The following is a 72,089-nucleotide window of genomic DNA, read 5'->3' as shown; positions in this document are numbered from 1 at the left end:
GCTGCCCATCGCCAGTATGTCAGTTGCTAGTGCCCACCAATGAAATGAGCACACTAATGCCAGCTCAAAACATTTCCCTGGCATGCCATTTCTTCAGGGAATGTGCTTTTGACAAGCAACGGGCGGTTTACACGCTGTGTCATCAGAGCGTAAATCTTCTGAATCTAAGCACCACCTGCATGATGAGGCATCTGAATTTTAAGCATAAGGTGCAGTGGAGTACACACCTTAAAAAGCGTTAATCACTATTGTGGAACCCGTTATCAAAAACACAGAAAATCATGGAATGGCATATGATATAAAAATGTACTTTTATTAACAATATTTAAAAAACAACAAATCACAAGAAAAGGTACTGGAAAAATTAATGAAGGACTGAACAGCCATAGGAAACCACTAAAAAACAAATACCGACCAAATGTATATATTTATTATCATATGTCCTACTAAATCTAGCACTGTATGACAAAAAAAGGCAATATGATTTAAGTAGACAAAAGACATTCAAGATAGTGAAAAAAAGCTTTAAAAAACATACCAAAGGTCAGGTAAGTGGCCTCCTGAAGAAGCAGTGTGAAACATGCGTCGGGGCAGGGGAACGTCTGGGGAATTCCACTTACCTGTCCTTTGGTATGTTTTTCAAGGCCTTTTTTCACTATCTTGAATGTCTTTTGTCTACGTAAATCATATTGTCACTTGGTTCAGCATTGGCATGGTAGCAATATATCCTGAACATTGTTATGCACTTTGGCAGTAATTTATTAATATTTAGGATATTATGCATGCCTTTTTTTTGTCATACAGTGCTAGATTTAGTAGGACATATGATAATAAATATATGCATTTGGTCGGTATTTGTTTTTTAGTGGTTTCCTATGGCTGTTCAGTCCATCATTAATTTTTCCAGTACCTTTTCTTGTGATTTGTTGTTTTTTAAATATTGTTAATAAAAGTACATTTTTATATCATATGCCATTCCGTGGTTTTCTGTGTTTTTGATAACGGGTTCGACAATAGTGATTAGTTCATATTTATGGCATATTAATTATTGTTATATATGAAGGGTGCTTCTCATTGTTTGGGGCAATTTTTTGTGATTTACCTTAAAAAGCATGACAAATCTGAGCCTCCTCCTGCCTCCTCTTCACCTGCCTCCCAGCAAATAGATGATGTGACAGCACTAGTGTTGAGCGACTTTTGTTTTTTTAGGGTCGAGTTTCGTTTCATGAAACCCGACTTTTCCAAAAGTTGGGTCGAGCAAAATCGGCCGACTATAGGGAAAAGTCGGGGTCGTCCCGAAACACGAAACCCAATGTAAGTCAATGGAGAATTAAAGTCGGCAGTGAGAGGAGGACAGGAAACACACCAACAGTGCCCAATTGAATGCCAAAAGCATAAATTCTTGTTACTGAAGCTTGTCAACCTTAATTAACTTCATAATACTAGTTACGCACTGAAAAATGGGGGTTATTTGGCTACAGTTGTGGGGGGGGGAGGGCTGGCTCCAGGTTTTCGTGGGCCCAGGGCCAAAGAGCGCCCCTTTAACACATACCACAACTCATGATGCTCCGATACGGCAGAGAAATAGCAGTATAGTACAATGAAAAATACTTCACTTCTTACATCTCATGACTGATATCCATTTTAAATTCTCCAATACCTCCAAAAACGGACAGTATATAACTCCATACAGTATTATGGCCAGCGCTTAGTGTGCTATACAGAGTAATGAGGCCCATATATTTCTCCATACGGAATCATTATTTCCATATAATGTTTCAAACCGTATATGATGAGCTCCACATAATGCTACAGTATATGTTGGTCCCAATGGATGAAGCTCCACTGTCTTATGGGCCCAAATAATGCTCCATATATAATGGGCCCCATTTCTACTGCTCTAGTGTATAATGGGCCCTGTAAATGCTGCTCCAGTGTCTGATGTCCACCTTTGGAATGCTCCAGTGTATGGTGGGCCCCATATATCATTCACCAGAGTATAGTGCTCCCCAAAAATTGCTGTCCCAACACTGAAAACAATTACATAAGTCTCCTCACTAGGGAATCCCTGCACTACTCTGAACTCCTTGTCGTCCTCATCTTCCAGCTCACTGCACTTTGCTGTTTAGGCCCTCTCACCGGCAGAGACACATTTGCGTACTATGCGGTGCCCTGTGCCAGTGCCATCGCCCATGAGTATGCCCCCCACCTGCTCAAGGAACCTGCACTTTCATCTGCACCTTCCTCTTTGTCACCGTGTAAGGTGGTATAGTATGCGGGAAGGGGAACCTGAGTTTCCTCTGGGTCAGATTCTGGCTGTGTAGAGTGCGAGGGGAATGTAGTGGTCTGGGTCAATGTACCAGCAGCATCATCCAGCAGTGGCTGGGCCTCAGTGCACTTGTGGCGTCCCCAAGAGTACGGTCGCCACTGTGGCATTGCCTTCCTCCTAGGGAGTGTGTTGTCAAGCTTGGGAGCAACGAAGGATCTCTCTAGCAGTGAAACCAACACACAACACATTTCCCACTCCAGGCCAGCAGGGAGACCTCTGAACCTGACTGCTGAGGAGCTGCTCTCTGTGGTCAGGAGGAGGTAAGTTAGGGCACTCTGTGCAGGGAAGGGGAAGTGTGTGGACGTGAGAAGGGGAGCTGGAGGATGAGCAGAGTTAAGGCTCACTCCTAGCTGGAGCGCATGGTCCGGATTCCGGTCTCCGAGTTTGTAGGGACACTGACGTTCCTGCAGCAGAAACCGGGGGAAGTAGCAGCTATAAATGCTCTGTACCCAACTAAGGCTCGGAGGCCCCAGCTTCGACGTGTGCGAGGCAGAAGGAAAAGGTTACAGCTGTCTGCCAAACAAGTAAAGTCTGAGGAACATCTGTTAGACAGGAGGCGTTTCATTGAACCACGGTCCTGTGAGTGCTTCCCCCACAAGCACTAGAAAGGAGACGTTCAGGAAGGTACATGTTGGCGGAGTGTTGGAAGGGAGCTTTCCATTCTGGTCCCGGAGATTGGCAGAGGTCCTGACCCGGAGGACACAGCATGGAGGCAGGCATCTGTGTAACCTGCAGACTGTGAGTAAAGCTTTGGAACTGCATGCTCTGGTGTCCTACAGTTATTCCAGCACCGCTACATCTGGGTACCAGCACCTACACCGCCTGTGCCTTTCCCCCATCACTACATCTACACTTCCCTGGGACTCCAGCTCCACCTCTGGGGAGCTTCACCATCTTTGCTGCACAACACCATCAGTCCCAGAGGATCTGCATGCAGCGTTGGCCTAACATCTATGTTGCCGAACACCACAAACACCACAGATGGTGTCAAACTATCTATATAAACTCTTTACCATTATACCACGCCATTTACATGGGCGCCCAGGGCCACCGTCCGGTTCACCGCTGCTGTGACACATCCCACTGACACCGGCCCGGTACCGAGTACCCCACAGCCCTGGGAGGGCGACCCATATGCTGACTGCTGATCGGGCGGCGTTATTCCCACGAACCTCCAAACAGCGTCCCTGAAGGCAAAGTTTTTGGTTTCCGGGGGCAGTATGATTGCAAAGCTGAACCTTAAAGGAATGTCCAAAAGGGCACCACCAGGAGTGGAGCCTGTGGCTTAATTGGACTGCACCCGGGAAACCACTACCATACAAGCTACAGAAAAGATGGACAGATTGCAAGCTTTGTCGATTCTGTGTGTGGTGTGGTATGTCCGTTTGTAGTTGTGCTAGCGATTTCTCAGCTTTATTCCGTTAACGACCGAGACTCCGGCATGGCCCTGCGGTACGCGTCAAGCTTACTAGAGGGATACGCGAGGCTGTGGCACGTGAGATCGAGCAATAACAGGTCTAGCATTCCAGTACATGTCCGGGGCTGCATGCACGCTACACTGATAGGACCAGCTTTTGTCACTTACAGGTGCAGATAACCTGCTGAACTCCGTTAGTGATGGGGATCTGGGATTCAGATTATTCCCCGCGAACGATGATTTCCCAGTAAGTTCAGGTCAACCGCATTTCCGGAGTTAGGCCTAACCGTCATTCCTGAAAAAATTACGTGTCAAAACCACAGGTTGTCAGAGACACCGCACTGAACTTGCTCACTGAGCCAGTGCGCGTGTCCTGAGTAAAGCGAACAGTGCTCAAAGCTACCTGTGGAGCGGGCAGCAACCGAGTAGATGTGTACTTCACACCCGCAGGACCTGAAGCACGTGACTGCTAGAGGCGTGGCCTAAACTCCACAGAGCTAGGAGCTGCAAGACAATTCCTAGCAGAGTAACTGCGAGACAAAGTTACCAAGGGGCATAGACAGTGAGAATAGTCAGGACGTAGCCAATGAGTCACACACAGAGATAGCTGCAAGGTACCAGAGGGGCGAGCAGAGAGTAGTCAGGTCACAGGCAATGAGTCATACACAGATAGTTGCAAGGTACAAGAGGGGCGAGCAGAGAGTAGTCAAGTCACAGGCAATGAGTCATACACAGATAATAACGCAGTACAAAATCAACAGGCAAACTCACAATGGGAAACAGAATCGGGTCAGAACCATATAAACAAGCTATAGCAACAAACAGGCACACGGGGGTCAGTACACTCAGCCAAAGGCAAAAGTATAACTGGCAGGGATTGAAGCTACCCAGGGGTTTATGAAGCTCTCCCAGAACCAGAAAGAGGCCACAATCATTAACCCCAAGTGTGCAGGTCAAAACCGGCACAGAGCTCCAGACATTAACCCCCGGTGTGCAGCTCAAAAACCTGCACTGGGATCATGACACAGGTGCTGTAGCTTGCTTAACAGCTCGGCAGCCGTTCTCAGGCCCAGTATGGATTCAACAACATTGTAGAAAGTTGATAAAGGGTACAGTTTCACTGGATAACACGTATATATGAAGCCTAGTTTACACATTAAAAATATATGTCTATAGATCAGGAGGCAGACTTAGATGTTCTCAGGCCCAGTATGGATTTGACCAGATTGTACAAAGTTGAGAAAGGATACTTTATCACTGGATAGCAGGTATATATAGCATAGTTTAAACATGTAAAATCTCCGTGTTCTCAGTATGGATTACACAGCAATCTAAAAAGTGGAAAAAAGGAAATGCATTTGAGGCGTACACAACTATATACTTTTGGTGTTATTTTTAAATCTTCATATATATTTCTGTCTCAGTAATACAGTCCAGCCTCTCTGCAATAGGAAATGAGATGCATACAATTAGTGACATAAAGGCTATTGATTGCAGAAATCTAGGAATTATTATTCACGGGAAAAACTTCCGTCACAATTTTCATAGGCGATGCTGACCCTCAATTAATTTGTGTTGAGACAGTGAAAACATTTTTTTGTGAATAAAGTTGCTGTATCGCACTTCCGTTGATTCCATCACTGTTACTCATCTAAATCTAATTTTTATCACAGGGAGCGATGTAAACATGGTGCTCACTGGCTATCATGATCTGTCACGTAACTTTGGAGTGCAAAAGACAGAAGCCACAGGCCGTAGGCGATTCTATTTGATTGGCATGAGAGGGCACATTTTGAAATGTGCGCCGGAATGTCACACATTTGTGAGTAGGAAAACTGTGAAAGCTGATGATAAACCACCACTGCATGTAATTGTGAGTCGACGTCCATAAGAAATGGAAGCCACTGATCATCTGGAGCTAGAGCCCGGCCAGCAGGACAGGGCATAGCTACATCTTAACCATCATCTTTCAGTTCAATCAATTTGTAGTGGCAGTCCCAGTGAAGGATTTGACAGCCCAGACTACACAGCGGAGGAGCAGGGAGAGGTAAACATTGCAAATGGTGGGGCCCTGCCCAAGCAAGGGAGACAGACTCGTGGGCGTCGGTACTGGCACTGGGCCCCTCATAGTACGGCGATGTGTCTGATGGCGGGTGTGCACCACCACTGTCAGAGACACTTGATTGCACTATGAGGGACCCTATGCCAGTGCCCACGCCCAAGAGTCGGCCTACCCACCTGTCCAGGGCAGCGGCACTTGCACGGTTTTGTGCGCTAAATGGTGACCCCGGCCACTTAGGGAGGTTTACAAAGTGGCATATGTAGATGTGGGACATTCAGCTGCTGCAAAAGGCGAAATAGGTCAAGTTCGCGGAATAGGAGGAGGACCAAAGCAAGCCATTTTTCTGGCAACCTATGTGTCATCAAGGGAAGGTGGGACAAAATCCTTGGAAACCCATGCATGGTTCATTTTAATGAAGGTTAGATCAACCACACTTTGGGTTGACAGACGGGTCCATTTTTCTGTCAGGATTGATCCAGCTGCACTGAAGACTCTTTCCGATAGCACACTTGCAGCTGAGCAAGCGAGCTCCTGTAAGGCATATTGTGCCAATTCAGGCCAGGTGTCCAGTTTAGTGGCCCAATAGTCAAAGGGGAATGACCTGTGCGGGAGAACATCGATATGGGAGGAAAAGTAGTTGTTAACCATAGTTGACAACTGCTGTCTCCTGTCACTTTCCATCGATGCAGTATTACCAGTTGTGTGAGCGGTCCGTGAAAAATCAGTCCACAACATTGTCATGAAACCCCTGTCTCCAACTCCACTTCTGCTGTGTGCACCACGAACACCTCTGCCAAGCTGAGCCCGGCCCGTACGGCTCGTGTGAGAACCATCACCGCTGCTGTGTGCTGGGAATGCCTCAACCAACCGGTTAACCAGAGTTGCTTGTTTAGTAGCCAATATTAGGTCAAGGTTTTCAATTGCCCCACGAGATGCATCCTCCTCCCATAAGTAATTATCCCCATCATCATCCTCCTCCTCCTCTTCTTCCTCCACCTTGTCCAGGAGAGGTCAATGAGCAGACAATGGCTGAATGTCATCAAGGATTCCCTCCATCTCTTCCTCCTCGTCAACATTGGCTGCAGACGCCTGCTCCTTAAGGTGCATCAAAGTTTGCATGAGCAGATGCATAAGTGGGATGCTCATGCTTAGGATGGCGTCGTCTGCGCTTACCAGCCGTGTGCATTCCTCAAAACACTGAAGGACATTACAGAGGTCTTTCAGCTTCGACCACTGCACACCTGTCAACTCCATGTCTGCTCTCAAAGTGCCTGGCCGTGTATCCTCCCACGAATGCATTATGGCCTGCCTCTGCTCGCACAGCCGCTCAACCATGAGCAGGGTGGAGTTCCACCTTGTTGCAATGTCGATAATGAGGCGGTGGTTGGGAAGGTGGAGCAATCGCTGCAGCTTCTGCATACGAATGGAGTGTACAGGCGACCAGCGGATGTGCGCGCACAGTCTTCGCACCTTCTGGAGCAGGGCTGTTAACTCCGGATATTTATTGAGGAAGCACTGTACCACCAGGTTCAAGGTGTGAGCCAAGCAAGGTATGTGGCTGAGTATTGAAAGGGCTATGGCTGCCACAAAATTACGGCCGTTATCACTAACTACCTTGCCTGCCTCAAGATGTACACTGCCCAGCCATGACTCAGTTTGTCGCTGAAAGTACTCGGCCAGCACCTCGGCGGTGTGTCTGTCGCCCAAACACATCATCTGCAACACAGCCTGCTGATGCTTTCCACTAGCTGCTCGATAGGGGGACACCTCGTGTGCAACAGTGGCAGCTGCAGATGGAGTGCTCGTACGACTGCGCTCTGTGGACGAGCTTTCGCTTCTGGAGGAGGAGGAGGGTCGAATGCCTACAGCCAACTGTTTCCTATACCATGGGCTAGGCAGCACTGTCCCACCACCGCTGTCCCCTGTGGAACCTGCATCCACCACATTAACCCAGTGCGCAGTGATGGACACGTAATGGCCCTGGCCATGCCGACTGGACCATGCATCAGTTGTGAGGTGCACCTTTCCACTCACTGACTGCCTGAGTGCATGGACAATGTGGTCTTTCACATGATGGTGGAGGGCTGGGATGGCTTTGCGAGAGAAGAAGTGGCGACTGGGTAGGTCATAGCGTGGTACTGCATAGGCCATGAGTTCGCGGAAAGCTGCGCTTTCCACCAACCGATAGGGCATCATCTCTAACGAGATTAGTTTGGCAATGTGGACGTTCAAACCCAGTGTACGCGGATGAGAGACTGAGTACTTTCTTGACCTACTCATAGTGTCTGGGAGGGTAAGCTGGACTTGAGAGCTGCATATGGTGGAGGTAGCGGTGGACAGGGCAGACTGAGAGAGGGTTGATGATGGTGATGGAGTTGGTGTTCTTTCTGATGGCCTAGATTCAGTCTTTCGTTGATATAACAGTGGGATTCCCTGACTGCTGTGGCCTTGCAACGACACCTCAACATTTGCTGCTGTGCTAACCGGTGGGCTTACAGTGGGGGAAACAATGTAGCGTTGCTGACTACCTTCTTTGTGATCAGTTGCACATGTGGTACTTGAGGTTTGGTGTTGTGTCCACGCTTGCAAGTGCATGCTGGTTAAATGTCTAAGCATGCAACTGGTATTCAAATTTTTCAGATTTATCCCTCGGCTAAAGGTCTTTGCGCACTTCTTACAGATAACCTTGGCCTGATCATGAGGATTTTGTTCAAAAAAGTGCCACACTGCACTCTTCCTACTTTGGCAGACATTTTGCGGCCTAGCACGCTGTGATATTTTGACCCTCTGGACAAGCTGTCCAGCAACTCTTTTGATTTTTGGAACCTGTCTTTGGAGTGCTCCGGGCCTGCCAGAAAACAGCTGTTGCGATGTCGATGTCAGCTGTGGATGCTCCTCCTCCTCATCTGAGCTATTGGAAGCAGCACCCTCTTCACCCAATGGGGATTTTGAATTTCTGCACACACTTGTGGACACTGGACACTTTTGGATTGTATGAGGCCCACTGAATATCACAGCGCTATGTCACAGGCTCGATGTCGCAGGTGTGAAAAATGTCACTAGAGGATAACGGAGATTTTGAATTTCTGCACACACTTGTGGACACTGGACATTTTTGGATTGTGTGAGGCCCACTGAATATCACAGCGCTATGTCACAGGCTCGATGTCGCAGGTGTGAAAAATGTCACTAGAGGATAACGGAGATTTTGAATTTCTGCACACACTTGTGGACACTGGACACTTTTGGATTGTGTGAGGCCCACTGAATATCACAGCGCTATGTCACAGGCTCGATGTCGCAGGTGTGAAAACTGTCACTAGAGGATAACGGAGATTTTGAATTTCTGCACACACTTGTGGACACTGGACACTTTTGGATTGTGTGAGGCCCACTGAATATCACATCGCTATGTCATAGGCTCGATGTCGCAGGTGTGAAAAATGTCACTAGAGGATAACGGAGATTTTGAATTTCTGCACACACTTGTGGACACTGGACACTTTTGGATTGTGTGAGGCCCACTGAATATCACAGTGCTATGTCACAGGCAGAAATTGGCTAGTGTATGACAAACTACAAGGTGTATATAGAATTGGGCAGAATAGGAATCTCCCTAGAGTGTAGATCTGTAAGAACGGAACAAGTCCTCGACTTATCCTTACAGAGCGACACACAGATAGCTTCACTGTGGCCGTGATAACAGCCGTTACACGGTACTGAGAGAGGAGCGTGCACATACACGGCTGTCCGGTGTACGTAAAATTGTCAAGCTCCGTGTTTTTTAAGTATACGGACTGACACACGCTGTCTCTCTATAGTTTTGAATGTGATCAAACAGCAAATATATTTAACTGTTTGAAAACTAGACAAAACTAGAAGGTGCAGGTCTGTAAGAACGGAACATGTCCTCGACTTATCCTTACAGAGCGACACACAGATAGCTTCACTGTGGCCGTGATAACAGCCGTTACACGGTACTGAGAGAGAAGCGTGCACGTACACGGCTGTCCGGTGTACGTAAAATTGTCAAGCTCCGTGTTTTTTAAGTATACGGACTGACACACGCTGTCTCTCTATAGTTTTGAATGTGATCAAACAGCAAATATATTTAACTGTTTGAAAGCTAGACAAAACTAGAAGGTGCAGGTCTGTAAGAACAGAACATGTCCTCGACTTATTCTTACAGAGTGACACAGATAGCTTCACTGTGGCTGTGATAACAGCCGTTACACGGTACTGTGTGAGGAGTGTGCACCGCTGTATGGTGTGAAAAAATGCACGCTTAGTACCTCACCAGGACAAAAGAAAAAAAATTGGGATTGCTTTTAAAAAAGCAGTTCACAGATCAGTGGGTAAACAGCAATGCAGCCGTCAGGAAGCCTTAGAAGGCAGCCTAACAACCAACACCGCTGATCCAGCAAAATATAGCTTCCACTTGCACTACACACACAGTAACTGGTGTGTTGTACAGGCAAAATCGCTAGCAGCAGAAGCAGTTTTTGGTGTCTTCTTCCCTGCCTAACGCTCTCCCTACAAAATCATCATCATCAGCAGCAGCTCTCCCTATTCTGAGATCAGCATGAGTAACATGGCGGTCGGCGTGCACGCCCTTTTATACCCCCTGTGACGCCCACCAAAGCAAGCCAATCACTTGCATGCCCTTCTGAAAGATGGTGGTGACCCCTGCCTATGTCATCACTTTGCCTACAGTGTCCGTGGATCCTGATTGGCTGAAAAAGAGCGCAAAACAAACTTTTGAAACGCGACTTTGGCGCTTAAGTCGCCGACCTCGTGGCCGACCTCATCCTAGGGTCGGGTTTCGTTTCATGAAACCCGACTTTGCCAAAAGTCAGCGACTTTTGAAATTTTTCGACCCGTTTCGCTCAACTCTAGACAGCACCACCACCATCAGTGTCACTGAGCATCACCACACAATCCCATGTAAGTGTCCACAAATTGAGAAAATACATATCCGGCACTGTTGTGTGGAAAAATACCCTGGATGTCTGCACATATATTTTTCACATAAATAAAAAAACACCTTAATCCCACTTGGAACGGGTGCTCAATCCCATGTTGAAAAAACAGAACATTTCATTGTGAAGAGAAAGAAAAAATAGGATGGCACTCACCGTTCATGTGAATCAAATCACTTTATTTCACATACACAAGGCATCGGCATAGGCACGGGAGCAATGTGCTGGAAGACGTCTTCCAACACATTGCTCCCGTGCCTATGCCGATGCCTTGTGTATGTGAAATAAAGTGATTTGATTCACATGAACGGTGAGTGCCATCCTATTTTTTCATTCTCTTCACAATCCCATGTAAGTGTTCAGCATTCCATCCTCCAAACATTTAAGAGAAAGAAGAGTTACTCCCCTAGCCACCCATGAGCCATGGTCCTGAATGACAGCAGTCCCTGTGCGCCGGTACTGTTCATCGCAGAGAGCAGTGAATATTCATTGCTCTTCAGTAGAGCGCACAGTCTCAGCCAGAGCCTTCCTGCTGCAGCCGGCAGTCACGTGTGCCGATACTTAAGAGAAGTGAATATTCTGAATATTTATTTCTCTTAAGTATCGGCACACATGACCGCCGGCCGCAGCAGGAAGGCTTCAGCTGACACTGCGCGCTATTGAAGAGCAATGAATACTCAACTGTTCTCCACTAGTGTTCAGCGTTACCTTTCGATATCGGGAGATATCGGATCGGATTGGATCGGACCGATACCCAAAAAGTATCGGATATCACCGATTCCGATACCGGAAACCAATGCAAGTCAATGGGACAGAAATATCGAAATTAAAATAAACACTTTCTTTCCTTGTAAGTTAATTCTACATGAAGGAAAACAACTAAGAATAATGTAGAATTTATTGGGGGAGGTAGAGGAGAAATTAAAGGCATAGAGGTTTACCCAATCAAATGGAATAGCAGAAATAAAAATTTTTTTAAGACGTTCAGAGTTACAAAGATATTGACTATGTTAACCTTTTTTTATATTTTGGCAGATATGTATGTTTCACTACTTCCATGCTCTTCACCTTCTTTTTTACTTCTCCCACACTTTCTCCTTCATGATCCTCAGCAGCAGCATCTTTTTCATCAACTTCTTCTTCACCTTATTCATCTTCTTCTTCATCTTCTTCCTATTATTCTTTTTTTTTACATTCTTCATATTCTTCTTATTCAACTATTATTCTTCTTCATATTCTACTTCTTAATCTTCTTCCTATTCTTCTTCTTCATCATATTCTTATTTGTGACAGGCATTCCTGTAGTTGTTATCTATAAAAGTTTGAAGATTACACCTTCCGTTCTGCCTGTCACAAAAGATTTACAACAGGATTTGTCCGCATTCAGTTTGGCCTGCAGCAGCAGCAGCAGGCATTTTCCAGGGGCACCACGAGGGGGAACGGACTCACCCCCTTACACTGCTTAGTCTTCTTCTGCTTATAATTTAGATAATATCTTTTGCTCTGATTTTTAGTCTTATGCTTAATGTTCTTCTGCTTTTTGTTCTTCTGCTTTTGTTCTGCTTCTTGGTCTTCTGTCTCTTGTTGTTCTGTATCTTGGTGGTTGTCTTCATGTTCTTTGTCCTCTTGGTCATCTTCTTCAGGGTCATCTTTTTGGTCTTCTTTGGGGTGGTCTTCAGGGTCGTCTTCAGGGTCATCGTCTTCTGGGTCGTCGTCTTCTTCAGGGAGGTCTTCAGGGTCATCATCTTCAGGGTCGTCGTCAGGGAGATCCAGAGTGATTACCAAAAACCATTTCAAAAAGCTTGAACTTGGAAATGTAGCAGAATGTACATAAAAGGCTGAGGAACTGCCGAGAACCAGCTGACGGTACTGGAACCCGGATGGGTAGCAGAAGGAACAAGAGCGAATGGCACAACCGAGGACCAGCTGATGGTACTGGAACCCGGTTACTAAGCAGGAGATACCTGTGCTAGAAAGCACTACCAAGGACCAGCAGACGTTGCTGGAACTCGGATACCGAAAAGGAGGCACCTAAGCAAATGGCACTGCCGAGAACCCACTGACGGTACTGGAACCCGGATGGGTAGCAGAAGGAACAAGAGCCAATGGAACTACCGAGGACCAGCTGACGGTGCTGGAACCCGGAGGGGCAGCAGAAGGAACAAGAACCAATGGCACTACCGAGGAGCAGCTGATGGTACTGGAACCCGGTTACTAAACAGGAGGTACCTGTGCTATAAAGCACTACCAAAGACCAGCAGACGTTGCTGGAACTAGGATACCGAGAAGGAGGCACCTAAGTCAAAGGCACTGCCGAGAGCCAGCTGACAGTACTTGAACCCGGATGGGTAGCAGAAGGTACCCATGAAAAACAAAGTTGCAAGGCTGCTGGAACCAGGCTTGGCAGGAGGGAGTACCCGTGCCAAAGACACTGCCGAGAACCAGCTGACGGTGCTGGAACCCAGATGGGTAGCAGAACCTACAAGAGCCAATGGAACTACCGAGGACCAGCTGACAGTGCTGGAAACCGGAGGGGCAGCAGAAGGAACAAGAGCCAATGACACTACCGAGGACCAGTTGATGGTACTGGAACCCAGTTACTAAGCAGGAGGTACCTGAGCTAGAAAGCACTACCAAGGACCAGCAGACGTTGCTGGAACTCGGATACCGAAAAGTAGGCACCTAAGCCAAAGGCACTGCCGAGAGCCAGCTGACGGTACTGGAACCCAGATGGGTAGCAGAAGGAAAAAGAGCCAATGGAACTACCGAGGACCAGCTGACGGTGCTGGAACCCGGAGGGGTAGCAGAAGGAACAAGAGCCAATGGCACTACTGAGGAACAGCTGATGGTACTGGAACCCGGTTACTAAGCAGGAGGTACCTGTGCCAGAAAGCACTACCATGGACCAGCAGATGTTGCTGGATCTCGGACACTGAGAAGGAGGCACCTAAGCCAAAGGCACTGCCGAGAACCAGCTGACGGTGCTGGAACCCGGATGGGGAGCAGAAGCTACAAAAGCCAATGGAACTACCGAGGACCAGCTGACGGTGCTGGAACCTGGAGGGGCAGCAGAAGGAACAAGAGCCAATGGCACTACTGAGGAGCAGCTGATGGTACTGGAACCCGGTTACTAAGCAGGAGGTACCTGTGCTATAAAGCACTACCAAGGACCAGCAGACGTTGCTGGAACTCGGATACCGAGAAGGAGGCACCTAAGCCAAAGGCACTGCCGAGAACCAGCTGACGGTACTGGTGGGTAGCAGAAGGTACCCATGAAAAACAAAGTTGCAAGGCCGCGAGCCGGCCGCAGTTACCGAAACCCACAGTCCTACAGGGGGTACTTGTCCTAATGGCACTACGGAACCAGCCTTTATTGCCAGATCCCGCAGCCCACATAGGAAGCACCTAAACTGCAGGCACCTTATAGTCGGCTAAGCCGACCGCAACATGACAGGACAATGTATTGGCGGCAAAGTAACGTTGACACTACCCGGAAACAGCTGTCGTGCTGGAACCAGGCTGGGCAGGAGGGAGTACCCATGCCAAAGACGCTTCTGAGCAGTAACTGGCGGTGTTGGAGCCAAGGGTAAATAATAGAAACAGAGTGGAGGCAGAGGCCTAATTGGAGCAAGTTTAATATCTGTAGTAGTGTGAATGTGGACAGAGCAGGAGAAATTGCCGGACACACAGCAGGGGATCAGCTGACGTTACTGAACCCCAATAACACTGGAGCATGTGTTGACTGTGCAGACGGCACTTATGAGCAGCAACTGGCGGTGTTGGAACCCGGAAAAAGCTGGCATGCTGGAACCAGGCTGGGCAGGAGGGAGTACCCGTGCCAATGACACTGCCGGGAACCAACTGGCGGTGCTGGAACCCAGGGTAAATACTACAGAGCAGGAGAAGTTGCCGGACACACAGCTGGGGATCAGCTGACATTACTGAACCCCAATAACACTGGAGCATATGTTGACTGTGCAGACGGCACTTCTGAGCAGCAACTGGCAGTGTTGGAGCCCAGGGTCAGTCAGGGTGTAGGCTGAGGCCTAATTGGAGCAAGTTTAATATCTGATGTAATGTGAATGTGGAGGGAGCAGGATACATTGCCGGACACACAGCAGGGGAGCAGCTGGCATTACTGAACCCCACTAACATAGGAGCTAGTGTTTTTCTCTGTGCAGACGGCACTTCTGAGCCGCAACTGGCGGTGTTGGAGCCCAGGGTCAATCAGGGTGTAGGCTGAGGCCTAATTGGAGCAAGTTTAATATCTGATGTAGTGTGAATGTGGAGGGAGCAGGAGACATTGCCGGACACACAGCAGGGGAGCAGCTGACGTTACTGAACCCCAATAACACAGGAGCTAGTGTTTTTCTGTGCCGACGGCACTTCTGAGCAGCAACTGGTGGTGTTAGAGCCCAGGGATTACAGTTCAGGTGGTAGAAACATGAACACAACAGGAGACCTGGATACTGTTGTCAACCAATTATTTAATCTGGAACAGGACTGGCAAATACCGGCGAGATCCAGGCCTTGTTCATTTTCAGAAAAGTAAGCCGGACAACGTTATCGGAGGATAGTCGCATGCGACGGTCTGTTAGTACACCACCTGCGGCACTAAAGACACGTTCCGATAATACACTAGCAGCAGGGCAAGCCAGCACCTCCAATGCATACTGGCTAAGCTCTGGCCATGTATCCAGCTTAGAGACCCAAAACTTGAAGGGCGAAGAGCTGTGTGGGAGAACACTGAGAGGGGAAGACATGTAGTCTGTCACCATCTGACGGAAACGTTGCCTCCTGCTGACTGGAGCCATCTGAGATGGTGTAGACATTTGTGGCGGGGACACAAAACTTTACCACATTTGGGCCATACTGGTCTTGCCTTGTGCTGAGGCACTGCTTCTGCTCCCTCTTTGTGCAGAGCTTCCTCCACTGCCTCGACGCACAGAGCTGCTTTGTAAAGCACTAGCAGCACTGCTCTCTGGTGGAATGGAGAACATGATGGAATGCATTAGTGTGTCTTGGTGCTCCCGCATTTTACGCTCCCGGTTCAACGGTGCTATGAGGCTTTGTAAGTTGTCCCAGTAGCGAGGATCTAGGAGGGTGTAGACCCAATAATCAACCGTGTTGAGAATGTGGGAGATGCGGCGGTCGTTTCTCAGGCACTGCAGCATGAAATCAACCATGTGCTGCAGACTCCCAACTGGCCAAGAAACGCTGTCCCCTGCTTGAGGCGTCATCTCTGCCTGCTCTGCATCACCCCACCCTCGCTCTACATACTGACTGCTAGAGCATTGTGTACCTCCTTCCTCTGGAGAGATGTCTTCCTCCTCCATTGACTCCTCCTAATAAAGTGTCCCCTGCCTAGGCCTTTGTGAGGAACCACGTTGCGCAGACTGTCCAGAAGCAGATGGCATTTGTGACTCCTCATCCTCCACCTCTTCCAAAACCTCCTCCCTTAGTGCTTGCAGTGTTTTTTGAAGCAGGCAGATAAGGGGGACAGTCATGCTGACTAGTGCATCATCTGCACTCGCTATCTGCGTGGAATCATCGAAGGCACGCAAAACATGGCAGATGTCCTTCATAGAGGCCCACTCAGTGGTGGTGAAGTGTGAACCGCGCGCAGTGCGACTTGTTTGCGCCTTATGCAGCTGGCACTCCATGACTGCTGCCTGCTGCTCACACAACCGCTCCAACATATGTAACGTTGAATTCCACCTGGTGGGTAGGTCACATATGGTGCAATGTTCTGGAAGGCGGAATCGGCGCTGCAGAGCTGCAATGCGCGATCTTGCCATGCTGGAATGCCACAAGTGAGCGCACTCTATGCGGACCTTGTGCAGCAGTGCATCAAGATCGGATAGTCCCTCAAAAAACTCTGCACGACCAAGTTGAGCACATGTCCTGACATGGGATGTGAGTGAGGTTGCCTAGGCCCAGAGCTGCCACCAGATTTCGGCCATTGTCACACACAACCAAGCCTGGCTGGAGATTCGCTGGCACAAACCACACGTCGCTCTCCTGCTTAATGGCATTCCAGAGCTGCTGCAATGTGTGTATTCGATTCCCTAAAGAAATTAATTTCAGTACGGCCTGTTGACGTTTGGCCACGGCTGTGCTCATATCGATCGTAACAGGTAAGCGTTCATGGGTCCATGTGGAGGTAGACCGTGATGGCTCCTGCAGCGCTGATTCAGAGGAACTGGAGTATGAAGAGGAGGCAATGTGTACAGACTGGATTCCTGCAATCCTTGGAGTTGGCAGAACACGTACAGCGCCACTCTCTAGATCTGTACCCGGCTCCACAACATTTACCCAATGGGCAGTGAGGGAAAGGTATCGCCCCTGTCATGGTTACTGGTCCAAGCATCAGTGGTCAGGTGGACCTTGCTACTGACGGCGTTTAGTAGCGCATGTTTAATTTTTCCCTCCACATGCTTTTGCAGGGCAGGGAAGGCTTGCCTGCTGAAATAAAAGCGGCTGGGCACGGTGTATTGTGGGACTGCCAAAGCCATGAAGTTATGGAAGGTGTCAGTCTCCCCCAGCCTGAATGAGAGCATTTCAAGGGCCAGTAGTTTTGCAATGCCAGCATTCAGAGCCTGTGCTCGGGGATGGTTTGCCGAGTATGGCCGCCTTTTTTCCCATGCTTGTGCTAACGATGGCTGTAGAGTGGCCTGGGAGTGTGAGGATGACAGGGAATGTGGTGCTGTGGGTGGAATGTCACTGGGTCTCTGGACAACAGTGCCAGAGGTTCTTCCATGGCGATCCTGTGAGGAAGCCGAAGCAGCTGTGTGTGAGCTGGAGGATGAGGCTACAACACGAGCTGAAGAGGCGGTAGGTGGTGCTGTAGGTTGGCCTATGTCTTCAGTGTGTCTTTGTAACTCCACCAAGTGCTTGGTCCGCACATGTTTCCACATATTTGTGGTATTGAGGTTGCTGACACTTTTCCCTCTTTTGACTTTCTGATTACACAGCTTGCATTTGACAAAGCAAATGTCATCTGCAACTGTGTCAAAGAAGGACCACGCACTGCAAGTCCAGGGAGCGCCCGTTTTGGGTTCTGGAAGAGGAATGCTCCTAATGAGTGCCGAAGTGGAGGCTACAGGCAACCAAGTCTGCCCCCTCCCTCTCCCTCCGGTTTTGGCCGTTCGGGGAATCTCTTCCTCAGAGCTGCTCCCACCACCTTCCTGTTCCTCACGCCATGATGGGTCAAGGACCTCATCATCTACACTACCCTCTTCAAACACCTACTTTTCCTGGGTAGTCTCGCCAGCACAGTACGCACCAGAAAGTGGCACCTGAGTCTCATCATCAGATGCGTACTGAGGTGGGCTGACCATAGGCACTGGCCCACCCACCTCTTCAGATTCAGAGAGACAAAGCAGTTGCGCATCACTGCATACTCCCTCTTCTTCACATTCTAGAATGCTGCTTGGCTGGCCCCCCTCTTTCCAAGCAAAGAGATTCAGAGAACAGAAGTAGAGATGGCTCCTGTCCAGGGCTCTCTGACTGCCTGGGCAATATGGCAGGTGGTGAAGAGACAGATGGTTGCTCTTCAGTGCTCTGGACCTGAGAGGATGTGGAAGTAATTCAAGTCGATGGATTAGCTGCCATCCATCCGACAACGGCTTCAATTTGTTCCTCCCGCAGCAGTTGGGTACAGCGAGCTCCTACAAAGCTGCGCATAAAGGACTGTTCCCTGGTAAAACTGGGGGATGCTGAGTCTCTGGTGCCCGCAGCAGGCACAGAATCCCCACGTCCTCTGCCTGCTGAAACTCCACGCCCACGACCATTTGCCTTACTCCCTGCCTTCTTCATCTTGGTAGACTGATAAAGATAGGCATAAAAGTACTAAGGGCTTAGTGTGCTTATTCCTGAACAGCTGCTAACAGATATAAGAAACACTAATTTTATAAAGTGTGGACTACACTTTAATATGAGCTAATGTGGCCCACACAACTGTGAAGTGGAGTGTTTGGTGAACTTTATTTACGGGGTTTTTTTCACAAAAAAAAAAGAATGTGACCAAAGATGTAAAAGTGATAGTATCATAAACTTTTTGTAGCTATTACAATGCAGGAAGGTAACCTACAATGCAATAGATGAGCCTCCAAAAAATAGGCTAATACTAATCTGGCTGGGGCTGCAGGGCACAAGCCAGCAGAAAGGCTCCTCTATCTACTCCTATATAGTGTTTGCAACCAATCTAGATGGATACGGATGGAAGCACACTAATAGGAGAAATTCAGGAAAAATAAGCAGCACTACAGCAAAAAAGGACAATGTATGAGGCAGTGACGCATGCTGAGCGGACTACAACCAGAGGTGGCTGCAGAACACACTACAGCATGAGCTGCACTCACACACAGAGACCTCACAGACAGCCGTGAACAGTGCAGAGAACTGTGCACTAGCACTGAAAGGCTGCAGAAAGGCTCCGCTATATACTCCTATATAGTGTTTGCAACCAATGTAGATGGATACAGATGGAAGCACACTAATAGGAGAAATCAGGAAAAATGAGCAGCAATAAAACAAAAAAAGGACTATGTATGAGGAAGTGACGCACGCTGTGCAGACTACAACCAGAGGTGGCTGCAGAACACACTACAGCGTGAGCTGCACTCACACACACAGACCTTGCAGACAGCTGTGAACAGCACTGCAAGGCAAAAGAAAGCTTCACACAGCGGATGCTAAAGTAGCCTGGGTAAAGCACAATATAGCAAATCGCTATCTCAAACTGTCCATCAGAGTCAAAACAGCAGCGTCCTGTCACTAACTGAATTCACAGCAGAGTGAACCCAAAATGGCATCGGCGGCGGCTTTTATAGTGCATCATGACATCATTTCAGCCGCCAATCACAGCCATGCCATTAGTTAACATGCCGACATGCCTAACAGGATGTGCCCACACTTCTTAGGATTCCTCATGGGCTGAATCAAATCAAACTGGCTCATAGCATTATGGGAACTTTCGATTCCGGTATTCGACATGCAAAAAGTATCGGAACTCAGTATCGGAATTCCGATACAGCGAATATCGGCCGATACCCGATATTTGTGGTATTGGAATGCACAACACTATTCTCCATGCAAAAAGTCCCTGCATGCAGAGCACTGAGTATTCCAGCAGCTGCCCTTTGGCTTGCAAACAGCACATGCGCTGCTTACAAGCATAAAGCAGCTGCTGGCAACGGAGCAGGACACTGCGAGGGAGAGCTGGGAAGGTAAATGTAATGTTTTTTTGTTTTTTTTAAATCTTCTCTAATGGTGCCCTGCATACCAGAATAAGGAAATGATGGGACCAATCATATCAGGATAAGGATGGGGCTATGCATGACAGGTTGGGGTTGGGGCTAATCATAACAGGTAGATGGAGCCCTGCATACCAGGATATGGATGTGGCCATGCATACCAGGATGGAGGTGGGGGCCAATCATACCAGAATAAGGATGGGACCAATCATACCAGGACCGGGATGGGGGCCAATCATGCCAAGATGATAAAAAGAAATGAATATTCATTGCCATCAACGCCCATGGGGGTGGAATGGAGTGAAAATTCATTTCTCATTAGCAACGGGCACAGGAGTTAGCCGCAGCCGCTTGCTCCTGCCCCTGTGACCCACTGCTTCGCCCATGCTGCTCCCCCACCTCTCCACCACAGCCAGAGCTGGTACATCCAGACTACTAGACGCACCCCCATTTTCCACCACATTTTGGGAGGAAAAAAGTGTGTCTTAAAATCCAAAAAATACACTATTTTTTATTTTCCCATAGTATTACTGAAAATAATAAGCCAATATTACCTCTCCCAAAGACCAATGTTGCCTCTCCAACAGCAGGACAGAAGTGGTACTGTGCAGTGTATATATATATATATATATATATATATATAATATAGAGAGAGAGAGAGAGAGAGAGAGAGATGAGCGACTTTGCCTTTTTAAGGGTCGAGTCGGGTTTCATGAAACCCGACTTTCGCAAAAGTCGGGTCGAACGAAATCGGCAGTCTAAAGGGAAAAGTCGGAGGCCAACTGAAACACGAAACCCAATGCAAGTCAATGGGGAAGCAAGGTCGTCAAGGAGTGGAGGACATTAAACACACATACAGTGCCCATTTCAATGCCAAAAACATAAATTCTTATTACTGAAGCTTGTCAGCCTTAATTTACTTCATAATAATAGTTACGCATTGAAAACTGGGGCTTATTTGGCTAAAGTTGTGTGGGGGGTTGGGCTGGCTCCAGGTTTTCGTGTGCCCTGGGCCAAAGAGTGTCAGTGCAACCCTTTAACACATACCACAACTCATGATGCTCCGATATGGCACAGAAATATAGGTATAGTACAATGACAAATACTTCACTGGTTACATGACATGACTGATCTATTTTAAACTGTACAATAGCTCAAAAAAGGACAGTATATTACTCCATGCAGTATTATGGCCACCACATTATGTGCTATATAGAATAATGAGCCCCATATATTTCTCCATACAGAATAATTGGTCACATATAATGTTCCATACAGTATATGATGAGCTCCACATAATGCTCCAGTATGTCATGGGCCTCATGGATGATGCTTCAGTGTATGATGAGCCCTAATAATGCTCCATATATATTGGGCCCCATTTCTAATGCTCCAGTGTATAATGGGCCCCGTAAATGCTGCTCCAGTGTCTGATGTCCTCCATTTGGAATGCTCCAGTATATGATGGGCCCCATTTTTAATTAACCCAGGCATGGTATGTGAAAAGAGTGAAAAGAGCTCCATGGAGTAATCTGAAGTGTGTGCTGACGCATCCTTCACTTTTGGGGTGGGTGAAGGACACAAGGAAAGGGGTTGCTCCTGACGAGAAGCCTGCACTTACGACTCAGTGCTTGCATTTTTTTAAACTTCAGAAGAGGAGGCGATAGAGCTGGAGGCTGTTTCAGTAATGTAAGCCAAAAACAGTTACGGATGCTTCGGCTTTAAAAGCAGTCTACCTACTCCCAGAAAACGGAGCCTTCCAGGCCTTCCAGAGCTACACCATGACATAGGCTCAACACCTCCTGCCTTAGCTGCTATTGTGTTTTTGGCACTACCAGCAGATGCACCACCACCACCATCAGTACCAGGTGGCCTCCCACGTCCGCATCCTCTTCCACCATACTTCCTCATGTTTTGGAAAATAGACCCAAAATACCAGCAGATATATGGTACTGTATCAGAAGCGTACAGCTCTATACAGTCTAGGGATAACAGTAAATCTCCGTATATATTTCATGAGTCATACACAGACGCTCACAGGCTCAGTGTGGATTACCCAATAAAATAAAAAGTTTAAAAAGGGTACAGTATCACCAGATACAAGGTAAATATAGTATAGTGTAAACATTCTGAATCTCCATATACATTTCAGGAGGCAAACACAAACGCTTTCAGGCCCAGTATGGATTACACAAGAATATGAAAAGCTGTAACTGGGTAATGTAACACAAGTGTACAGCTGTATACAGTGTTGGGGTAATCTTAAAGCTCCTAATATATTGCCGGAGTAACAGAGAGATGTTCACAGGCTCATTATGGATTACACCAGAATCTAAATAGCTAAAAAGGTTACTGTATCAGAAGCATACAGCTGTATACAGTGTTGGCCAAATTTGAAATCTTGGTATATATTTCCAGAGTCACCCTCAGACGCTCACTCAGTGTTATGAATGAGTCACCGAGGAGGAAAAAACAAAAAGCAAGCTAAGCCTAGAAAGCCTAGAGAGGTTGGTAACTAGCGGATCGAAGACCCCTGATCCTATCTACAACAACTAGCAGTAGCCGTGGAGCGTGCCTACGGTGGTCCTAGACGCCTCGTCAAGGCCGGAGAACTAAATAAGCCTAAAGAAAGAAAGGGAAAATCTAAACTGCCCCAAAGCAATAGACAGCCCCCAACATGTATTGTCGGTGAAACAAGATGAAAACACAGACACGGAGAGAAAGATAGGCTGAGCAAACGATGGGGCCTTCACTAACTAGAAAGGACAGGAAACAAAAGCTGCTGTCTGCAATTACGCAAAAAACCCTGCCAAAAAAAATGTCCAACACGTCTGATAGAAAAAGGCCCTGAAGTCGCTAGACTTCAAATCACTATATCAGCACTCAGGTATATTCTGAAGACAGAGCAAAAGAGACCAACTGATCAGAGACAAAATGGGGATTCAGCCCAGTCCCAGCCAGGGCTGGCTGAACAAAAAAACTAAGTAAACCAGACAAAACTCATATGAACAATAGCAGAGAAAACTTAGCTTTAGGAAGGCAGGAACAAACTGGAAACCAGAAGCCACAGTCAGAAAAAATCACCAGCAAGAAACTAGGGAGTTGGCTGCCTTAAATCCAATCAGAAACTCCTGATGTCCAATTGCAGTCCTCTTCCTCAGGTGGTCGGTCTCTCTCTGCCATTTAGATCAGCTTCATTACCTCCCTTCACCAACAGAGGGAGTCCAGATAGAGAACTCACTACTCCTCTGTCAGCACAGCCAACTCCATAACCCTCACCAGAAGCCAGAGGCAAACCCGAAAATGAGCTCACAACAGTACCCCCCCTTGAGGAGGGGTCACCGAACCCTCATCCACGCCACCGGGCCGATTAGGATGGGCCCGATGAAAAGCACGAACCAATCTATCGGCATGAATATCAGAGGCAGAGACCCAAGAATCGTCCTCTTGGCCATAACATTTCCACTTGACCAAATACTGGAGTCTCCGTCTAGCCAGACGAGAATCCAGTATTTTCTCTACCTCATATTCCACATTACCTTCAACCAATACAGGGTCAGGAGGTGCAGCCATAGGAACTACTGGCTCAACATATCTCTTCAACAGCGACTTATGAAACACGTTATGGATCTTAAATGTAACAGGAAGAGCCAATCAAAAAGAAACCGGATTAAGAATCTCCAAAATCTTGTAAGGTCCAATAAATCTTGGCTTGAACTTTGGAGAAGCCACCTTCATAGAGATATTATTTGATGACAACCAAACCATATCACCCACTTTAAACCGGGGACCAATGGTCCTATGCCGGTTAGAAAACCGCTGGGCCTTTTCCTGGGAGAGAGACAACTTATCCACTACTTGGTCCCAAATCTGCTGCATTCTCTCTACCACAGTGTCAACACCTGGGCAGGCTGAAGATTCCACTTGCCCTGAAGAAAATCGAGGATGAAACCCAAAGTTACAGAAAAAGGGCGACATCAAGGTGGCAGAACTAGCTCTATTATTTAAAGCGAATTCGGCCAAGGGCAAAAATGAAACCCAATCATCCTGATCAGCAGATATAAAACATCACAAATAGGACTCCAAAGTCTGGTTTGTTCTCTCCGTCTGCCCATTGGTCTGAGGATGAAACGCAGAGGAGAAGGACAACTGAATTCCCAGCCTGGAGCAAAAGACTTTCCAGAATCTGGAAACAAACTGAACTCCTCTGTCCATTACAATGTTCTCAGGAATCCCATGCAACCGAACCACCTGTTGTAAAAACAAGGGTACCAACTCTGAGGAAGATGGCAACTTTGGGAGTGGTACAAGATGGACCATCTTAGAGAATCTATCACAAATCACCCAGATAACAGTCATTCTCTGAGAGACAGGAAGATCAGAAATAAAATCCATTGAAATATGGGTCCATGGCCTCTTAGGCACCGGCAAGGGCATCAACAACCCACTAGAGCGAGAACAGGGTTTAGACCGGGAGCAAGTCCCACAGGACTGCACAAAATTCCTGACATCACGAGATAAGGCGGGCCACCAAAAAGACAGACTCACCAAATCTCTGGTACCAAAAATACCTGGATGACCATCCAATGCGGAGCAATAAACTTCAGACATCACTCTCTTCCTCCACTGGTCAGGAACATACAATTTTCCCATAGGACAACACTCAGGTTTATCCTCCTGGAATTCTTCCAGAGCACGTCTCAAATCTGGCGAGATGGCAGAAAGAACTACCCCCTCACCTAGGATGGTAGTAGGCTTGGTCACAATAGGAGGATCAGCAAAGAAACTCCTAGGAAGGGCGACTGCCTTAACATTCTTAGTGCCTGGAAGAAAGGAGACCACAAAATCAAAATGCGTAAAAAACAAGGCCCACCTAGCCTGTCTAGCATTCAAGTAACATAGTAACATAGTAACATAGTAACATAGTTATTAAGGTTGAAGGGAGACTTTAAGTCCATCTAGTTCAACCCATATCCTATCCTAACTTGCCCTAACATGTTGATCCAGAGGAAGGCAAAAAAAACCCATGTGGCAACAGTAAGCTTCACATTGGGGAAAAAAATTCCTTCCCGACTCCACATACGGCAATCAGACTAGCTCCCTGGATCAACGCAATATTAAGGAGACTAGTGTATATACCCTGTAATATTATACTTTTCAAGAAAGGCATCCAGTCCCTTCTTAAATTTTAGTAGTGAATCACTCATTACAACATCATATGGCAGAGAGTTCCATAGTCTCACTGCTCTTACAGTAAAGAATCCGCATCTGTGAGTATGCTTAAACCTTCTTTCCTCCAGACGTAGAGGATGCCCCCTTGTCCCCGTCACAGGTCTAAGAGTAAAAAGATCATTAGAAAGGTCTTTGTATTGTCCCCGCATATATTTATACATTGTAATAAGATCACCCCTAAGCCTTCGATTCTCCAAACTAAATAACCCCAAGTGTAATAACCTGTCTTGGTATTGCAGACCCCCTAGTTCCCTAATAACCTTGGTCGCTCTTCTCTGCACCCGCTCCAGTTCAGCTATGTCTTTCTTATACACCGGAGACCAGAACTGTACACAGTATTCTAAGTGTGGTCGCACTAGTGACTTATATAGAGGTAAAATTATGTTCTCCTCATGAGCATCTATGCCTCTTTTAATGCATCCTATTATTTTATTTGCCTTTGCAGCAGCTGCTTGACTCTGGCCACTAAATGTGAGTTTGTCGTCCACCCATACACCCAGGTCTTTTTCAGTGACTGTTTTGCCCAGTGTTTTACAATTAAGCACATAATTATACAACTTGTTCGTTCTACCCAAGTGCATGACCTTACATTTTTCCCAATTAAAGCTCATTTGCCATTTATCAGCCCAAGCTTCTAGTTTACATAAATCCTCCTGTAATATAAAATTGTCCTCCTCTGTATTAATTACCCTGCAGAGTTTAGTGTCATCTGCAAATATTGAAATTCTACTCTCTATGCCCCCTACAAGGTCATTAATAAATATGTTAAAAAGAAGCGGGCCCAAAACTGACCCTTGTGGTACCCCACTGCTAACCGTGACCCAGTCCGAGTGTGCTCCATTAATAACCACCCTTTGTTTCCTATCCCTGAGTCAGCTCTTAACCCACCTACACATATTTTCCCCTATCCCCATTGTTCTCATTTTATGTATCAACCTTTTGTGTGGCACCGTATCAAAAGCTTTTGAAAAGTCCATGTACACCACGTCCACTGCATTCCCTTGGTCCAGTCCGGAACTTACCTCTTCATAAAAGCTTATCAGATTAGTCTGACAGGAACGGTCTCTTGTAAACCCATGTTGATATTGGGTCATAAGGTTATTCTTCTCCAGATACTCCAGTATAGTATCTCTTAGAAAACCCTCCAGGATTTTACCCACAGTTGAGGTTAAACTTACTGGCCTATAATTTCCAAGTTCAGTTTTTGTCCCCTTTTTGAATATTGGCACCACATTTGCTATACGCCAGTCCTGTGGTACAGACCCTGTTATTATGGAATCTTTAAAGATTAAAAATAGTGGTCTATCTATGACTGTGCTTAATTCCTGCAGTACTCGGGGGTGTATCCCATCCGGGCCCGGGGATTTGTCAATTTTAGTGATTTGTAGACGCCGCCATACTTCCTGCTGGGTTAAGCAGGTGACATTTAATGGAGAATTTTTAACCCTGATCATGTTATCCGTCATGGGATTATCTTGTGTAAATACTGTTGAAAAAAAGTCATTTAGCATATTGGCTTTTTCCTCATCCTCATCCACCATTTCATCCAGGCTATTTTTAAGGGGGCCAACACTATCATTTTTTAGCTTCTTACTATTTATGTAGTTAAAGAATATTTTGGGATTATTTTTACTTTCTCTGGCAATGAGTCTCTCTGTCTCAATCTTTGCTGTCTTGATTTGCTTTTTACAGAATTTATTTAATCTTCTGTATTTATTTAATGCCTCATCACTACCTACTTGCTTTAATTCTCTAAATGCTTTATTTTTATCTCTTATTGCGCCCCTTACAGCTCTATTTAGCCATAGTGGTTTCCTCCTATTTCTCGCATGTTTATTCCCATACGGTATATATTGTGCACAGGTCCTATTCAGGATGCTAATAAACGTCTCCCATTTTCTTTGTGTATTTTTATGTCTTTTTTTATGCTTGGCCGACTGAAGGTAAATCAAATTCTTGTGGTCAGTGAAGACCACAACTTGATGTCTAGCTCCCTCCAACCAATGTCTCCACTCCTCAAATGCCCATTTCATGGCTAACAATTCCTGATTCCCCACATCATAGTTGCGTTCAGATGAGGAGAACTTTCGGGAAAAGAAGGCACAGGGATTCATTTTAGACGTCACCGGATCTTTTTGGGACAAAACAGCTCCTGCACCAATCTCTGAAGCGTCTACCTCCACCTGAAAAGGAAGTGAGACATCAGGTTGCCGCAAAACCGGAGCAGAAGTGAACCTCCGCTTCAGCTCCTGAAAGGCCGAAAGAGCCTCTGAAGACCAATTCAGCACATCAGCACCCTTCTTAGTTAAATCAGTCAGTGGTTTAGCAATACCAGAAAAATTAGCTATAAATTTACGATAAAAATTAGCAAAACCCCAAAACTTCTGGAGCGCCTTCAAAGAAGTGGGTTGAACCCAATCATAAATGGCCTGTACCTTGGCCGGGTCCATTTCAATAGTTGACGGAGACAAAATAAATCCCAAAAATGAAATCCTCTGTACACCAAAAAGGCACTGTGATCCCTTAACATACAAGGAATCCTCCCTCAAAATCCGGAACACAGTCCGAACATGTTCCACATGAGAATCCCTATCCCTTGAAAAGATCAAAATATCATCCAGATAGATGATCAAAAACTTATCCACAAATTCCTGGAAAATATCATTCATGAAGGAGTGGAAGACAGAAGGGGCATTAGTGAGCCCAAAAGGCATCACCAGGTACTCAAAATGTCCCTCCGGAGAATTAAACGCCGTCTTCCATTCATCCCCATGCTTGATGCGAATAAGATTATACGCCCCCCTGAGGTCAAGCTTAGTAAACCAGCAAGCACCTTTAACTCTAGAGATTAAATCAGAAATCAGGGGTAACGGATACTGAAATTTAACCGTAATTTTGTTGAGGGAACGATAGTCAGTACAAGGCCTTAATGAACCATCTTTCTTGGCAACGAAAAAAAACCCAGCACCTAAGGGCGAAGAGGATGGTCTAATATGACCCTTCTCCAACGACTCCATAATATAAGATCGCATAGCCTCGTGTTCAGGTACAGAAAAATTGAAAAGTCGACCCTTGGGAAATTTACACCCAGGTCTCAACTCAATTGCACAGTCATAACTCCTATGAGGAGGCAAAGACGCAGACTTGCTCTCACTAAATACATCATAAAAATCAGCCAAATAGTCAGGAACATCATGCGACTGGGGAGAGGTGGAGAAAACAGGAGTGTCGTCAAGAGCACACCGACAACCCCAACTCACCACAGACACAGATTTCCAATCCAAAACCGGATTATGGATTTGCAACCAGGGAAAACCCAGAACAATGGTATCATGTAAATTATGCAACACCAAAAATCTGCAATTTTCTTGGTGGTCTGGGGCGACCCGCATCATCACCTGGGTCCAAAACTGAGGTTTATTCTTCGCCAAAGGAGTAGCATCAATACCCCTCAAAGGAATAAGCGTCCGCAGAGATGTCATAGGAAAACCACAACGTTTAGCAAAATCTAAGTCCATTAGATTCAAGGCCGCTCCTGAATCCACAAAAGCCTTCGCGGAAAATGTGGATAAGGAGCAGATCAGAGTAATTGCCAAAAGAAAGTTAGGTTGTACACCACCCACAGCAAATGTGTGTGCAAAATGTTTCTCTCGTTTAGGGCAGACAGAAATAACATGAGAGGCATCTCCACAGAAAAAAACACAGCTTATTATGCCTTCTAAACTCCTGACGTTGCGCCCTAGACAAAACTCCATCACATTGCATAGGTTCAGACATTTGTTCAAAATGTGGCAGTGCCTCCTGTGTAGTCTTGCGTTCACGTAAATGCCGATCAACTTGAATGGCTAATGACATAGAATCGTCAAGACCAGAGGGAACAGGAAATCCCACCATAGTATCTTTTAAAGTCTCAGACAAACCCTTCCGAAAGAGAGCTGCCAATGCACTATCATTCCATGTAGTAAGGACCGCCCACTTTCAGAATTTCTGACAGTATAACTCTGCAGGATCGTGACCCTGGTTCAATGCCAATAGGGCTCTCTCAGCTTGATCAATAGCATTAGGTTCATCATACAACAACCCCAAGGCTTGAAAAAATGCATCCACATTAGTCAAAATAGGATCTTCAGGTGTCAAAGAAAACGCCCAATCCTGGGGATCACCGTGCAGCAAGGAGATGACAATTTTAACCTGCTGCGCAGAGCTCCCCGATGAGTCAGGCTTCAAGGCAAGAAATGATTTACAATTATTCTTAAAATTCAAAAATTTAGACCGATCCCCAGAAAACATATCAGGAGCAGGGATCCTTGGTTCAACAGCATGTGAGATAGGTGGAAATTCCCCACACTTCAGCAGCGAGCTGCTCCACACAATCAGACAATTGCTGAATCTCCATCAAGGAGAAAAAGAAAAAAAAAAAAAAGAATCCTCCTACGGCCCCAGAAAAAAAAAAGAGGAGAAAATATACATACAAAAAAAAAAAACTGTGACACTTTTTTTTTTTTTTTTTTTTTTTTTTTTACAATTCTATCCTGCTTTTGAGTACCCTAGAATCTGCGGTATGGCTGGTGATTCTGTTATGAATGAGTCACCGAGGAGGAAAAAACAAAAAGCAAGCTAAGCCCAGAAAACCGGAGAGATTGGTAACTAGCGGATCGCAGACCCCTGATCCTATCCACAACGACTAGCAGTAGCCGTGGAGTGTGCCTACGGTGGTCCTAGATGCCTCATCACGGCCGGAGAACTAAATAAGCCTAAAGAAAGAAAGGGTGAATCTAAACTGCCCCAGAGCAGACCCCAAAGCAATAGACTGCCCCGAACATGTATTGTCGGTGAAACAAGATGAAAACACAGACACAGATAGAAAGATAGGCTGAGCAAACGATGGGGCCCTCACTAACTCGAAAGGACAGGAAAGAAAAGCTGCTGTCTGCAATTACGCAAAAAACCCTGCCAAAAAAATGTCCAACACGTCTGATAGAAATCACTATATCAGCACTCAGGTATATTCTGAAGACAGAGCAAAAGCGATCAACTGATCAGAGACAAAATGGGGATTCAGCCCAGTCCCAGCCAGGGCTGGCTGAACACAAAAACTAAGTAAACCAGACAAAACACATATGAACAATAGCAGAGAAAACTTAGCTTTAGGAAGGCAGGAACAAACTGGAAACCAGAAGCCACAGTCAGGAAAAATCACCAGCAAGAAACTAGGGAGTTGGCTGCCTTATATCCAATCAGAAACTCCTGATGTCCAATCGCAGTCCTCTTCCTCAGGTGGCCGGTCTCTGCCATTTAGATCAACTTCATTACCTCCCTTCACCAACAGAGGGAGTCCAGATAGAAAACTCACTACTCCGCTGTCAGCACAGCCAGCTCCATAACCCTCACCAGAAGCCAGAGGCAAACCCGAAAATGAGCTCACGACACTCATTCTGGGTTTGACCATAATAAAAAATGTTGGAAAAAAGGTACTGGATAACAAGATAGCAAGTATATATGTTATAGGGTACAATTGAAATCTTTGTATACATAGTCCCGTAGTCACTCTCAGACGCTTACTCAGTATGGATTTGACCGTAATACTAAATGTTGAACAAAGGTACTGTATAACAAGATACAAGCTGTATCAAGTATAGGGTAAAAATTGGCATCTCCGATTCACAGCATATATAGAAGGCGTAAACCACACATGCTCACTCAGTCTGGATGATACCATAATACAAAATTTTGAACAAAGGTACTCTATCAGCACATACCAGGTGTATGCAGTCTAGGGGTAATTGTAAATTTCCGTCTATACTCAGACACAGACACTCACAGGCTCACTATATATTACACCAGAATTTAAAAAGTAGAAAAAGGGAAAGGTAGTCGAAGCGTACAACAGTATACAGTGTTGTGGTCCTTTTAAATCTTTGTATATATTTCAATCTCAGTAAGCCAGTCCAGACTCTCCGCTACTGGAAACTACATGGATACAAGTACAGACGGAAAGTCAAGTGTTAGCAGAAATTTGGGAATTACTCATCGCAGGAAAACCTCCCGGTAGATGTTGCAGAGGCGATGCAGACCCTCAATTACTGTGTCTGTGGAGACAGCGATAACGGTTCTTTGTGAAGAAAGGATTGCTTTATCACAGTAGCGTGGATCACATCACAATTACTCGTCTTCATCAAATTCTGATCACAGGGAGAGATGTAGACATGGTCCTCGCTGCCTATCATGATGTGTCTGGTAATTTTGGAGTGCAAAAGACAGATGCCATAGGCCGTAGGCAATTCTATGTGATTGGCATGAAAAGAGACATTGAAAAATGGTGGCAGGAATGTGACACGTCTGTGACTATCACAACTGTGAAAGGTGATTATAAAGCACCACTGCATCCGCTTGCAAGTTGACGTCCATTACAAAAGGTAGCCATTGATCATCTGAAGGTAGAGGCCAGCAGGACAGGCCATAGCTACATCTTAACCATCATCGATCAATACACCAAATTTCTAGTGGCATCCCTGTGAAGGATTTAACTGCCCAGACTACACAGCGGTGGAGCAGGGAGAGGTAAGTATTGCAACTTGCAAGTGCTGTGGCCATGACCAAGCAGGGGAGCACACTTTTTGTCGACGATACTGGCACAGGGCCCCTCATAGTACGCTGGTGTGTCTGACGGCAAGTGGGCCCCCCACCGTCAGAGACACTGTATTGTACTATGAGGAGCCCTGTGCCAGTGCCGTCGGCCATCAGTGGGCCCATCCAAATGTTCAGAGCAACGGCACTTACCCGGGTGCGCCAGGTTTTGACCCCAGCGATTGGGGGGTGGCTGGGCAGCCCACTTAGGGAGGTTTAAAAAATGGCATGTTGATGTGTTGGCTGGACATTCAGCTGCTGCAAAGGGTGGAATTGGGCAAGTCGGAGGAAGAGGAGGACCAAAGCGAGGCAGTTTTCTGGCAACCTATGTGTCATCAGGAGAAGGTGGGACAAAATCCTTTGAAACCCATCCATGGTTCATTTTAATGAAGGTTAGATCATCAACATTTTGGGTTGACAGACGGGTCCTTTTTTCTGTCAGGATTGATCCAGCAGCACTGAAGACTCTTTCAGATAACACACTAGCAGCAGAGCAAGCGAGCTCCTGTAAGGCATACTGTGCCAATTCAGGCCATGTGTCCAGTTTAGAGGCCCAATAGTCAAAGGGGAATGACCTGTGAGGGAGAACATCAATATGGGAGGAGAAGTAGTTTGTAACCATAGTTGACAACTGCTGTCTCCTGTCACTTTTAATCGATGCAGTATTAGCAGTCGTGTGAGCGGTACTTGAGAAATCATTCCACAACATGGTCATTAAACCCCTGCCTCCAACGCCACTTCAGCTGTGTGCACCACAAACACCTCTTCCATTGTGCCCACTATGGCTCGTGGGAGAACCAGCACCGCTACTATGTGCTGGGAAAGCCTCAAACAAACGGTTTACCAAAGTTCCTTGTTTGTTAGTCAATATTATCTCTAGGTTCTCCTGTGGCATGATGTTGTGTAATTTGCCTTGGTAGCGTGGATCGAGGATGCTGGCCAGCCAGTAGTCATCATCCCTCATCATTTTGGCAATGCAGGGGTCCCTTTTTAGGATCCACAAGGCATAATCGCACATGTGGGCCAATGTTACAGGTGTCAATGCTGCACTGCCACTGCTGGGTGGAGGAGCACTTTCTGGCAAATGCACATCCCTACAGTCACGCAAAAACACTGTACCTGACCTTGGAATGCCAATATTTTCTCTTGCCCCCTGAGAAGCATCCTCCTGCCCAAAATAATCATCCCCCTCATCCTCCTCCTCCTCCTCTTCCTCCACCTCGTCCAGGACAGTTCCCTGACCAGACAATGGCTGTCATCAAGACGTCCCTCCTGCTCCTCCTCCTCCTCCTCCGCTGCAGACACCTGATCCTTAATGTGCGTCAAACTTTGCATGAGCAGACGCATAAGTGGGATGCTCATGCTTATGATGGTGTCGTCTGCGCTTACCAGCCGTGTGCATTCCTCAAAACACTGAAGGACTTTACAGAGGTCTTTCAGTTTTGACCACTGCACACCCAACAATTCCATGTCTTCCCTCAAACTGCCTGCCCGTGTATCCTCCCACAAATGTATTACAGCCTGCCTCTGTTCGCACAGCCTCTCAACCATGTGCAGGGTGGAGTTCCACCTTGTTGCAACGTTTATGATTAGGCGGTGCTTGGGGAGGTGGAGCAATCACTGCAGCTTCTGCATATGAATGGAGTGGACGTTTGAGCGACGGATGTGAGAGCACAGTCTTCGCAACTTATGTAGCAGGGATGTCAACTCCAGATAATTATTAAGGAAGCACTGCACCACCAGGTTCAAAGTGTTAGCCAGGCAAGGTATGTATATGAGTTTTGCATGGGCTATGGCTGCCACAAAATTACGGCCGTTATCACTGACTACCTTGCATGCCTCAAGATGTAGACTGCCCAGCCATGACTATGTTTGTCACTGCAAATAGTCGTCCAGTACCTCCGTGGTGTGTCTGTTGTCGCCCAAAGACATCATCTTTAACACAGCCTGCTGACGCTTACCACTAGCTGTTCGATAGTGGGACACCTCGTGTGCAACACTGCCAGTTGCGGGTGGAGTGCTCATGCGACTGCGGTCTATAGACGAGCTTTCGCTGATGGAGGAGGAAGGGGAGGGTCAAAAGCATACAGCCAACTGTTTCCTATACCGTGGGCTAGGCAGCACTGTTCCACCGCCGCTGACCCCTGTGGAGCCTGCATCCACCACATTAACCCACGTAACGGCCCTGGCCATGCCTTCTGGTTCATGCATCTGTTGTGATGTGCACCTTTCCACTCACTGACTGTTTTAATGCATGGACAATGCGGTCTTTCACATGCCGGTGTCGACTGGGTAGGTCATAGCGTGGGATAGCATAGGCCATGAGGTTGTGGAAAGCTTCGCTTTCAACCAAACGGTAGGGCATCATCTCTAATGAGATTAGTTTGGCAATGTAGGCATTCAAATACAGTGTACGCGGATGAGAGGATGAGTACTTTCTTGACCTACTCAGAGTGTCTGGTAGGGTGAGCTGGACTGGAGAGCTGCATATGGGGGAAGTAGCGGTGGACGGGGCGGAGTGAGAGGGGGTTGGTGATGGTATTGGTGGTGATGGGCTAGATTCAGTGTTGTGTTGCAAAACTGTTGTGATTCCTTGAGTGCTTTGGCCTTGCGATGACACCTCTACATTTAGTGCTGGTGGTGTGCTTGACGTTGGCTGTGGTCTTACAGTGGGGGAAGCGATGGAGCATTGCTGGCTACCTTCAGTCGGTGCAGGTGCACATGTGCTACCTGAGGTTTTGTAGTCAGTCCACACTTGCAAGTGCATGTTGATTAAATGTCTAAGCATGCAACTGGTATTCAATTTTCGGAGTTGTTTACCTCGGCTAAAGCTCCTTCCGCACTTCTTACAGGTAACCTTTGCCTCATCAGTAGGATTTTAGACAAAGAAGTGCCACACTGCACTCTTCCTATTATGGTACACATTTTCTGGCCTTGCACGCTGTGCTAAGTTGACCATCTGGCCAAGCTGTCCTGCAACTCTTTTAGTTCTGGGTCCACGTTTTTGGACATCTACGGGCCTGCCAGATAACCGCTGCTGCGATGTCAATGCCTGCTGTGGATCCTTCTAATTATCTGAACTATTGCCAGAGCCACCCTGCTCCCCCAAATGGTTGCCAATCCGGGTCAAGAACTGGGTCATCCATCACCTCCTCTTCAAAGTCATCTGCACCTTCCTCTTTACCTTCCTCTGTGTCACCGTGTAAAGTGGTATAGTATGCGGGAAGGGGCACCTGAGTTTCATCAGGGTCAGATTCTGGCTCAATAGACTGCGAGGGCAATGTAGTGCTGTGGGTCAATGTACCAGCAGAATCATCTAGCAGTGGCTGTGCATCAGTGTACTCCATGTCAGATTCATCTTGGACTGGGGAATTCAGGATTTGACTGCATAACCCAGTCATGGTATGTGAAAAGAGCTCCATAGAGTGATCTGAAGTGTGGGCTGCCGCATCCTTAACTTTTGGTGGGGGTGAAGGACACAAGGAAAGGTGTTTTTTCTGACCAGAACCCTGCACTGACGACTCCGTGCTTTCAGGTTTCGCAAGTTCAGAAGAGGAGGCAAAAGAGCTGGTGGCTGTTTCGGCAATGTATGCCAAAACCTGTTCCTGATGCTCCGGCTTTAAAAGCGGTTTTCCTACTCCAAGAAAAGGCAACCTTACAGGCCTTCTTGGGCCAGATGATGACGCAGGCTCAACACCTCCTGCCTTAGCTGCTATTGTGCTTTTGCCAGAACCAGCCGATGCACCACCACCATCAGTACCAGCTGCGCCCCCCTGCCCATGTCCGCGGCCTCTTCCACCATACTTCCTCATGTTTGGGAAAATGTACCAAAAATATCAGCATAGAGATGGTAATGTATGAGGAGCGTCCACCTGTGTAAGGTGTATTAAAAAAATTAAATCTACGTGTATATTTTGTTAGTCGCAGACGCTCTCACAGTATGTATTTGACCGTAATCCAACAAGCAGATATACGGAACTGTATCAGAAGTGTACAGCTGTATACGTTTTCTGTGTAACTAACAATCTCCGTATATGTATTTTCGGAGTGTCACACACACACGCTGACTTTGTATAGATGTGACTGTAATGCGAACGGCAGATAAACAATACTGTTTAAGAATCGGACAGTCTATTTTTATACAGACTGACACATGCTCTCTCTGTCTAGTTTTGACCATAATCAAACAGCAGATATACGAAACTGTTTGAAAAGTGGACAGCTCTATAACGTGTAGGTCTGGAAAAATGGAAAATCTCCTCGGCTTGTTTTTCCAGAGTCACAACCAGATAGCTTCTATTTGTCCTTGATACCAGCCGATACATGGTAGTGTGTGAGGAGCGTACACCACTATATGGTGTGTGTACGGAAAATTGTCAATCTCCGTCTATTTTTATACTGACTGACACACGCTGTCTCTGTCTAGTTTTGACCGTCATCAAACAGCAGATATACAAAACTGTTTGAAAAGCGGACAGCTGTCTAAGGTGTAGGTCTGGAAAAATGGAAAATCTCCTTGGCTTGTTTTTCCAGAGTCACACCCAGATAGCTTCTATTTGTCGATGATACCAGCCGGTACACGGTAGTGTGTGAGGAGCATACACCGCTATACCGTGTGTGTATGGAAAATTGTCAATCTCTGTCTATTTTTAAACGGACTGACACACGCTGTCTCTGTCTAGTTTTGACCGTTATCAAACAGCAGATATACAAAACTGTTTGAAAAGGGGACAGCTCTATAAGGTGTAGGTCTGGAAAAATGGAAAATCTCCTCGGCTTGTTTTTCCAGAGTCACACCCAGATAGCTTCTATTTGTCCGTGATACCAGCCAGTACACGGTAGTGTGTGAGGAGCGTACACCGCTATACGGTGTGTGAAAAAATGAACGCTAAGTAACTCACCAGAACAAAATAATAAAAGTTGGAATGCTTTGAAAAAAGCAGTTTGAACAGTAGTGTGCACACACCAATGCAGCTAACAGGTAGCCTTAAAAGGCAGCCTAATCACCACCAGCGCTGCTGCACACAACAAAAATCCTCCCCTTTCACTGCACACTAACTGTACAGTGAAAAGCGCTATCAGCAGAAGCAATTTTTTTTTTCTTCATTGCTGCCTAACGCTCTCCATATTCAGAATCAGGAGCAGCAACACCTCTCCCTATTCTAAGATTGGAAGAAGTAAGATGGCAGTCAGCGGTCATGGCCTTTTATACCCACTGTGACTCCACACAAAGCCAGCCAATCACTTCAATGCCCTTCTCTAAGATGGTGGTGGCCACTGCGCATGTCATCACGTTGCCCACAGTGAGCGTCCTCCATCATTGGCTGAGAAAAGGCGGCTATTTTTGAATTTGACCGACCTGTTTCGCTCAACTATATATATATATATATATACACAGGACAGGAAAATGGTACTGAGCAGTGTATATACACAGGACAGGAAATGTGGTACTGAGCAATGTATATATACAGGAGGAGTGGTGCTGTGCAGTGTATATATACAGGACAGGAGAAGTGGTACTGAGCAGCATATATATATATACAGGACAGGAGGAATGGTACTGAGCAGTGTATATATACAGGATAGGAGAAGTGGTACTGTGCAGTGTATATATACAGAACAGGAGGAATGGTACTGAGCAGTGTATATATACAGGACAGGAGAAGTGGTTTGGAGCAGTGTACAGTCATGGCCAAAAGTTTTGAGAATGACACAAATATTATATTTTCACGTGATCTGCTGGCCTCTGGTTTTTATGTGTGTTTGTCAGATGTTTTTATCACATACAGAAATATAATTGCAATCATATTATAAGTAGCAAAAGGTTATATTGACAGTTAGAATGAGTTGATGCAGCAAGTCAATATTTGCAGTGTTGACCCTTCTTCTTCAGGACCTCAGCAATTCTCCCTGGCATGCTCTCAATCAACTTCTGGATCAAATCCTGACTGATAGCAGTCCATTCTTGCAAAATCAATGCTTTTATTTTATCTGAATTTGAAGGCTTTTGTTTGTCCACCCGTCTCTTGATGATTGACCACAAGTTCTCAATGGGATTAAGATCTGGGGAGTTTCCAGGCCATGGTCCCAAAATCTCTATGTTTTGTTCCCTGAGCCATTTAGTTATTACCTTTGCTTTATGCCAAGGTGCTCCATCATGTTGAAAAAGGCATTGTTGATCGCCAAACTGCTCTTGGACGGTTGGGAGAAGTTGCTCTTGGAGGACATTCTGGTACCATTCTTTATTCGTGGCTGTGTTTTTAGGCAAGACTGAGAGATAGCTCATTCCCTTGGCTGAGAAGCAACCCCACACATGAATGGTTTCAGGATGCTTGACAGTTGGCATGAGACAAGACTGGTGGTAGCGCTCACCTGGTCTTCTCCGAATAAGCCGTTTTCCAGATGTCCCAAACAATCGAAAAGGGGATTCATCAGAGAAAATGACTTTATCCCAGTCCTCAGCAGTCCACTCCCTGTACCTCTTGCAGAATATCAGTCTGTCCATGATGTTTTTTCTGGAGATAAGTGGCTTCTTTGCTGCCCTCCTTGAGACCAGGCCTTGCTCCAAGAGTCTCCGCCTCACAGTGCGTGCAGATGCACTCACACCTGCCTGCTGCCATTCCTGAGCAAGCTCTGCACTGCTGGTAGCCCGATCCCGCAGCTGAAACACTTTTAAGAAATGGTCCTGGCTCTTGCTGGTCTTTCTTGGGCGCCATGGAGCCTTTTTGGAACAAGGGAACCTCTCTCCTTGAAGTTCTTGATGATGCGATAGATTGTTGACTGAGATGCAATCTTTCTAGCTGCGATACTCTGCCCTGTTAGGCCATTTTTGTGCAGTGCAATGATGACTGCACGTGTTTCTTTAGAGATAACCATTGTTAACAGAAGAGAAACAATGATGCCAAGCACCAGCCTCCTTTTAAAGTGTCCAGTGGTGTCATTCTTACTTAATCATGACAGATTGATCTCCAGCCCTGTCCTCATCAACACCCACACCTGTGTTAATGGAGCAATCACTGAAACGATGTTAGCTGGTCCTTTTAAGGCAGGGCTGCAATGATGTTGAAATGTGTTTTGGGGGATTTAGTTCATTTTCTAGGCAAATATTGACTTTGCAAGTAATTGCTGTTAAGCTGATCACTCTTTATAACATTCTGGAGTATATGCAAATTGCCATTAGAAAAAATGAAGCAGCAGACTTTGTAAAAATTAATATTTGTGTCATTCTCAAAACTTTTGGCCATGACTGTATATATACAGGACAGGAGGAGTGTTACTGTGCATTGCATACAGTATATACAGAACAGGAGGAGTGGTACTGTGTAGTGTATATATACAGATACTTAGATTTACACCATGCAGGCAATATATATATATATATATTAACTTTTATACCTGCACTGAACAAAAAGTGTAAAAAGGAGCGGATTAATATGCAAAACCTTAATAAGGACTCTATATATAAAAATAAATACCTTATTCAGAGAGCAATAAATTATGGGTAGGAGATAAGCACTAACAGCACGGCACAGAGGAGTAATTCCAAATCTTCAAGTGTAAAGTCACATAAAAGAGATAAAAATATATTAAAAATAGAAAAGAAAAAAAAAGAAAAAAAAGGGCAAATGCAATGCAAATTTTTTTTAGGTATCTTGTTGTGAGTAATCTAGCAGAATGATTGCGACCACATTGCTATTTAGTCCACAGTACCTTCAGTCATAATCCAGCAAGGAGATGAGCATTTCCAAAAGCTTGCAGAAGGTAATGCCACTTAGCGTATAGTTGGTGGTCCGTTGTTCTTCAGTTTGGATGGTGGTTCCTTATTCAGATAATGATTTTATAATATATAATGAGTGTCAGGAACACCACACTACACTTGCTCACTGAGCCAGTGCGCATGTCCAGAGTACAGAAACAGTGCTAAAAGATACCTGTGGAGCAGGGCAGCAGAGGTGACAATGCGTGCTTCAAACTATCGGTGTCAGGATCCTGTCAGCGCCGGAAAGTAAAGATGCACAGGACCTGTGGACACAGAAGTTAGCAAGCTGGCACAGGACCTATGGTCATGTGACTGCAAGGGGGAGGGGCTTAGCATCCTGCTTTCAGAGATGGCAGGACCCCATACAAGAACTCAGAGTCAGGCAAAACGGAGGTCAGACACAGTACGGGCAAATGAGGCACAGGAGGGACAAACAGACGGGTGGTCAGACAAAGCCAAAGGTCATACACAAGAGGGCGACGTGGTACCAAGGGGATGAGCAGAGAGAAGTCGGGTCACAGGCAGAGAGTCATACACGAGAGGTAGCGCAGTACAAGAGGGACAGGCAGAACTCGTAACAGGGACAGAACCAGATCAAAACCAAACAAGCAAGCAAGATATCAGGTACAAGGCACACGTACGCACAAGGTCAACTAACTCAGCCGAGGGCAGGAGTATAACTGACACCGGACCTAGGTCCAGTGAGCATTAAATAGCCGCCCTCTGCCAGAGAGAGGCGGAACAATTAACCCCCAGTCTGATCAGTACGGGCCAAAGCGAAACCCCGTCCTGGATCATGACAGTACCTTCCTCTCAATTGGGGGCCACAGGACCCCCAGGTCTCTCAGGGTATTTGGCGTGAAAGGCCCGGACCAACCGATCCGCATGGACCGTAGCCTTTCCAATGTACCAGATATTGAAGAGCACGACGGACCGACCTGGAGTCGACAATTCGTTCCACCTCATACTCCGACTGCCCGTCTACCAAAACCGGTGGTGGGGAAGCTGATGATCCCTCCCCACCGGACCTCACAGGTTTCAAAAGGGCCCTATGGAAAACATTTGGGATCCACAGAGATGGCGGGAGACGCAACCGAAAAGCCACCGGGTTAACTGCTTCGCTAATTTCATAGGGACCTATAAACTTGGGTCCAAGCTTCGCAGAGGGGACCTTGAGCCTTATATTCTTGGTGGACAACCATACCTTATCCCCAATCTGAAACACCAGTCCCGTGGATTATTTTTTGTCCGCAAAAAATTTAAATTTGTCCTGGGCCTTCGTAATGTTACTCTGGACCTCCCGCCATACCTCCCCCAACCGCTGCATCGTATCATCCACCCCAGGACACCCAGAATTCAAACGGGAAAATTCTCCAAAATGAGGATGAAACCCATAATTGCAGAAAAAGGGATATGTACCCGTAGACTGGTTAATGCGGTTGTTAAATGCAAACTCGGCCAACGGTAACACAGAACACTAATCATCCTGTTGGGCTGAGGTCAAGCAATGCAGAATTTGCTCCAGAGACTGATTGGTCCGTTTGGTCTGCCCATTAGTCTCAGGATGATAAGTGGATGAAAAGGACAGACCAATACCCAACCTCTTACAAAAAGCCCTCCAAAATCTGGAAACAAATTGCACTCCTCTATCAGACACCACATTCAAGGGTACCCCCATGCAACCACACCACATGCTCAACGAACAATCTGGACAATGTTTCCGCATTACGTAGAGCTGCCAAAGGTACAAAATGTGCCTGCTTACTAAACCTGTCCACCACAACCCAAACGACGGTATTACCCTTGGAGGGGGGAAGGTTGGTGATGAAATCCATGGACAAATGAGTCCATGGTCTCTCAGGAATTGGCAGTGGTACCAATTCCCCGGCCGGCTGGTTATGGGGGGTTTTTGCACGGGCATAAACATCACAAGCAGACACATATTCCCCAACATCAGAGGCTAAAGCAGACCACCAGAATACTCTAGCAATGGCCTTCCGGGTAGCCGAGATCCCTGGATGTCCACCCAGAACATGGAACTCCCGGAGGACCTTGAGGCGAATCTGAGCTGGCACGAAAAGTTTATCCACCGGCTTAGTCGGAGGTGCAAGAGACTGAGCTTCCTGAATCTCCCGTTCCAGCATATTAGAAATATCTGCCACCACCACCCCAGGCTGAAGAATGGAGGATGGAGGTTCCGGGGGGGACACCGGATCTAGACTGCGTGACAAGGCATCCGCTCTGACATTTTTAGATCCAGGCCAAAAAGTGATCGAGAAGTTGAATCGGGAAAAAAAAAGTGACCATCTAGCCTGTCTGGGAGTCAACCTTTTGGCTGACTCAATGTAAGCTAGGTTTTTGTGGTCCGTAATTACGGTTATAGGATGGACAGCCCCCTACAAAAAATGCCTCCATTCTTCAAAGGCCAACTTTACGGCCAGAAGTTCTCGATTCCCCACATTATAGTTTCTCTCCGCAGGGGAGAACTTCTTTGAGAAAAAGGTGCAAGGTCTCAAATTGGTCAAAGTGGCGGGTCCCTGGGACAATACCGCCCCCACCCCCACCTTTGAGGCGTCTACCTCAACAATAAATGGTTCAGACGGGTCCGGTTGAATAAGAACCGGGGCAGACATGAAACATTTTTTTAAAAACTGAAACGCCGCTACCGCTGCGGTTGACCAATTCTTGATATCGGCCCCCTTTTGAGTCATGTCTGTGAAAGGTTTAACCACCTGTGAGAACCCTCTTATAAATTTACGGTAGTAATTGGCGAATCCTAGGAAACGCTGCAGAGCCTTCAAATCACAAGGTTGAACCCACTCAACAATGGCCTGCACCTTATTAGGATCCATGCGATACCCTTCAGCAGACACAATGAACCCCAGAAAAGACAGTTCTTGGACGAAAAATAAGCATTTTTCTAATTTAGCAAAGAGACAGTTCTCCCGGAGCCTTTGGAGAACTGCCCGAACATTACCAATGTGAGCCTGTTTATCAGGAGAATAGATCAAAATGTCATCCAAATATACCACCATAAAACGTCCAATGAAATCAGAGAACACATGATTAATGAAATTTTGGAAAACCGCTGGAGCATTGGTCAGGCCGAAAGGCATGACCAAATTTTCAAACAACCCTTCAGTAGTGAGAAAAGCGGTTTTCCACTCATCTCCGTCCCGGACTCGGATAGGGTTATACGCTCCCCGCAGATCTAACTTTGAAAACCACTTAGCTCCGGACAACTGGTTGTATAAATCAGGAATAAGTGGAAGGGGATACAGTACGTATTCCTGACAGTTATCTTATTTAACTCACGAAAATCGAGGCATGGGCGTAAACCACTGTCTTTTTTCTTTACAAAAAAGAACCCCGCCTCCACGAGAGAAACAGAAGGACGAATGTGTCCCTTACGGAGACTCTCGGAAATATATTCTTTCATCACAGCCTGTTCTGGACGCGAAAGGTTATACAAGTGGGCTTTGTGCAATTTAGCACCTGGAACCAGGTCAATGGCACAATCAAATGGGCGGTGTGGTGGGAAAACCTCAGCCCCTTTTTCGAAGAAAACGTCCATATAGTCTTTCAGGCACTCCGGAATACCTTCCAGACCCACTGACGACACAGACACCGTAACAAGACATTTTTCAGAACAATAGGGACCCCATTTAACAATGTCCCGAGATTCCCAATTAATCACAGGATTATGCAATTGTAACCAGGGGAACCCTGACACCAGTCCCGCAGGCAGGTTGTCCATCACAAAACATGAAATGTGTTCCTGGTGTAAGGAACTCACTTTAAGGAGAAACTCTTCAGTACGAAACATAACGTTATTCTTAACCAGTGGTGTTTTGTCAATGGCAACAATGTGAATAGGAGTCTCCAACCTAACTGTCCCTAACTTACACCTGGCCACCAAGTCAGAGTCAATAAAGTTCAATGATGATCCGCAATCCATGAAGGCAGAAGTGGATGTAGAGACACTCCCACAACAAAGTTCCACTTGCAACAACATTTTTGAATATGCATAAAAGGGTACCTGAGAGCCTGGGTGACCTCCACGACAATCACCCTGGCTCAGTCGCTTGCTGGTCAGTGGACGGGAGAGGCAATCCTTGTTCCAATGTCCAGCATCGCCACAGTGAAAACAACATTTTCCCACTCGCCGTTGTCTCCTTTCCTTCCCTTTGAGGTCGATGGTTCCCATCTCCATGGTTTCCAATGTAGGACAGGCTCCCCTTCTTTGGGAGAATAACGGTCTCAATTTGCATCACTCCCCTCACCCATAGCCTGCGATCCATTCGGATGGCCTGTGTCATAGCCTCCTCCAAGGAATCAGGCGGAGGGTAGAAAGCCAAGGCATCTTTCAGATGTTCAGACAGGCCTCTACGGAATAAACCCTGGAGGGTGGCATCATTCCAGCAGACCTCAGCAGCCCAGCGCCTGAACTCTGAACAAAACCACTCGGCTGAGTGCTTCCCCTGGCACACACTCATCACCATGTCCTCAGCCATACGCATCTGATCAGGCTCATCATAAATATGCCCCAGGGCCTCAAAAAAATGCATCCACATTCATACGCTCAGGGGCCGTGGTCGAAAGGGAGAAAACCCAAGCTTTTGGAGGGCTCCCCTTAATAGAGACATAATGACCCCCACTCTCTGACCTTCATCCCCAGAAGAGTGTGGTCTCAATGAAAAAAAAAGCTTACAGCCCTCCTTGAAAACTCTGAACTTCTTTTTATCTCCAGAAAAGGTATCCGGTAACTTAACCGGAGACTCAGGGGAAACTAATGTAACATCCCGAGCCCCCGATGAGAATACCCCCTGCACAGTGTCAGCTATCAGCTGCTGAGACTGATCCAGGACTCGTTGTTCTCCAAGGAGTTTCTGAGACATCTGAGTCAGCTGCTTTACCTGCTCAGAAAGAGCGTGCATAGGATCCATCACATACACAGCAAAAGGGGAGCAGAGAAAAAAAAATGGTAATGGTCAGTTATAATGTCAGGAACACCGCACTACACCTTCTCACTGAGCCAGTGCGCGTGTCCAGAGTACAGAAACAGTGCTAAAAGATACCTGTGGAGCAGGGCAACAGAGGTGACAATGCGTGCTTCAAACTATCGGTGTCAGGATCCTGTCAGCGCCGGAAAGTAAAGATGCACAGGACCTGAGGACATAGAAGTTAGCAAGCTGGCACAGGACCTATGGTCATGTGACTGCAAGGGGGAGGTGCTTAGTGTCCTGCTTTCAGAGATGACAGTACACCATACAACAACTCAGAGTCAGGCAAAACGGAGGTCAGACACAGTACGGGCAAACGAGGCACAGGAGGGACAAACAGACGGGTGGTCAGACAAAGCCAAAGGTCATACACAAGAGGGCGACGTGGAACCAAGGGGACGAGCAGAGAGAAGTTGGGTCACAAGCAGAGAGTCATACACGAGAGGTAGCGCAGTACAAGAGGGACAGGCAGAACTTGTAACAGTGACAGAACCAGATCAAAATCAAACAAGCAAGCAAGATATCAGGCACAAGGCACACGTACGCACAAGGTCAATTAACTCAGCCGAGGGCAGGAGTATGGCCGTAGTCACACTACAGTGAGATACGGCCGAGTCTCGCAGGTTAAAACCAAGCTCTGGCACCGGCACTCCGGAGCGGAGCGTGCAGCTCCATGTATTGCTGTGCAGCTGCACGCTGCGCTCCGGAGTGCCGGCGCCAGAGCTTGGTTTTAACCTGCGAGACTCGGCCGTATCTCGCTGTGTGTGATCCCGGCCTATAACTGACACCGGACCTAGGTCCAGTGAGCATTAAATAGCTACCCTCTGCCAGAGAGAGGCAGAACAATTAACCCCCAGTGTGATCAGGACGGGCCAAAGCGAAACCCCATCCTGGATCATGACAATGAGAAGCGCTGTTCTGGCCGGAAACAGCGCTCACTATGCTAGGGACTGCGAGCACAGACACCGGTAACAGAACGGAAGCTTTCACAGACTCGCAGGTCCTGTGTGACGTCACAAGCACATGACCTGTCTGGCCACGTGACGCTACCCAGGAGCAGTACGGGGTGCTGTGAGAGCCACTATCCTAGGCATTTCAGAATAGAAACATATTCCTTTGTCCTCACGAAGCGGGTGATCGGTGCTGCGGGGGCTCTGTCGACATTTTGTGAAAGGCCAGAGCCCCCGTGTGTCTTCTAATCCAGAGCGTCTTATAATCCGCAAAATACAGTGTGTATATATATATATATATACATATATATATATATAGGATCCAAAAATGGAGGCACCACTCCATAAAGTAAAGTAGTATGAGGTTTGACATATGCCTGGAAGGATTTTTTGCACCCTATCTGTCTTTTTGGTGCTGCTTTTTGGTTTTTGCTTTTATATACAGTTGTGGCCAAAAGTATTGACACCACTGCAATTCTGTCAGATAATACTCAGTTTCTTCCTGAAAATGATTGCAAACACAAATTCTTTGTTATTATCTTCATTTAATTTGTCTTAAATGAAAAAACACAAAAGAGTATGAAGCAAAACAGCAAAACATTGATCATTTCACACAAAACTCCAAAAATGGGCCAGACAAAAGTATTGGCACCTTCAGCCTAATATTTGGTTGCACAACCTTTAGCCAAAATAACTGCGACCAACCGCTTCCGGTAACCATCAATGAGATTCTTACAGTGCTCTGCTGGAATTTTAGACCATTCTTCTTTGGCAAACTGCTCCAGGTCCCTGATATTAGAAGGGTGCCTTCTCCAAATTGCCATTTTTAGATCTCTCCACAGGTGTTCTATGGGATTCAGGTCTGGATTCATTGCTGGCCAGTGGCCACCTTAGAAGTCTCCAGTGCTTTCTCTCAAACCATTTTCTAGTGCTTTTTGAAGTGTGTTTTGGGTCATTGTCCTGCTGGAAGACAGCATCCTGAATAGGACCTGTGCACAATATATACCGTATGGGAATAAACATGCTAGAAATAGGAGGAAACCACTATGGCTAAATAGAGCTGTAAGGGGTGCAATAAGAGATAAAAATAAAGCATTTAGAGAATTAAAGCAAGTAGGTAGTGATGAGGCATTAAATAAACACAGAAGATTAAATAAATTCTGTAAAAAGCAAATCAAGACAGCAAAGATTGAGACAGAGAGACTCATTGCCAGAGAAAGTAAAAATAATCCCAAAATATTCTTTAACTACATAAATAGTGAGAAGCTAAAAAATGATAGTGTTGGCCCCCTTAAAAATAGTCTGGGTGAAATGGTGGATGAGGATGAGGAAAAAGCCAATATGCTAAAAGACTTTTTTTCAACAGTATTTACACAAGAAAATCCCATGACGGATAACGTGATCAGGGATAAAAATTGTCCATTAAATGTCACCTGCTTAACCCAGCAGGAAGTACGGCGGCGTCTAAAAATCACTAAAATTGACAAATCCCCGGGGCCCGGATGGGATACACCCCGGAGTACTGCAGGAATTAAGCACAGTCATAGATAGACCATTATTTTTAATCTTTAAAGATTCCATAATTAAAGGGTCTGTACCACAGGACTGGTGTATAGCAAATGTGGTGCCAATATTCAAAAAGGGGACAAAAACTGAACTTGGAAATTATAGGATAGTAAGTTTAACCTCAACTGTGGGTAAAATCCTGGTAAAATCCTGTGGGTAAAATTACCTCATGACCCAATATCAACATGGGTTTACAAGGGACCATTCCTGTAAGACTAATCTGATAAGCTTTTATGAAGAGGTAAGTTCAGGACTGGACCAAGGGAATGCAGTGGACGTGGTGTACATGGACTTTTCAAAAGCTTTTGATACGGTGCCACACAAAAGGTTGATACATAAATTGAGAACAATGGGTATAGGGGAAAATATGTGTAGGTGGGTTAAGAGCTGGCTCAGGGATAGGAAACAAAGGATTATTAATGGAGCACACTCGGACTGGGTCACGGTTAGCAGTGGGGTACTACAGGGGTCAGTTTTGGGCTTTTAACATATTTAATAATGACCTTGTATGCCACCTACAAGGTTGTTTCACACTTTGTTAATAATATAATTCCACATGTGTTAATTCAGAGTTTTGATGCCTACAGAGTGAATCTACAATTTTCATAGTCATGAAAATAAAGAAAACTCTTTGAATGAGAAGGTGTGTCCAAACTTTTGGTTCGTACTGTATATATACACTGTGGCTGGCGTATATGGGCTATACACAGCGGTCACAGTACACATACACACAGTGGTATCATATAATGTATATAGACTGCTGTACATACATTATAGGCGATACAGTAATTACCACTTACCAACCCTAGCCCAGCACACCTTTATATACATCAGTCACCAGCCCCAGCTCAGCACCTGTGTATACTTCAGCCTCAGCCCAGCATCTGTATATATATCACCAGCCCCAGCCCAGCACCTGTATATACTTCAGCCCCAGCCTAGCACCTGTATATACATCACCAGCCCCAGCCAAGCACCTGTATATACTTCAATTCCAACATCTGTATATACATCAACAGCCTTAGCCTAGCACCTGAATATACTTCAGCCCCAGCCCAGCACCTGTATATACATTACCAGCCCCAACCCAGCACCTGTATATATGTAATGAAAAGGGGACCTTTGGCCGGCACACGGATATCACATGTTCAGGGAGGCTTATCTTAGTTATCCATCCGCTGCCAACAATGTGATGAAAACAGCAAACAAGGCTATTAACATATCAATTTACCACAGGGGCATATTGTAGTTTTCCCACTACTACCACAATATGACACAAACAACTGGGAATTATGTCTATCCCACTTTCTAGTTCCGCTTTGGAACTTGCAGCTCTCCGGCACCCCTTTACCCTCAGGTCAGTCAGGGAACTGCACCTAGAATAATTAGTCGCCGGTCGGGCCGCTTCACTGTGGACTGACTATTAGGCACACTGCAGCGAGGGAATTATAAATTCTCTGGCCACAGCCAGACAATAGCTTATAAAACCCGGTCCATCACTGCTAGCTTACCCATCTAGCCCAGAACAAACTTCGCTACCACCAGCTCCGATTACTCTATTAATATTCCCAAATTAATAAAGGGGTACGAAGCCAACCCAAATTAGTAGCGTAATTAACTTCAGGCACATGTAAATTTGGTATAAAGCACGGAGAAAACTAGCAATTTTATATTTTACTCCAAAAGGTAGTCAGTGCTTACAGAAGGTATAAAAATATTTTACAATATGAGACAATTAAAGTATCTACAAGGCAATTACAAAATAAAGAGGATTAAAACAGAAACACTCACATGTTGCTTAGATTATTCCAGGCTAACCATGCTGGTGGGGGAGGGGCGACACATCAAAATGCATCGGAGGGTCTTGTTGCAACAGCTTCCCAGGCAGTGACTGAGGGCTGGGCTGACAGGCAGTAGCTTATACTTGTAGGCTGTAACATCACTAAAGGGGGTTGAGTTACCACCGCCCTCCCCTTTTCTCAGAGTTACAGATTTGCTAAGAAAACTTATAATTATCATAACTTGGCTGAAGAACCTGGCAGAATCATCACTCATCTTGTCTTGAAATGACTTTCCTATGACTCTAAACACGGACTGTCTATTCAATTCTGTTCAGGAGAAATCCATTTCTTGGGTTCTGTCGGTGCTAGAGTATAGAAAAAGGTGTTGTAGTGAAGCTCTGACGATGCGCATCTCAGATATGTAATTTTCATATTTCTAGCATAAACGTATGTTGCATTATGTCCAAATGATTAGATTCTACCTCTATGCTATGAGCAGTCAGAGCACATGTTGAGGACAAAGACATTCCTTTGGAAGGAGGAAGATCACTCACTGGAATCTCACGTTACAATGAGTGTGTGTGGAGAGGGCTGAGGGGGGAGGAGGGGGGTCACTTGTCTCTGTGCAGCTTTGACTGTAGCAGAAAGTTCTGGAAAGTGTGCTAATAAGGGAAATCATAGGTCATATTCACATTATCGTGACAATATACATCACCAGCCCCAGCCCAGCACCTGTATATACATCACCAGCCCCTGCCAAGCACCTGTATATATTTCAGCCCTAGCCCAGCACCTGTATATACATCAGCCCCAGCCCAGTACCTGTATATACATCACCAGCCCCAGCTCAGCACCCGTATATATATAGACTGCTAGACTGCTGTACATACATTATAAGTGATACAGTGATTACCACTCACCTACCCAAGCCCAGCACACCTGTATATACATCAATCACCAGCCCAGCACCTGTATATACTTCAGCCCCAGCCTAGTTCCTGTATGTACATCACCAGCCCCAGAACAGCATCTGTATATACATCACCAGCCCCAGCCCAGCACGTGAATATACTTCAGCCCCAGCCAAGCATCTGTGTTTACATCACCAGTCCCAGCCAAGCACCTGTATATACATCACCAGCCACAGCCCAGCACCTCTATAAACATCACCAGCCCCAACCCAGCACTTGTATATACATCACCTGCCCCAGCCCAGCACCAGTATATACATCACCAGCCCAAGCCCAGCACCTATATGTACATCACCAGCCCCAGACAAGCACCTGTATAAACATCACCAGCCCCAGCCCAGCACCTGTATATACATCACCAGCCCCAGCTCAGCACCTGTATATACATCACCAGTCCAAGCCCAGCACCTGTATATGCATCACCAGTCCCAGCCCAGCATTTTTATATACATCACCAGCCCGAGCCCAGCAGCTAAATATACTTCAGCCCCCTGCTCAGCACATGTATATACATCACCAGCCCCAGCTCAGCACCTGTACATACATCACCAGCCCCAGCCCAGCACCTGTATATACTTCAGCCCTAGCCCAGCACCTGTATATACTACAGCCACCGCCCAGCACCTGTATATACATCACCAGCCCCAGTCCAGCACCTGTATATACATCACCAGCACATCACCTGTATATGCATCACCATGCCCAGCACCTGTATATGCATCCCCAGCCCCTGCCCAGCACCTGTATATGCATCACCAGCCCTAGCCCAGAACCTGAATATACTTCAGCCCCAGCACAGCACCTGTATATACATCCCCAGCCCCAGCCCAGCACCTGTATATACATCACCAGCCCCCGCCCAGCACCTGTATATACATCACCAGCCCATCACCTGTATATGCATCACCAGCCCCAGCCCAGCATCTATATATACATCACCAGTAGAGTTGAGCGAAACGGGTCGAAAAAATTCAAAAGTCGCCGACTTTTGGCAAAGTCGGGTTTCATGAAACGAAACCCGACCCTAGGATGAGGTCGGCCACGAGGTCGGCGACTTACGCGCCAAAGTCGCGTTTCAAAAGTTTGTTTTGCGCTCTTTTTCAGCCAATCAGGATCCACGGACACTGTGGGCAACGTGATGACATAGGCACGGGTCACCACCATCTTTCAGAAGGGCATGCAAGTGATTGGCTTGCTTTGGTGGGCGTCACAGGGGGTATAAAAGGGCGTGCACGCCGACCGCCATCTTACTTCTGCCGATCTTAGTATAGGGAGAGGTTGCTGCTGATTCTGTAGGGAGAGCGTTAGGCAGGGAAGAAGACAAAAAAACTGCTTCTGCTGCTAGCGATTTGGCCTGCACAACACACAAGTCACTGTGTGTGCAGTGCAAGGGGAGGCTATATTGTGGTGTATCAGTGGTGTTGGTTGTTGGGCTGCCTTCTAAGGCTTCCTGACACGCTGGCATTGCTGTTTACCCACTGCTCCGCAAACTGCTTTTTTAAAAGCAATCCAATCTCCCTTATCCTCTCGTCACTTTGGTCACAGGCAGCTGTGCCATCGAGCGTGTCACATAGCGCTCAGATATCAGTGGGCCGCAAACAATCCACAAGTGTCCAGTGTCCAAAAGTGTACGCAGAGATTCAAAATCTCCATTATCCTCTCGTCACTTTGGTCACAGGCAGCTGTGCCATCGAGCGTGTCACATAGCGCTCAGATATCAGTGGGCCGCACACAATCCACAAGTGTCCAGTGTCCAAAAGTGTACGCAGAGATTCAAAATCTCCATTATCCTCTCGTCACTTTGGTCACAGGCAGCTGTGCCATCGAGCGTGTCACATAGCGCTCAGATATCAGTGGGCCGCACACAATCCACAAGTGTCCAGTGTCCAAAAGTGTACGCAGAGATTCAAAATCTCCATTATCCTCTCGTCACTTTGGTCACAGGCAGCTGTGCCATCGAGCGTGTCACATAGCGCTCAGATATCAGTGGGCCGCACACAATCCACAAGTGTCCAGTGTCCAAAAGTGTACGCAGAGATTCAAAATCTCCATTATCCTCTCGTCACTTTGGTCACAGGCAGTTGTGCCATTGAGCGTGTCACATAGCGCTCAGATATCAGTGGGCCGCACACAATCCACAAGTGTCCAGTGTCCAAAAGTGTACGCAGAGATTCAAAATCTCCATTATCCTCTCGTCACTTTGGTCACAGGCAGCTGTGCCATCGAGCGTGTCACATAGCGCTCAGATATCAGTAGGCCGCACACAATCCACAAGTGTCCACTGTCCACAAGTGTACGCAGAGATTCAAAATCTCCATTATCCTCTCGTCACTTTGGTCACAGGCAGCTGTGCCATCGAGCGTGTCACATAGCGCTCAGATATCAGTGGGCCGCACACAATCCACAAGTGTCCAGTGTCCACAAGTGTACGCAGAGATTCAAAATCTCCATTATCCTCTCGTCACTTTGGTCACAGGCAGCTGTGCCATCGGGCGTGTCACATAGCGCTCAGATATCAGTGGGCCGCACACAATCCACAAGTGTCCAGTGTCCACAAGTGTACGCAGAGATTCAAAATCTCCATTATCCTCTCGTCACTTTGGTCACAGGCAGCTGTGCCATCGAGCGTGTCACATAGCGCTCAGATATCAGTGGGCCGCACACAATCCACAAGTGTCCAGTGTCCAAAAGTGTACGCAGAGATTCAAAATCTCCATTATCCTCTCGTCACTTTGGTCACAGGCAGCTGTGCCATCGAGCGTGTCACATAGCGCTCAGATATCAGTGGGCCGCACACAATCCACAAGTGTCCAGTGTCCAAAAGTGTACGCAGAGATTCAAAATCTCCATTATCCTCTCGTCACTTTGGTCACAGGCAGCTGTGCCATCGAGCGTGTCACATAGCGCTCAGATATCAGTGGGCCGCACACAATCCACAAGTGTCCAGTGTCCAAAAGTGTACGCAGAGATTCAAAATCTCCATTATCCTCTCGTCACTTTGGTCACAGGCAGCTGTGCCATCGAGCGTGTCACATAGCGCTCAGATATCAGTGGGCCGCACACAATCCACAAGTGTCCAGTGTCCAAAAGTGTACGCAGAGATTCAAAATCTCCATTATCCTCTCGTCACTTTGGTCACAGGCAGCTGTGCCATCGAGCGTGTCACATAGCGCTCAGATATCAGTAGGCCGCACACAATCCACAAGTGTCCACTGTCCACAAGTGTACGCAGAGATTCAAAATCTCCATTATCCTCTCGTCACTTTGGTCACAGGCAGCTGTGCCATCGAGCGTGTCACATAGCGCTCAGATATCAGTGGGCCGCACACAATCCACAAGTGTCCACTGTCCACAAGTGTACGCAGAGATTCAAAATCTCCATTATCCTCTCGTCACTTTGGTCACAGGCAGCTGTGCCATCGAGCGTGTCACATAGCGCTCAGATATCAGTGGGCCGCACACAATCCACAAGTGTCCAGTGTCCAAAAGTGTACGCAGAGATTCAAAATCTCCATTATCCTCTCGTCACTTTGGTCACAGGCAGCTGTGCCATCGAGCGTGTCACATAGCGCTCAGATATCAGTGGGCCGCACACAATCCACAAGTGTCCACTGTCCACAAGTGTACGCAGAGATTCAAAATCTCCATTATCCTCTCGTCACTTTGGTCACAGGCAGCTGTGCCATCGAGCGTGTCACATAGCGCTCAGATATCAGTGGGCCGCACACAATCCACAAGTGTCCAGTGTCCACAAGTGTACGCAGAGATTCAAAATCTCCATTATCCTCTCGTCACTTTGGTCACAGGCAGCTGTGCCATCGAGCGTGTCACATAGCGCTCAGATATCAGTGGGCCGCACACAATCCACAAGTGTCCAGTGTCCAAAAGTTTACGCAGAGATTCAAAATCTCCATTATCCTCTCGTCACTTTGGTCACAGGCAGCTGTGCCATCGAGCGTGTCACATAGCGCTCAGATATCAGTGGGCCGCACACAATCCACAAGTGTCCAGTGTCCAAAAGTGTACGCTGAGATTCAAAATCTCCATTATCCTCTCGTCACTTTGGTCACAGGCAGCTGTGCCATCGAGCGTGTCACATACCGCTCAGATATCAGTGGGCCGCACACAATCCACAAGTGTCCAGTGTCCAAAAGTGTACGCAGAGATTCAAAATCTCCATTATCCTCTCGTCACTTTGGTCACAGGCAGCTGTGCCATCGAGCGTGTCACATAGCGCTCAGATATCAGTGGGCCGCACACAATCCACAAGTGTCCACTGTCCACAAGTGTACGCAGAGATTCAAAATCTCCATTATCCTCTCGTCACTTTGGTCACAGGCAGCTGTGCCATCGAGCGTGTCACATAGCGCTCAGATATCAGTGGGCCGCACACAATCCACAAGTGTCCACTGTCCACAAGTGTACGCAGAGATTCAAAATCTCCATTATCCTCTCGTCACTTTGGTCACAGGCAGCTGTGCCATCGAGCGTGTCACATAGCGCTCAGATATCAGTGGGCCGCACACAATCCACAAGTGTCCACTGTCCACAAGTGTACGCAGAGATTCAAAATCTCCATTATCCTCTCGTCACTTTGGTCACAGGCAGCTGTGCCATCGAGCGTGTCACATAGCGCTCAGATATCAGTGGGCCGCACACAATCCACAAGTGTCCACTGTCCACAAGTGTACGCAGAGATTCAAAATCTCCATTATCCTCTCGTCACTTTGGTCACAGGCAGCTGTGCCATCGAGCGTGTCACATAGCGCTCAGATATCAGTGGGCCGCACACAATCCACAAGTGTCCAGTGTCCAAAAGTGTACGCAGAGATTCAAAATCTCCATTATCCTCTCGTCACTTTGGTCACAGGCAGCTGTGCCATCGAGCGTGTCACATAGCGCTCAGATAACAGTGGGCCGCACACAATCCACAAGTGTCCAGTGTCCAAAAGTGTACGCAGAGATTCAAAATCTCCATTATCCTCTCGTCACTTTGGTCACAGGCAGCTATGCCATCGAGAGTGTCACATAGCGCTCAGATATCAGTGGGCCGCACACAATCCACAAGTGTCCACTGTCCACAAGTGTACGCAGAGATTCAAAATCTCCATTATCCCCTCGTCACTTTGGTCACAGGCAGCTGTGCCATCGAGCGTGTCACATAGCGCTCAGATATCAGTGGGCCGCACACAATCCACAAGTGTCCACTGTCCACAAGTGTACGCAGAGATTCAAAATCTCCATTATCCTCTCGTCACTTTGGTCACAGGCAGCTGTGCCATCGAGCGTGTCACATAGCGCTCAGATATCAGTGGGCCGCACACAATCCACAAGTGTCCACTGTCCACAAGTGTGTGCAGAAATTCTAAAACTCCCCTGTCCTATAGACACCTTGTACCTTGTTTTACATTACTATATAGTTTGTTGGATTTTGTCTACATTTCTACCAAAAATGAGGAAGGCTGGTGGAAGAGGCCGTGGAATTGGGCGGGGGTTGGCAGCTGGTAATGATGGTGTTGGTGGTGGATCTGCTGGTAGTGGCAAGAGCAAAATAGGACCAAATGCAGGAGGTGCTGACCCTGCGTCATCGTCTGTCTACATAAGGCCTCGAACGCTTAGTTTTCTAGGAGTTGGCAAACCGCTTTTAAAGGCAGAGCATCAGGAAAAAGTTTTGTCTTACATTGCTGACTCAGCCTCCAGCTCTATCGCCTCCTCTTCTTCAGTTGTAAAAAGTAAAAGCACTGAGTCGTCATTGGAGGCTCATGTTCATGAACCACACCTTTCCTTGTGTGCTTCACCCCAACCAAGATTGAAGGATGACGCAGGCCATACTACTGATTACTCCATGGAGCTGTTTTCACATACCATGCCTGGATTATCAAGTCAAATGGTGAATTACCCTGGCCAAGATGAATCTGACATGGAGTGCACTGATGCACAGCCGCTGATGGATGATTCTGCTGGTACATTCACTCAGAGCACTACATTGTCCTCGCAGTGTACAGAGCCAGATTTTGACCCTGATGAGACTCAGGTGCCCCTTCCCGCACACTATACCACCATACACGGTGACACAGAGAAAGGTGCACATGACATAGAAGAGGAGGTGATGGAGGACCCAGTTTTTGACCCAGATTGGCATCCATTGGGGGAAGAGGGTGCTGCTTCCAATAGCTCAGATGAGGAGCATCCACAGCAGACATCGACATCGCAACAGCTGTTATCTGGCAGGCCCGGAGCACTCCAAAGACAGGTTCCAAACATCAAAAGAGTTGCTGGACAGCTTGTCCAGAGGGTCAAAAGATCACAGCGTGCTAGGCCGCAAAATGTCTGCCAAAGTAGGAAGAGTGCAGTGTGGCAGTTTTTTGAACAAAATCCTCATGATCAGGCCAAGGTTATCTGTAAGAAGTGCGCAAAGACCTTTAGCCGAGGGAAAAATCTGAAAAATTTGAATACCAGTTGCATGCTTAGACATTTAACCAGCATGCACTTGCAAGCGTGGACACAACACCAAACCTCAAGTGCCACATGTGCAACTGATCACAACGAAGGTAGTCAGCAATGCTACATTGTTTCCCCCACTGTAAGCACACCGGTTAGCACAGCAGCAAATGTTGAGGTGTCGTTGCAAGGCCACAGCAGTCAGGGAATCCCACTGTTATATCAACGAAAGACTGATTCTAGGCCATCAGAAAGAACACCAACTCCATCACCATCATCAACCCTCTCTCAGTCCGCCCTGTCCACCGCTACTTCCACCATATGCAGCTCTCAAGTCCAGCTCACCCTCCCAGACACTATGAGTAGGTCAAGAAAGTACTCAGTCTCTCATCCGTGTACACTGGGTTTGAATGCCCACATTGCCAAACTAATCTCGTTTGAGATGATGCCCTTTCGGTTGGTGGAAAGCACAGCTTTCTGCGAACTCATGGCCTATGCAGTACCACGCTATGACCTACCCAGTCGCCACTTCTTCTCTAGCAAAGCCATCCCAGCCCTCCACCATCATGTGAACGACCGCATTGTCCATGCACTCAAGCAGTCAGTGAGCGGAAAGGTGCACCTCACAACTGATGCATGGTCCAGTCGGCATGGCCAGGGCCATTACGTGTCCATCACTGCGCACTGGGTTAATGTGGTGGATGCAGGGTCCACAGGGGACAGCGGTGGTGGGACAGTGCTGCCTAGCCCACGGTCTAGGAAACAGTTGGCTGTAGGCGTTCGACCCTCCTCCTCCTCCTCCAGAAGCGACAGCTCGTCCACAGAGCGCAGTCGTACGAGCACTCCATCTGCAGCTGCCACTGTTGCACACGATGTGTCCCCCTATCGAGCAGCTAGTGGAAAGCGTCAGCAGGCTGTGTTGCAGATGATGTGTTTGGGCGACAGACACACCGCCGAGGTGCTGGCCGAGTACTTGAAGCGACAAACTGAGTCATGGCTGGGCTGTGTACATCTTGAGGCAGGCAAGGTAGTTAGTGATAACGGCCGTAATTTTGTGGCAGCCATAGCCCTTTCAAAACTCAGCCACATACCTTGCTTGGCTCACACCTTGAACCTGGTGGTGCAGTGCTTCCTCAAAAATTATCCGGAGTTAACAGCCCTGCTCCAGAAGGTGCGAAGACTGTGCGCGCACATCCGCCGGTCGCCTGTACACTCCGTTCGTATGCAGAAGCTGCAGCGATTGCTCCAACTTCCCAAACACCGCCTCATTATCGACATTGCAACAAGGTGGAACTCCACCCTGCACATGGTGGAGCGGCTGTGCGAGCAGAGGCAGGCCATAATGCATTTGTGGGAGGATACACGGCCAGGCACTTTGAGAGCAGACATGGAGTTGACAGGCGTGCAGTGGTCGAAGCTGAAAGACCTTTGTAAAGTCCTTCAGTGTTTTGAGGAATGCACACGGCTGGTAAGCGCAGACGACGTCATCCTAAGCATGAGCATCCCACTTATGCGTCTGCTCATGCAAACTTTGACGCACCTTAAGGAGCAGGCGTCTGCAGCCAATGTTGATGAGGAGGAAGAGGAGGAGGGAATCCTTGATGACATTCAGCCATTGTCTGCTCAGGGACCTCTCCTGGACGAGGTGGAGGAAGAAGAGGAGGAGGAGGAGGATGATGGGGATGATTACTTAGGGGAGGAGGATGCATCTCGTGGGGCAAGTGAAAATGTTGGCGTGGCAAGGTCTGGTACAGGGTTTGTGCGTGACTGGAGGGATGTGGATTTGCCAGAAAGTGCTCCTCCACCCAGCACTCGCAGTGCATCATTGACACCGGGAACATTGGCCCACATGTCAGATTATGCCTTGCGGATCCTAAAAAGGGACCCCCGCATTGCCAAAATGATGAACGATGACGACTACTGGTTGGCCAGCATCCTGGATCCACGCTATAAAGGCAAATTACAAAACATCATGCCACAGGAGAACCTTGACCTAATATTGGCTAATAAACAAGCAACTCTGGTAAATCGGTTGCTTGAGGCATTCCCAGCACACAGCAGCGGTGATGGTTCTCACACGAGCCGTACGGGCCGGGGGCAGCTTGGCAGAGGTGTTCGTGGTGCACACAGCAGAAGTGGCGTTGGAGACAGGGGTTTCATGACAATGTTGTGGACTGATTTTTCAAATACCGCTCACACAACTGGTAATACTGCATCGATGGAAAGTGACAGGAGACAGCAGTTGTCAACTATGGTTACAAACTACTTTTCCTCCCATATCGATGTTCTCCCACACAGGTCATTCCCCTTTGACTATTGGGCCGCTAAACTGGACACCTGGCCTGAATTGGCCCAATATGCCTTACAGGAGCTCGCTTGCCCAGCTGCAAGTGTGCTATCGGAAAGAGTCTTCAGTGCAGCTGGATCAATCCTGACAGAAAAAAGGACCCGTCTGTCTACCCAAAATGTGGATGATCTAACCTTCATTAAAATGAACCACGCATGGGTTTCCAAGGATTTTGTCCCACCTTCCCCTGATGACACATAGGGTGACAGAAAAATGGCTTGCTTTGGTCCACCTCTTCCTGGTACTTCACCTATTTCGCCTTTTGCATCAGTTGAATGTCCAACATCAACATATGCCACTTTCTAAAACTCCCTAACTGTGCTGCCTCCCCCCCATGGCCAGGGTCACCACCTAGCGCACGACACCGTGCGAGTGCCGTTGCCCTGGACAGGTGGGTAGGCCGACTCTTGGGCGCGGGCACTGGCACAGGGTCCCTCATAGTGCAATCAAGTGTCTCTGACGGTGGTGGTGCACACCCGCCGTCAGACACACCGCTGTACTATGAGGGGCCCAGTGCCAGTACCGACTCCCACGAGTGTGCCCCCCTTGCTTGGCCAGGGCCCCAGCATTTGCAATCTTTACCTCTCCCTGCTCCTCCGCTGTGTAATCTGGGCCGTCAAATCCATACTGTGCCTGACACCGTCTGAGCCTGCCTCCTGATGTATAGACATATATTTTGAATGTGTACGCTATCCATACATGTTATCCGGGGATACGGTACCCCTTCTAACCTTTGTGCAATGACGTGCAATCCATACTGGGCATAACACCGTCTGAGCCTGCCTCATGCTGTATAGACATATATTTTGAATGTGTACGCTATCCATACATGTTATCCGGGGATACGGTACCCCTTCTAACCTTTGTGCAATGACGTGCAATCCATACTGGGCCTAACACCGTCTGAGCCTGCCTCATGCTGTATAGACATATATTTTGAATGTGTACGCTATCCATACATGTTATCCAGGGATACGGTACCCTTTCTAACCTTTGTGGAATGACGTGCAATCCATACTGGGCCTAACACCGTCTGAGCCTGCCTCATGCTGTATAGACATATATTTTGAATGTGTACGCTATCCATACATGTTATCCGGGGATACGGTACCCTTTCTAACCTTTGTGCAATGACGTGCAATCCATACTGGGCCTAACACCGTCTGAGCCTGCCTCATGCTGTATAGACATATATTTTGAATGTGTACGCTATCCATACATGTTATCCGGGGATACGGTACCCCTTCTAACCTTTGTGCAATGACGTGCAATCCATACTGGGCCTAACACCGTCTGAGCCTGCCTCATGCTGTATAGACATATATTTTGAATGTGTACGCTATCCATACATGTTATCCGGGGATACGGTACCCCTTCTTACCTTTCTGCAATGACGTGCAATCCATACTGGGCCTAACACCGTCTGAGCCTGCCTCATGCTGTATAGACATATATTTTGAATGTGTACGCTATCCATACATGTTATCCGGGGATACGGTACCCCTTCTAACCTTTGTGCAATGACGTGCAATCCATACTGGGCCTAACACCGTCTGAGCCTGCCTCATGCTGTATAGACATATATTTTGAATGTGTACGCTATCCATACATGTTATCCGGGGATACGGTACCCTTTCTAACCTTTGTGCAATGACGTGCAATCCATACTGGGCCTAACACCGTCTGAGCCTGCCTCATGCTGTATAGACATATATTTTGAATGTGTACGCTATCCATACATGTTATCCAGGGATACGGTACCCTTTCTAACCTTTGTGCAATGACGTGCAATCCATACTGGGCCTAACACCGTCTGAGCCTGCCTCATGCTGTATAGACATATATTTTGAATGTGTACGTTATCCATACATGTTATCCGGGGATACGGTACCCCTTCTAACCTTTGTGCAATGACGTGCAATCCATACTGGGCCTAACACCGTCTGAGCCTGCCTCATGCTGTATAGACATATATTTTGAATGTGTACGCTATCCATACATGTTATCCGGGGATACGGTACCCCTTCTAACCTTTGTGCAATGACGTGCAATCCATACTGGGCCTAACACCGTCTGAGCCTGCCTCATGCTGTATAGACATATATTTTGAATGTGTACGCTATCCATACATGTTATCCGGGGATACGGTACCCCTTCTAACCTTTGTGCAATGACGTGCAATCCATACTGGGCCTAACACCGTCTGAGCCTGCCTCATGCTGTATAGACATATATTTTGAATGTGTACGCTATCCATACATGTTATCCAGGGATACGGTACCCTTTCTAACCTTTGTGCAATGACGTGCAATCCATACTGGGCCTAACACCATCTGAGCCTGCCTCATGCTGTATAGACATATATTTTGAATGTGTACGCTATCCATACATGTTATCCGGGGATACGGTACCCCTTCTAACCTTTGTGCAATGACGTGCAATCCATACTGGGCCTAACACCGTCTGAGCCTGCCTCATGCTGTATAGACATATATTTTGAATGTGTACGCTATCCATACATGTTATCCGGGGATACGGTACCCCTTCTAACCTTTGTGCAATGACGTGCAATCCATACTGGGCCTAACACCGTCTGAGCCTGCCTCATGCTGTATAGACATATATTTTGAATGTGTACGCTATCCATACATGTTATCCGGGGATACGGTACCCCTTCTAACCTTTGTGCAATGACGTGCAATCCATACTGGGCCTAACACCGTCTGAGCCTGCCTCATGCTGTATAGACATATATTTTGAATGTGTACGCTATCCATACATGTTATCCAGGGATACGGTACCCTTTCTAACCTTTGTGCAATCACGTGCAATCCATACTGGGCGTGAGAATGGCTGGCGAGCTGTTAAGCAAGCTAAAGCACCTGTCCAGACAAGTACAGGGATTCCCTAGCGAGGAGACTTATTTGATTGTTTTCTATGTTGGGACAGCAATTTTTGGGGAGCACTATACTCTGGAGAATGATAGATGGGGCCCACCATACACTGGAACATTCCAAAGGTGGACATCAGACACTGGAGCAGCATTTACAGGGCCCATTATACACTAGAGCATTAGAAATGGGGCCCATTATGTTTGGAGCATTATTTGGGCCCATAAGACAGTGGAGCTTCATCCATGGGGACCAACATATACTGTAGCATTATGTGGAGCTCATCATATACTGTTTCAAACATTATATGGGACCAATAATTTTGTATGGAGAAATAGATGGGCCTCGTCATGAGATGTAAAAAGTGAGGTATTTTTCATTGTACTATACCGCTATTTCTCTGCCGTATCGGAGCATGATGAGTTGTGGTATGTGTTAAAGGGGCGCTCTTTCGCCCAGGGCACATGAAAACCTGCAGCCAGCCCTCCCCCCCACAAATTTAGCCAAATAACCCCCATTTTTCAGTGCGTAACTTGTATTATGAAGTTAATTAAGGTTGACAAGCTTAAGTAAGAAGAATTGATGCTTTTGGCATTCAAATGGGCACTGTAGGTGTGTTTCCTGTCCTCCTCTCACTGCCGACTTTTATTCCCCATTGACTTACATTGGGTTTCGTGTTTCGGGACGACCCCGACTTTTCCCTATAATCGGACGATCTTGCTCGACCCGACTTTTGGAAAAGTCGGGTTTCACGAAACGAAACGCGACCCTAAAAAAGCAAAAGTTGCTCAACTCTAATCACCAGCCCTAGCCCAGAACCTGAGTATACTTCAGCCCAAGCACAGCACATGTATATACATCCCCAGCCCCAGCCCAGCACCTGTATATACATCACCTGCCCCAGCCCAGCACCTGTATATATGTCACCATTCACCAGCCCAACACCTGCATATACATCACCAGCCCTAGCCCAGCACCTGTATATACATCACCAGCCCCAGCCCATCACCTCTATATACATCATCACTCACCAGCCCCAGCACAGCACCTGTATATACATCAACCCCATTGTATTACAGGTGCTGGGGCTGAAGCATTTTAATTTAAACATGTTTCTGAGCTGGCCTGGGATTATTACACTCATTTCCAATCCTCACTCACCCAGAGACCGTTACTGATACACAATTGCAGGCGCGCATAGGTAGGCGCTTGTGTCCCTGGACTCCCTGATGCCTGATATGTTGAGGGCGGCTGCAGGCTTGACCAACCTCTGCAGGTCTGCAGCCAGGGGCGGGAGAGCAAAGCACACTCTCTCCGTACACAAAGAACATCCTGACATGTAACATCAGTGCGTTCTTATCCCCTATGTGCATCGCAAGCACCAACTGATGTTTGCGCACGCGCACCTGGAATACCGTCGTGCCCGCAAATTTTAAAGGGCCGGTGGCAGGAAAAACGGGCCATTGGCTGCATCAGTGGGCAAGCGGCCAGATGAGCGGACGCCGCAAGCCAGCGACCACTGGCCAACATAATAAAAAGGCAACGCGGCCCAGCGGGAAAATGCCCACTTGGGCAAATTATCAATCTGGGCCTGCCTGGTACATGTGTTGAATTTGGTGATGCAGAACTTGCTGAAAAACTATGCACATATGTCCGAGCTGCTGCTGAACGTTCGATCAGTGTGTGCATGCTTTCACTGTTCTAAATCTGCTGTTGCTCGCCTGTCTGTGCTGCTGCATCACTTCTACCTTCTTGCTCATCAGCTGATATGCAACTTATATATGCTGAAGAGACTGTGCAAGCAACAGCAGACAATAGTGGAGCTTCATAAATCAAAAAGAAGTATTCAAAGAAATATATATAGACAATATCGATCAATATTAAAACATGATTACACAACAATTAAAAAGAATAATTACACAAGAAAAAGGAAGGGGTTAAAAAACGAAATGTAAAACAATAATGTATGCAGGGGGCAGGCTATGTCTACTGAATTGGCAATTCACAAAATATTTATAAAGACAATGAAACATCCATGATAGTAAATACAATTATTAGTTAATTATTAGTAAACACAATTGTTGGTTAATTATTAGCAAATAACTACTAGTAGAAAAAATACATTAAGGCTATGTGACCACGTAGCGATTCTGAAGCAGAATAAACCTGAGCAGAATCGCACACCCTGCTCCCGGGAAAACGCATGCATTTATGGACGCGCTTTTGTAAGTGTTTGTCAAGCGTTTTTGCATGCGTTTTCCTAAGCGTTTTTGCCCATACAATTGATGGTATGCGGAATCGCGTGAGATTCCGCAAAATTAATGAACATGCTGCATTTTTAATCGCTAAACGTTTCCGCAGCGGTTAAAAACGCACCATTGGAAAAACATGTGCGTTTTTCATTAAAAATCAATTGCATGCTTTTCTTAAGCATTTCTGCAGCAGAATCGCTTGTCTAAAAGCGCTGCAGAAACGCTTAAAAACGCTACGTGGGCACACAGCCTAATAATAATAAAAACTGTGTAGTGCAGTAATTAATTAATGTAAATACCAATAGTGCCTTGGTTATGGTAATATATCAATATAAGGCAAATATTTAGCTTAAATATATATAGCAGACCAAGACAATAAATCCATGCTAGAAATTCATATTAATAACTGAAAAAAATGCATAGTACAATAGTAGCCTTTTGGGCTAAATATACAGCAGTCCAACATAATATGAGGTCCATAAAAGGGAATGAATTCAAAAAGATGTATATATATATATATATTTATATATATAAAGCTGAGTGAATGTATATTTGTGTGTATGTATAAAGCCATACCCACTCCACATAGCCCCACCCACTTTGCATAGCCACATTCACTCCACATGCAAAGCCTCGTCCACATGACCCACTTTGTTAGTGCACACGGGTGGAGACACATTCACCTTGAAAGCCACCCTGCAAAACTCACCGCCTGCAATGTCCCAGCTGCTGCGAGCTACAGTCAGGGCCGCCGCCTTCAGAGCATCAGTGCGCGGCATGCACAGGCCACATCTAGCTCTGTCGTGTCTAGAATGGAGTTGCTCCTGTGACGCATAACATCAAGGGAAAGGGAGGAGCCTTATGGATTACACCACTGTGCTCATAACAGGGAAGTTGCTGTGCAGGTGTGAGTGTAAGGCCTCTTTCACACTTCAGTTTTTTTGCATCAGTTCAAATCCGCCAAAAAGTCATTCAAGCGGATCCGTTGTTAACTGATGTGAACGGATGGCACAGGATCCGTTTTTAGACGGATCCTGAAAATGCGGAAATTTAAAGGAAATGCTGGCCGGGAAGGAGAGAGAGAGAGAGAGAGAGAGAGAGAGAATTTTTTTTTTTTTGTCCGGCACCCAGAAAGAATTTCGGGTTAAATGAGTGTCTGGAGGATCCGCCACTGAAAAAAACGTTACAAGCTCCGTTTTGAAATCTTTGAGGATGGTGACGGACAGCAATTTTTGGCGGATCCTCAAAAAAAACGGATGCAACGGACAGCAATCCGTCACAATCCGCCATTAATGCAAGTCAATGGGGAAAAAAACGGATCCTCAAAAAAAATTTGAGGATCCGTTTTTTTCAAAACCTGGCGGATTGTGACTGATTGTAAAAAACGGAAGTGTGAAAGAGGCCTAAGAGAGGAGGGAGGTGAAAATGAAAGGAGTGAGGGGAAAATGAGAGGAGTGAGAGGAAAATGAGAGGCGTGAGTGGAAAATGAGAGGAGAGAGGGGAAAATAGTGGAGTGATCAGAAAATGAGAGGTGTGAGGTGAAAATGAGAGGTGTGATGGGGGAAATAAGAGGAGTGAGGGGAAAATGAGAGGTGTGATGGGGGAAATAAGAGGAGTGAGGGGAAAATGAGAGGTGTGATGGGGGAAATAAGAGGAGTGAGGGGAAAATGAGAGGTGTGATGGGGGAAATGAGAGGAGTGAGAGGGAAATGAGAGGAGTGAGGGGGAAAATGAGAGATGTGAGGGGGAAATATAATTTGTTATAACTAGCCACAGTTAGTTACTATGCCCGGGCAACGCCGGGCTCTTCAGCTCATATTATATAATAGTATTTTGAAACCAACTGCATCTAATGATTAGTCACATGCGTAATAACTGCTTAAACACAGCTTACTATGCATGTCTACTAATTTAAATAAGTTCTTACCTGTCCCACCCCTGGAAGTCCACATCCACTGCAATTCTTGTGATAACTTTGCTTGCCGCAAGAACTGCCATGCACGTGATCGGGAGCTATTTCCGATCACACTAGGCTAGTTCTCACGGTCAACTGCCCACGATCACTAGAGTGCAGGTGATCTCCGGAGATCTCCATTGGTCATCTACAAGCTCTGCTATGTCTTGGTATCATGCATCCAGATGTAGCAGGGCTGGACTAGTCGTGGGACACTCGTTATTAATTGTACTATGTCGGAACAGGAAGTATTTGTGTTTTTTTCAGGAGATTGAGGGCTTTGCATGGATTAGTAGTATAATAAAATGGGAAAACTGTGTGGTGTTTCATTAAATTACTATTCCTATTATGTGTGTTTATTTAACCCTTTACAAACTTTAGGATTAGTAATGGATAGGTGTCTTACTGACGCCTCTCCATTACTAACTGGGCTTAATGTCACCTTACAATACAAAGGTGACATTAACCCCTTATTACCCCATATGCCACCGCTACATGGCAGTGGGAAGAGAGAGGCTAAGCACCAGAATTGGCGCATCTTAGATTCTGGGGAGGCTGCGGGCTGGTGTTTGTAGCCAGGGGGAGGCCAATATCCATGGCCCCTTCCTAGGCTATGAATATCAGCCCGCAAGCTGCCTGCATAGCCTTTTATGGCTAGGGGGTTCCCATGTCATTTTTTTTGGGGGGGCCCTATTTTAATAGCCAGTGAAGGCTATGCAGACAGCTGCAGGCTGATATTCATTGCCTAGGAAGATGCATGGGTATTACCTGCTTCCCAGGCTTTAAACATCGGCCCCCAATTGCTGACTTTCCCTGTCTGGTGCAGAAAATTGGTGGGAGCCGACGCCATTTTTCTTTGTAATTAAACAGATATTGCATTTAAGGCAAGAATCTCGCACAAGTCTTGCACCTCAATACCCGGCACTGCCACAGGCACTCAGACCGGAGCGTTCAGCTGCATAGAAATACATGCAGCCGCACACTCCGGTCCTGAGTGCTGGCGGCAGTGCCGGGTATTGAGGTGCGAGACTCATGTAAGTTTCTTGCAAGTGTGATTCGGCCTAATGCAGATTTCGTGTGTGTGCGTCTTTATTTAAGGCCGGGATCACACATGTGATAAACTCAGATGAGTTTCGCATCTTAATACCCGCTCCAGAGTGGCGGGGGCAGTGCCGGGTATTAGGCCACAGTCACACCTTCAGTATTTGGTCAGTATTTTACCTCAGTATTTGTAAGCCAAAACCAGGAGTGGGTGATAAATACAGAAGTGGTGACATGTTTCTACTATACTTTTCCTCTGATTGTTCCACTCCAGGTTTTGGCTTACCAATACTGATGTAAAATACTGACCAAATACTGATAGTGTGAATGCGGCCTCAAGATGAGAGACTCGTCCAAGTTCCTCTCATGTGTGATCTATCTATTTATAGATATATTTATTTATTGATATTGTATATCTATCTAACTATAGATCTATCTATCTATAGATGCTGATGCTGCTGTTCTCCACGGGAGATCGGCGTGGGACACGCGTGGATTTCTGTGGATCAGGGAGTATATTGTTTGTTTGTTATTTTCATATTTTTGCACCCAAATCTCAGACTGTATAGACTAGGTGATGATGCATTTTTTAGTGTGCTGCATTAATCTTGCGTAACTGCACTCTGTGATATGTTTAGTGTGGCTTCTGTGACTGCTGTTGCTGCTGCTGCAGATGTTAAAACAAATTTGTGGAAATGTGAACAGTCATGGTTGATGTACATCTGATAGGTCGACTGTACTTCACTATTTCTGCTCTCGTGAAATTTATGCCACTTCTTTGGTGTCAGGCCCTCAATTTTTGAAATTTGAAAACTACTGGTTGGATGTCCATCTGCTGGGTTGGGTGTAGTGGCCAAATTATATTATTTATACTGTGGTGAAATTGATGCCATTTTGGTGGTGTCTGCCAATAATTTTTGGAAATGTGAACACTCCTGGATGGGTGTCCATCTTTTGGGTTGGGTGTAGCAGAAGACCTGTTGGGCCATATTATACTATTTATACTGTGGTGAATTTGATGCCACTTTGGTGGTGTCTGTCAATTTTTGTAAATGTGTAGACTCCTGGCTGGCTGAAGTAGTTCTCCGAGACCATCATTCATCCACTTCATGGGAGTTAACTACCCATGTTACTACTATCCTTAGATTTTTCTGACAAAGGTATTCTACGAAACTGATATTTGTGCCACCTAAGTGTGGCTCAGCATGAAAGCAGGTTGAACTGTTGTTTGTGGTATCAGGGTATCAGGGTATCAGGGCTCCCAGCACACCAGACCTACACGGATCCCTCACCCACCTTGTCTTACTTTCACGTTCAGTTGAAAGCTGTAAATGCTGGCCCGGACTACGATACCTCATGCATGGCTTATTGCTGCTGTGCCATGCTACATTTTGTACTGTGGGTGATTTGAGGCCACTTTCCTGTCTGTCCCTCATTTGATGTGTTTTGGCATATTTTGAGGCCGTTAAAAAGGTGCTGTGCATGCGTTTGTTTTTGCTTCTCATTGACTTGAATGGCATTCAGCTATGTTCGGTGAATATTCAACGAACAAATCACCGAATATTATAAATTCGTCAATTGGAATCCAAACCAAACATTCAAATATTTGTTCATCTTTACATACAAGGCACATTTGTTAGTTTGCCACGGTGTAGAGCTGCCACTAGGTTTGCTCCATTATCGCACACAACCTTCCCTGGCTCCAGGTTTAGTGGAGACAGACGTTGCGCTGACTCATATGTGTCCACAACTCTTGAGCTGTGTGACTGCGATCTCCAAGGCATATTAATTTAAACACTGCCTGTTTGCGGTGAGCCTTGACTGTGAAGAACGGAGGTGGGGGAGATTATATCTGCACTGTTGGAACACATGTCTGATAAAGGGAGAGGTTGGGGGCACAGGTGGAGGCCCTAGAGGAGGTGGAGGAGGCAGAAGCAGTGGAGGAACTGCTAGATACAGAGGTTTATCCCACAAGCCTTGGTGATTCAAATGTCGGGATGATCTCTTAAGGTGGGATCTTAGTGATTGCCTGTCCCTGACCTGATAAATATGAGCCGAGAGCATGCATAGAAGAATTACATCGAACACAAAGTTGGATATGTGGTCATCTCTCATTGAGCGCTGGCACAGCACTGATTTTATTAGTACAAAGCAAAAGATCATGTAGCAGGCAGGAAGAGGGTGTCGCACAGCTTCTGAACAGTCATCATGTCAGTCAGTGATAGGTCCATGCTAGGTCTATTCCATATATAGTCTTCAATATATCCACTTCACATTCCAAAAATTCCATCCAGGACATAGTTCCAGGATTCAGACACCATCTTGCCACACCACATTTGAACTAGCTTATGTAAGGTTAATAATTGATTTCATTAGACATTCTCTCCTTCATTCAAATATTTGTGGAGCAGACCCTTGGCCACCTGCCTCCACAACCACCAGAGTCACCCAATGCCCAGTCAGCGAGATGCCCCTGCCCTTGCTTGCTCATCCAGGTGTCGGCGACATGCTGGTGTAGCGCAGGCATAGCTTTCTTTGAGAAGTAATGGAAACTGGGCAACTGATACTGGGGGACTGCAATGGCCATTAACTTTCAGAATCTGTATCCACCACGCAGAAAAAACCCTTTTCCTCCTCCAACTATATTGTAGTTGGAGGAGTTCAAGCTCTTATCGTTGCTGTTTGTAGGAGGAAACTTTCATTTACTAACACTAGAACTACTGAGGTAGTCATTTTGACTACTTCGCACTATGTATTTCTCCTCTGTGACTACATTTGTTGGAATTCCGGCTTGAGACTCGGTGACTTTTCCTCAAATAGGATGTTAAAAAAGATTTTGTGGCAATAAATAATTTAGGTGCAAAAATTGCGCATTTATTTCAACATTCACCTATAACTACTAAAGGTAGTCATTTTGACTACCTGCTATATTTTGCTGTCCTTTTGTCACTAAAAGTTGCTGTAAAGTTTTGTGCATAATTTTTTCACTGTATCTTATTTACCCTGATGTTCATATAGATGTAGTTCAATTCAGATGTCAACTTTTCACATTTTCATTGTGTTACCTGGTTGTATTATGACTGGGGAATACTGTTATGCAAAGCGATAATGTCTAGGGACCGTTTTGTAGAAATTATGCATTACCTCAGATTTGATGAGAAGTCCAATCGATCGCAGAGACTGCAAACCGACAAATTTGCTCTCTTTTCTATTGTGTGGGACAGGTTTATTGCCAATTGCATTGCTTGTTACAAACCTGGCCCATACATTACGGTTGATGAACAACTTTTCCCAAGCAAAACCAGGTGTCCTTTCACACAGTATATACCTTCCAAGCCAGATAAATATGGCCATAAATTTTGGCTAGCTGTAGATAAGGATAGTAAATATGTTGTTAATGGCTTCCCTTATCTGGGTAAAGATGATTCACGCCGTGCTGATGACTGTTTAGCTGACCACGTAGTCATGAAACTATTGCAGCCGTTTTTGAAAAAAGGTCGAAATGTAACCACTGATAATTATTTTACATCAGTAAAACTTGCCAAACAGCTAAAAAGCCAGGGAACGACTATCGTGGGAACGCTAAATAAGATAAGACGAGAAGTGCCTAAAGAAATAAAAACAATGAAAGAAAAGTTGTACAGCACTAAAGTCTATAAAAATGAGGATAATTTTACACTTACCGTGTATCAAGGTAAGCCAACCAAAAATGTGATAATTCTGAGTTCCGTCCATCCCGATGTTCTTGTTGCTTCTGAATCTCCAAAAAAACCTGCAGAAACTGTAAAGTTTTATAATGAAACAAAATATGGAGTAGATGTAGTAGATCAGATGGCACGCAAATACAGCACAAAAACAGGTACTAGGAGATGGCCTGTTCACGCATTTGAAAATACCTTAGGCTTAGCGGATATAAATGCTTGGATATTATACAAGGAGATGACCACCGGACAAATGTCACGCAAGGCATTTTTGCAAAAGCTTGTCACAGAGTTGCGTGGTCCGTATGTTGTATCTAGGGGAAAGGGTGGCATGTCCCAAGTTGCTACATCTTCAGATGTGATGTCTCAAAAAAAATTTTGCCAGATAAAAGCAAAATGCAAAAATAATCGATCTGTTGGAAATTGTATGACTTGCCATAAGTCTTTGTGTGGGCAACGTACCGCTGTAATTGAAAGACGATGCCTGAAATGCGAATCAACAAATGTTTAGAAAGTTACCGGTTGTACTTCATAATAACGGTTGGTCGGTTTTATTGAGATTCTGCGCCATATTTTCATTTTTCTTCTCCTTCACTAACATTTTCTCTGCTTGTTGTTCTTGAGTTGTTTATATGTGTGCACTTTAATAATAAATTATTTTAAAACGTCTATTATTATTGTTTTACTCAGTTTACTTTTGTTATTTCCTGTAGAAAAATATGAAAAAAAATCAGAGAAAAAACATTCCAAAGCATTACTGTTGAATCTCGCAATAATAATACATTAAAAAAATATAATCATTAATAAATAACCACAAATGAAACTCTAATAATAAACGAAAACAAGTCAGTAGTCAAAATGACTACATTCAGTAGTTCTAGTAGGTGTCACGAGTACAGTAGTTCTAGTGCTAAACCACAACTGTAGGAGCTGGCTGCTGTACTGACAGAAGGCGGAGTATGGAGAACAGGACAAACTTATAGACTGTGAGTGAGGTGCAGGCAGAGATATTAGAGTGGATTGAGAAAGATGTTTTGTGCTGGGTGACACAAAAGCAGCAGTCATGTTTACTTCTGTAACAGCTCACTCACCCTGAGTGTGGTGGATATACAATTGTAGCTTCTGCTGCCAGAGAACTGTGTATGAACACTTGGAATGGTGATGAAGGAGGAAGAAGCAGCAGCATATTGGGTTGATGGGATAGTTGGTGGTTTGGCGAGACTCGCTAGTCTGCAATTTAGTGCGGTGATTCCCACACTAAGGCATGTTGATCGCGCATGTATCGGTTCATGCATGTAGCTGTCAAACTATTGCAATTTTTTCTTATACTCAGTTTTTTTCTGAAAATGTGACAGATAATATGTGTTGGGTCATCCTTTGTGGACTCAAAAATGCCCAGGCTAGGCAACTCTTGCCACCCCTGCGAACTGCATACTCGCAACTGGTGCTGGCCACAGGCAGAGTTGGGGCTGAGGATACAGTGCTTGTCGTGTTTGCCTCACTTTATGTCTGTGTGTGAAGCCGCAAAGT

This window comes from Dendrobates tinctorius, unplaced genomic scaffold (assembly GCF_039654945.1).
Source record: "Dendrobates tinctorius isolate UK_male_01 unplaced genomic scaffold, ASM3965494v1 ptg000125l, whole genome shotgun sequence".
Lineage (NCBI taxonomy): Eukaryota > Metazoa > Chordata > Amphibia > Anura > Dendrobatidae > Dendrobates > Dendrobates tinctorius.
Note: the sequence above shows the minus strand (reverse complement) of the source record.